Consider the following 71481-nt stretch of genomic DNA (forward strand, 5'->3'; position numbering starts at 1 on the left):
TCTTCAAAAAGCATACTCTCATCTTCATCTCCATTTCACACCAGTATGGGGCAATAAAGTGCTGTCTCAGGCGTCTTTCCATTGACTTGAGAAGTTTCAGGCCACAAGCCAAATCCTCTGGCAAAGTCAGCAGTTCATTTCTGTTGTGTGGTAGGATTTCCTCCAAGTTGTGCAGTAGGACTGCACCATCACTTTTTCACTGCAGTGAGGATACAAACCAATTAGATTTAACACTGTATTTTAGACCAGTGTTATTTATGTTTGTAGCTCAGGTGGGAGAATGGATATTGGGTCAAAAGATTTAGTTGTTGTGAACAAAAGGATCTGTCAAATCAATATAATGAATCCAATAGGACATCCTCCCGTTTCCAATAGCAGATGGGTTCATAGGTCACCTTGTCTCACTGCAGTACCAATGGTTTACATCCTGTCACACACAGTGGTCTGCTCACTGTCTGGAAAACACTGAGCACAAACTCCAGTGAACTATGCCTGAGTCTTTAAGTGTCCTTACGGATGTAGTGTTATTTACGTGTTATTATAAAATTATAGGTGAGGCCAGTGGTGTGTATATAATAGGAAGGCTAATATTGGTGAGAGTACAGTGAAGCAAGTACAATAAATAAGAAAAAAACAAAATAAAGTCTGACTAATATGCACTTTCAAAAACTTGTGAAAGTCATCACTAGTTTTTGCATCAGTAATATTTCTTTCTCAACTTGCAAAACATGCTTTCACATAACAACTCGTGAAGATGAGTGACGTGTCTGGGTTTGTGTGAACACTGGCAACAGACTTAGAAGCTGGCAGTACAAACAATAAATTTCATTTTTGCCAGGGGAAAACCTTATGTCTTTTTAGTTTTGAACTATGAAACACAGCTTTGTGTTTCCACCAGTTGCCACAGGCTTTATAAATCAAACAGCTGTGGAGTTTTTGTTAAGCTCACACAGGAGTAAATTGCCTTTAATCTGTTCAATGAAAATCACCAAACTTTGTAAATATGAAGCTTTTAACCCAAGCACTGTACAATTTGCCTCTCACTCACTTTACGCAAAATTTCACCTTGACTTGGTTTCTCCTCTTAGTATCAGTCTTCCCTCTTAATCGTGTCTCATTGCGCTCTTCTCTTTCCTCTCTCTTTCTCTCTGCAGGTCCAGGATGGTGTTCACTCTGTGTGCAGCTCAGTGGCGGGTCTTTTTTGCTGTCATGCTGCTGCTCTGTTCAGGATTGGGTGAGTTCTGGGTTTCCTACCTCCATTCTTACTTTCTTTCAAATGCTTTCATTGCATTAGAAGCTAATCAAGGATTTTAGATATAAAGAAACAACAGTCATTGGTAGCAGAATATGTCAGCACAGACGTGTGTGTTTGAAGAAAATAGTGGGACCGATCAGATAAGCGGGAGGAAACATAAAAGTACATATGGGAAGACGGAGGGGGAGCAGCTGGACCAGAATACAGACAAATACACAAGACAGGTCTGCTAATTTGAGTGTTGTAAGTGAAAGCTGACATGCTGAGGATGTTTGCAGACATGCGCGGTGGGATTGAGCTGGAACACCTCCAGAGTCATTTATGCAAGTTTAGTCGACCATCTGTTGCATTACAACTATGCATAAAATTCACAATTATTGAACAAAGACACAAAACATCTCAGAGCCACAAGTCTCTGGTGGATAGTATCGCAAGTTTGATCCCACATGCAGCCTGCTGACTGCCTGTAGTAAAGATAAGCTCCTCTCTTTAATTACTTCTCTGCAATTGGCATGCATGGTGGTAGCTGGTCAGCCTGGAATTTTGTTACGAGAAACTGCATCATTCGTTTATAAAGTTAAAACTGTACTACACCACTCATAACACTCTGACAGCAGAAAGTTATTATTCTACATTCATTCATGTTTATGAGAGGATCTTCTCACTACTAAAATTCAAACATTAGGATTGCAACATGCTATTATTCTATTAAGCTTTTGCAAGGACAACACAATATTCTTATATTTTAAGCTGTGAAAATATTTATATTTTAAATAATTTACCATACGATTTTCCCTCAACCAGTTAAAAGAAAAAGCCATCAAAACATACCAAACAGACACATATGGATAAAGCAGTTAATCATATGAGGTGTGATGATGGCCATCTTCAGTCTGTTAACCAGAACAAGCAAGGCAGTTTAAAGTTTTGTTTATGTGTGGGGTTTGAAAATATTTGACCTTGGAAAACTCTGCTACTGTCCAAATGCTTGATACCTAATGCATGGTCACTTGATATATCTTTAATTTAGGTGTTAATCAATATATTGTTTGGTCCAAGAAAGCTACACCCATTGTAGTTGGAAGAGCCTCTGGAATTGGACTGTTTTGTCAGCCAAATGATTCGCGTATGTACAGCATCTGTATTTAAAGAATTAGGTTGAAATTTTGGGAGATACACATATCAACGTCTGTATTGAGAGTTAGATCAAACTCTTGTCTATAAGTGGCCAGTTAGCTTAGCATAAGGACTGAAAACAGTGGGCAATGTCTAGTTCTGGTAGAGAGGAGTAAATGCCAAGAAACAGTCCAGCACAAACCCACAGCTTTTAATTTTTCCACTGCAGTTTTTGGACCAATAAGAAATAAAGAGACAATTGGTGAGTTTCAGAGGTCCCGTCATGGAAACTTTGTTCGCTTAGGCTAGGTCTTTTTCTTTTTTAGACTTTGTGCTAAGGTAAGCTGCTATAGTTTCTTATTAAGTGACAAGCAAGTGATATTGATCTTTTCAATCAATCAATCCATCAATCAAAATGTTATTTATATAGCACTTTTTATATATGTCCAGAAAATTTAGAGTGCTTTAGATAAGTGAAAAATTGAAAATAAGACAATTAATGTGGAAAATAAAGCAAAAATAATGAGACTGATGCACACAGAACAGAAAAAAGACAATGAACAATGAAACTGAAGACCTGTGGAATAAGATATGATAAAATATACCGTTTGGTTTTTTTTGGGTTTTTTTTGTTTGTTTTTTTTTTTACTTTACAGTCATTTTCTCAAGTAGTCACTAGCATTAGAATGCACTCTTGACTCAACTGAAGATAATATTGTAGCGCTGAAAAAGTAAGAACGTTTATGTTCACGCTAACTCCTAATATAACACAAGTGAAAATGCGGCCCAAAGGAAAGCACTACACTGCAGACTTCAAGCTGCAGGTAATAAAGTCTGCACCTGAGTGTCAGCATTGGGGCAACCCAAGAGAGGCGGACACACCGCTTCATCTCCCCCCACACCGACACTGGCACAGTTGATTAACGTTACCTGACACGGATGAATGAATTCAGTAATGCACTTCTGTTTGTTGTTATGCCTAGCCTACATTCATTATAGTCTATAATTAGTCTAATTAGAAATGCAACTTATACACCAAAGTGACTTATATATGTTTTATCCTGTTCAACAAGACTGTTTTTGCTAAAAGTGACTATTACTCCGGTGCGACTTATAGTCCGGAAAATACAGTAAATAAGACAGATAGTGACTGATATCTCAGTTTTGTCATGGTTGAGCTGTAAAAATGTCTGTCCATGGTCTTATCCCCCAATGATGCTGGGATAGAATCCAGCCATGTGAGCATATGAATAGGATAAGTGGGTCTAGAAATAACAATAGCAATATAAATACTGATTAAAAAATCCAAACTAAGGGTCCACTTATGTAACATGAGAAAATATAGTTTTGTCTATGTATTCAACAAGTCAGCAAACTATTAAGGAAGACTGTGTGATGTAGTTAAAGGCTCCAAAAAACTAGTGAGCAGACTTGGGTTAATATAAAATTATTGTTTGCAAGATGAAAAGTGAACAGTCATGATTAGCATTTTTGATATAAAAAAGATGCATTTTTGCTGCAATAGTATTTGTCAGTATGTCCTCATATGTTTGTGGTCAACAATACTACAAAAAATCCATCCATCCATCATCTATACCCACTTATTCCTATTTAGGAATCACAGGGATCTGCTGGAGTCTGTCCCAGCTCTCTTTGTGTGAAAGGCAGGGGTACACCATGGACAGGTCACCAGATGACAAAAAATGCTACCCCAAAACCATTTTTGGCATGAACTGTTCAAATTCAATTAGCCAGCACAAGCTGCAGATCCAGTTTAAGAAACACTGGTATTGGCTTTAAAACCCTGCCTGTAGTTTGTCTATAGCTCAGTGGACTCTGGAGAAGGACTGACAGGAATAAGACATGCTGTCTGTTATTGACAGAGTGTCCTTTCATGTCACTTCCAGCTCTCTGTTCCTCGTTTTAGACTGTTTTTCTTTTGTCCCATCTGTCACCACCATGCTACAGGGTGCACTTGTCATCTCTCAATTTACACCACTCCCTTCCCTCCATCTCGGTCTCCTTCTTGCTCTCAGGCTTGTTCTGGCCCTCGTGCTTTTCCGCGGTATTTGTGATTCTGTGATTACATCTGATTTGGGGGAAAGGCTGCAGGGGCGTTCTTCTGCACAGAGAAACTCTCAGGAGGTTCAGCTTGTGAAAGCCATCCAATCTAAATGCAGATGGAAATATCTTTGGGGTATTCAATTATGCCATGTGCAATATTCCAAATAAGGTTTTCTTTGTGCACAGCTTCTCTTGTTACTCTGATATTAGTTTTCTACATATTTGTGTATTTGACTAACAGTGAAAATGTGAATGGAGTGGACAAAAAAAGGAGGCGAATGCAACAGTCACCAAGCAAATTTGTACCCTGCCTCTTATTGATGTATGTTTGCAGGCACTGTAGCACATTAGACTACAGTCCATATTACTGCACAGAAGCAGGTCATGAACTAGTATAGTATACAGTATATAATATTGTGTTTTGGTCAGTGTTTTGAAAACTAAATCAAATTTTTGCCAAACAACATTAATTCAGTGTTTTTCAGTAGCAGTTTCTGGAGATTGAACCCACATATCAACCATCTGACAAACAAATATTTCTGTTGTCAATAAGCAAAACTTTAAGGAAATTAGTTTGTACATTTAAAAAAGCTTTTTCTAGTGAGAATTTAGTATGTCACAGCTTGGTAGGCTGGAGGATAATGTCTGCACAGGTGATCTTGTTGTCATGGTTACACCGAATACAGTAATTGCTGACACAAAACTACAAAATGAAATTTATGCTTCTTTTGCATGTAATAACTTTTAATTACTTAGTTTGACTGACATAAAGTCTTTTGTCTTAACAGTGAAAAAACTGAAATGGGAAAAAAGAGGAAAATATCAAAGCTGAAATAATTAAGTTGGAGCCTGAGAGCCACTGTGGTCACTGGTGTGTGTTTTTCAGCCCAAGTGTATAGGTGTTGCTTTCCTTTGCTGGAATGATAAAACAAGTTATTCGTTTTTGTGTGGAAATATGAGTGTGAAGTTGCTAATGAATCCCTGAGGTCTTGTTAGAAGACACCTTGGTTAGAAGCTACAGTACAGCCTACACTTTCTATATCCCTCCTTGACTGTTTAGTGCATATGATGGTATTTATCCTAATCCATCAGCAGACGTATTAATATCTGTCAAAAAGTTTATCTGTTAAATCCTTGCTCAAAGTAGACATGCATTATATGTGGTGAATCATCATTGGTTTCTTTCTTTGGAAGCAAAATGTCCTCCAACATATTTAACTGTATAATCCTGTTATGTTCTCTGCCATGGTTGCTCTTCTCTAGGTGCGTCCTCCTCCATAGTGAACATGCGTAGGATCACCCATCCCACAGTGCAACAAACCCTGGCAGGCAAAGCCATCCTCCCCTGTGTCTTCACCCTCCAGACCAGCTCCTCCAGCCAGGCTCCTCACCTCCTGTGGACTCAAATTCGGCTCCCAGCAGGAGGGCAGGGTGCTCCCTTAGAGCAGATTGTGCTTTCGGCTAAAGGTAAAACAAAAATGCATAAAGTCTGATTTTAGCTATTGGTTGAGAGCTACATTTCTACAGTCAAATAACATTTCTTCAAGTGCTTGGAGTGTACACTTGAAAAAGATGGAATACTATTACTTTAAAAATGGATCAGATGGCTTATGTTAATGTGAGGTTAGAGGTTATTCACAGACAATTATCACCTGACTCTGCAATTCTCCTAAGCTCAGACTATTTTAAAGAATGAATCTGCAGACCTCACAAGAAAAACAATGACAAAGAACAAGGTGACGAGAAGTAGCAGGAATTAAAATGAAATAAACCTTTGTAATAGCAGTTTTCCGCTCAACTTGTAAATAATTCAAATCTACTTGAGTGGAAGGAGTTTAGCAAAGTCAAGGCTAGATACAGGTTGAATAATTCGAAATCTACATTTTAGTATTACATTTTACTGGTTTGGTTTTATGACTCTTAGCTTAATTATTTCAGTCTCATCAGCAGGTAGCTGTTTTTAAAGGCTCTAAAAACAGCACCAAACAGCAGATACAGAATTAGAAACCTGTTGACGAACATAGTAGAGCATTTAGCAGATGTTTACATAAAATATATACCAAACTTAAACAAAACCACACTAAAAATGAGTTTACAGTATGATTAACTTGCATTTGTTGAGTGGCCTTAAACACAAATTAATGCTGATCTTGCTTCCTATCTGTTAGATGTGTAAAGAGCAACTGTTTGCTGAGTTTGCCTTAAGAACCTAGAAGGTGATCATACACTTTGGGCTGCTGATGCAAAAAACATCCGTTATTGTCAGTTTAAAGATCTAATGCGAACGTAGGAATCAAAACAATGACTACGACCTTCGCAATATGACAATAGCAGGTCCTGCAATCAAAATGAAAAGCTCTCTTGGCAAAATTGTTTCCAGGAGTTTACCAAAGCCATGTGAACAAAATTAAATGGAGCAATAAAATATTATCTTCAGAGTTTCTGTCTAGGGTGGTTTAAAGTTTATTTTGTATCTCTAAATTCTGCAGGGCGACAGTAAACATTTGTAATGAAGAAACCTCTTTTTCTGTGCCAAAGGTGATGTAATCAAGGTGAATAAGGCTTTCAGTGGCCGCGTCATGCTGCCAGGATACACTGCCAATCCTCTGAATGCTACCATGGAGATCTCCAGCCTCCGTACCAACGACTCAGGCACTTACCACTGTCAGGTTGTCATGGGCAACGACTATGAGAGAGACACTGTGCCACTGGTGGTCTCCGGTAAGTACAGCAGCCACTAATGGAGATTTCATTGTGAGAAAAGTTTAGTGCCACAACTCCCTAAAGAAAACCAAGCAGAAATGGTGGTGACAGACGGAGCAACATTAACACAAAAGGCTTTAAAATTCTTCGTCTAACTTAAATGATTTTGGTGCTTTCTTGCACAGTGGCCTTGTTCTGCTTATGTGAGACAGATAATGGCAGCTTTAAAATTTGAGTGCTGCCAGCCCTATCTCTGATTTTTTATTTAATTAAACATTAATAACATTGATTCACCATATCAGTATCATAATGACTCAATTAATGTAGCTTACCATGCTTGTATTGTTTTTGTTAACTAGTTTTCAACTTGAATAATTGGGTAATTCTTTTAATTAGTCTTTTTGACTGAATACCAATGATAATTTTTCTGTCTGCTCATCTGTGAAATTTCATCTGAAACTCACACAGTGCTAGATTGATCTGTTTGTGGCCACAATGATGTGTTCATTGATTTCATCCCACTGATTTTAAACTTAGATCTGTTGGTATACCTCTGCAATAATTTAAAAAGTTTACCTCACCAGCTGTGTCTGTGTCTGTAGGTGTGGTGTTTCACTACCAGGCTCCCAGCGCCCGTTACGTCCTCTCATTTAGTGATGCACAGCGGGCCTGCCAGGAAAACTCAGCTCAGATCGCCACACCGGCACAGCTGTGGGCGGCGTACTATGACGGTTTTGCCAGCTGTGCAGCCGGCTGGTTGGACGATCAAACTGTCCGGTGAGAAGACATTCAGTACCTTCCTTCTGCTTGTCTCTCCATTATATTGTTGCTCCCTAGTTTTAGTGATTCATGCTTTGCTATGAAGTAGGACTGTGCAAATAACAAATATTTTTATAACTGATTCATCTGAAGTAGAGCGGAATCAATTATTTAAATAATCAAACTTTTCTCTGGCACCTGCTTCTCCACTCTGACAATCTTAAATATCCTTAGACATTTGAAGACATCAACTTAGTTTTGAGGAAATATAAATAATTGTGATGTTTTCACAATTTTTGGACACTTCATTAACCAAATTATTTGAACCAGCAGATTAATTGATACCCAAAATAATAATTAGCTCCAGTCCTAATATGAAAATGATTAGTCATTTGGTTAATAAATGTTTTTGTACAGATTAAATATATAAAATTATATAATGTTAGTGGACTTTACAGGTGTTGTAAGGGGGATTTTTTTTACCTTTGCACAGAGATAGCAATGTCCCTGTTTCAATTCTTTGTACTCAGCAAACTGGCTGCTGGCTGGCTTTGTACTAGGTTCCTTCGCTTTAAATTACATTCAGTTCTTTTGTTTTGTTGCCTGATTTGCTTTAGAATCATGTTCTGCTGCTTCAATACTCTTAATTGTGTTATTCTTTAACTAATGTGTTATTATTTTAGTTTACCTTGTGTTTGCGTTTATTCTAACCCCGTGCCATTTAAAAACAGAATTTGTTCTAACACATATTTAAATTTTGGATGAAAATAAATGTCTTGATGTTTGAGCTGAGATAATGTATATTTGGTAAAACGTCCACCAGAGAGTCATGTACTTATTTCCTATGATTAGTAAAATGATGTTTATTTGTATTTATGACTCCCACCTGGCTGTTCCCACAGTTACTCTGTCCAGCTGCCAGAGCTTGGTTGCTATGGACACAAGGAGTACTCTGCCGGAGTGAGGAATTATGGGAAGAGGGACCCGAAAGAGCTGTTTGATGTGTACTGCTTTGCAAAAGAACTGGATGGTACAGAGACACACACACACACACACACACACACACACACACACACACACACACAAATAACATCAGACTCTGTCACATCTTTTGGCATATTTGCATCATATTCTGTCACGGTATTAAAGAAGAAGTCTGGTATTATTCTTTTTTTTTCATCTTTTTATCGCTGTCAGCAAATTGTAATGAAAATACAAAAAAGCAACAATGATAAATCCTAATAGTTTGTTGTTCATATAGCCATGTATCCAAAGCTTAATCCTCTGTGTAACCTTCATTTTTGTCCGAAATCGGTAAAAGTAGCAGCATCAGTGCTGTACACCTTTGCCTTAGGTGACATGTTTTCTCATTTAAATGAACACTGGCATGTGGTTTATTTTAAGCGAGTCCCACAAACAGTGACCTGCTGTTGAAAATAGCAAATAAATATTAATCCACAGCTAAAAATAGTCTCGAACAAATGCAACATTAACTCATTCTTCTGTAACATCCACAGTGCCTAGGATGGTTTCGCAAATGATTAAGCTTTTTTTTAGTGAAACTTTATATTTGTACGTGCTTTTGTAGAATTATGACTTTAATAGAAATTAAAGTGCCTGGGGCAAAGAGCCACAGCCAGGATGGGGAAGTAACCATCTATCATCCGCCTTAACCTTTAAGCACAGTACCAGTTGGTATTATTATGTGGGGTATTAAAGTCTTCATATGCACTCATTTAACTCATGTTTCGACCTTCTAGAAGTTTTACAGGCACCATGTGCATCTTGCCAACCTCCTTTCGCATGTCATGCTCCTCCAGGTGAGGTGTTTCACTCCTCGGTCCCCAGCAGGCTGTCACTGTCTTCAGCCTCAGACCGATGTGTCTCTCTAGGGGGGCAGCTGGCCACGGTAGGGCAGCTTTATCTGGCCTGGAGAGCCGGCCTAGACAGTTGCGCCCCAGGCTGGCTGTCTGATGGCAGCGTCCGCTACCCGGTGACATGGCCTCGCCCAGACTGTGGAGGGAGCCAGCCAGGAGTCCGTACTGTCACAGCCAACAGCACTACTGACAACACCACAGCGCTATATGATGCTTACTGCTACAGAGGTTGCAATTGGATAATATTTTTGTTTATATCTTTAAAAGCACAGAGCTAACTCATTATTTATTCTTCAGACAGTCGTAGACACAAACACATTGACTCTTGTATAATTGCAATAAGCTTGAAATGTCATTTTATATCAGTGCCACTAATAAGAGTATATAGATAAAATATGGCCACAGAAATAATGATTTATCTCAGTTGTGACAGAAGTGTTGATATGCATGTGGACGGGTGGTGTTAATGTAGTAACAATAAAAATAAGTGTAATTTCCACTGTTGTAGCTATGGCAACACTGATTTCTGATCCTCACTATCTATCCCACTGTCATGTATCTGTGAATCTGCTGGATTGACTGAAGCAGTGGGAGAGACAGAGAGAGAGAGGACAGGACTGTTGATGTAAAATACAATAATTCTCACTTTCATGGATGAAAGTTGGTTTTAACACTGAAGCAAATTAGATAAAATCCTGCAGCAACTGTCATGTGAACAGCAAATCTCTTCAAATTTCTTCCTTAGGTAAAGTGAAGGATACAGGCTCCATCTCTCAGATCTACACCTCATTGTGGAAGCCCTGGAGCTACCTCACTGGCTCAACTGACACTGACTCTACAGGGACAGACAGCATCGACCGGACTACACAGCAAACCACCACTACCAGAAATTGTATGTTTTTCTTTGAGTAGCATATCTGTAGCAGCATAAACCAGCAAATTAATCAGAAAATCTTACAGACATAGTAAGAATGTATACAAATGGGTAAAAGTACCATGTTCTTTGTACATTCATCTATACAGGGTCCTCAGACGGCACGGATGTTTCACCTTCTAACTGGACAGGATTGGTTGACCTTGAAGAGGAGGCCACTCTTCACAGTGCTGATCCTTGTGAGTCTGTTACCAAACATTAATACCTGTATAAAAGATTGCTTGTATTGACCAAAGATATGGTTTATCGTACCTGTTTACTCAGCTACAGGGCCCTGGTCCTCGGATTCCTCAGGCCCCTATGTGACGCTCCAGCTAATCCCAGGGCAAAGCTCCTTAGACTGGGGGGAGCCACTGGAGCCTGGTCCTGACTCAGAGGAGTTTCTCCGTCCACCAGTTCACCCAACTCCTGCTGACAAGAAGGTTGGTCTGATTTTAAACTTTTGTTATAAGATTTGAAATACTAAAACATACTGTGTAACTAATTAATTAATTTTCTTTCCTTCCACTTATTATTTCAGGTGATCTCAAAGATTGTTAAGTCCATTTGGAAGCCTTGGAACTACCTGGTGGGGCCTGGTGATGAGGAGGGAACCCAAGTGCCAAGTGAAAAGGCCAGGGAAGAGGAGACAGCTACAGAAAAGACAAATGAAGAGTCAAATTCATCCAGAACAACATCACCAGGTGTGTGAAATGTTATTGTTTCAAATCAGTGAACTGAATGCCTGACAGTGCTCATGTATTATTTAATCAAACTATAAAAGCCGATGTAAAATTATTGTGATTCGGTTTAATTGTTTTGTTTACAGTTTACATGTACATGTTAGAATTGTAACGGTGTGAAGTGTGGACAAAGCAAAGGCATTTTACTTCAACTTTAATGACAGCATGTGTATAAGCAGGTATTTTGAGCTTATTTCTGATGGAAATTTTCAGTCTGTGATGTTGGGGCAACAATAGTTGAGCAGAATTGTACAATTGTATGGTACATTCATTATAGTACAAATAAGCCCCTGGATCATATTTTATTTGATTAGCACAAGCTTTTAAAATGGAAAAATGTCTTTGGTGTTCACAAGCTACACCTTTTTGTGTAGCTCAGGCTGCATCTCCTGTAGGGTCACTAATGAGCTGTGATTAAGCTCATTCAGCTGATGAGCTCCAGCTGATAGCAACTGCTTTCTTGAGACTGGGATTCACCCTAAGTAGTTAAAATGATATGTTCTTTAAACCTTTACTTACCCATTACCTCTTAGGAAAATGCTGTAAGGTTAATTCAATATCAGTTTTTTATTAATGAAAAGTCTATGTGAAATATGAAATATTACAAGGTGACCACAGGGTGTTATTAAATACTGAATGATGTAAAATAAATTAAATGTATAATTAAACAAGTTGTTGTCCTGGTCCAATTAAATAGAACAAAATTAGATGAAAATCCAATAACACAAACTAACACTAAAATGCTGATATTATCTTTTCAGCTTCATAAGAAACATCACTTATATATTTGCTTAGACGTGTAGAAATATAGTCTTTAGATAATATGATTCACCAAGTTGGAAAACAGAAAGACACTTTAAAATCTCATGTCATCTTGCAGGATTTTTTATAATGATGCACAAGGTGATAAACCAGGCCATGTTCAATATGCTCTATATTGCTAATTTAAAAAAGAACAAGTTATAATTATGATGCAGGAATTTATATCTCAGGTTAAGTGGATGGTGAAAAATCAAACTGACAGAGATAAGTGAGTCATTTAAGCTGCAGTTCTTATCAGGTCTGTAGAGAAAACATGTTTCCAAATGTCTTTTAGAACTGGAAGCCTGTTATTAGCATTGAGGCATTTGCATTGGAAACATATGGTTTTCTTCAACCATGAACGCAGGCAGATGATGGAAAAAGAATGTTTACACATCTTTGTGTTTTGGCACTGGGTGATGGTGGTTTCCGAATGGCAGGCATCTTTATTCAGTGTTTGTTGAAACTGTGTTACAGCATTATTGATTCAATTCTTAGGCGATCTGTGAGACTAGGGTGGTCTTTAGTTTCATTGTGTTGGCTCTGACTCCGTGTATGTGCATGTGTGTGTATGTGTGTACATGTGTGTTTGTGTCTATGTGTTCAAAGGGATTTCAGACCTTCACCCATATGTTTTTCCTCATTAGTTATTTATGTTATTTATTTCTGCCAACAGTGCTATTTATTGTCATGTATTAGGAACATTTCCTTTAGCCATTTTAATCATTATGCATCTTTCAGACTGATGTCTTCGCAGCTCAGAGGTTGAATGTTCTCTTTATGAGTTGCTTAGTGCTGCATTTACGTCACATGACAAGGGTGGCAATTTACAAATGGCAGGCATTCATGTCAAAGGACAAATCAAGACAATTGTTTGATCGCAGTTGCTTGCATGAGGATTAAAAATGCTGTGCATTGACAATATAGCACTTTTTTTTGGTGTAATTTATTTGAACTGCAGACACTGATTACCATACTGCACCAATATTGTTAGACTTTTCAGACATTTCCATAATGCGCTGGATGTGTTGGAGTTGGTTTCTGAAAAATTCTGGCTTATTAGATTTAATTATGACGTGGATGTTGACATGAATGGCATTTACAAACCCCAAACCAGTAATTATGGTAACTCAGACATGACATAAACACAGTGTTAAATTATTTCAAAAGCACACACTGTATTGCACTCACAGTTGAATGTCAGACCTTTCACACACACACAGCTCCTTCTAATTGGCAAGGAGTTTAATGTAGCTTATTTGTTTGTTTATCCAGTCCCCATACATATGTCTCTGGGTTTCTTTCCCCAGTGACAACAATGTTTTAACATACTGTAGAGAGACGTGTTCAGAGCTTTTTTGTAAATGTTTTTCCTCAGTTTCTACAGATCTTTTCCTACTGGTATTGATAATATTGAAGTGTAGACAGTGCTGGTGCAGCTGATGGGAATCTTAGACAGCTTAGGCGTGTTTATTTTGTCTCCCTTGGCAAAGCAGAGAATTCAGACAATAATTTTCACTTTGTTCATCACTCTTGGCTTTGTCTTTTTTTGACCGCAATAATTGCACTCCTGACTTCCCTTGTTCTTTTGTTTTGGTTTGTTTTGTGCCCTCTCCAGGTTTGTTTTCTTGGGAAGGTTCATGGTTCAATGGTCCCACGAGGGAGAACACTACACCAGCCAGTGAAGACTCACCCACTCGTCTGGCATCTACTTTGGCTGCCTCCAATATTCCTGTAACTACAGAGAGCACCAAGAGCTGGGAGAATTCCGAGATGTACACGTCCACCACCTCTGGCTCAGCATCTGAAATCACCTCATCTGTTGGGGAAATCTGGTTCCGTGTCGAAGCAGAGACCACAACCCACTTGGGTGACAAGAGGGAGGAGACAGTGACCTCCAGAGCCAGTGGTAGAGGAGGCAGAGGAAGGGGGAAGAAGAACAGAGGGGAGGACAGGGGCAAAGGCGAAGAGAAGGGGAGAGGAGAGGAGAAGGAGAAAAGAGAAGACGAGGGGAGTGGAGAAATCATTGGTGCAGAGGCAAAAGGGGAGATACAAGTTTCACGACGACCGGTTGAAACAAATAAACCCAGAGAAAGATCCAGAGAAAGATCCAGAGAGAGGGGTCACAGGAAAGGACAGTCCACCACCACCACCACCACCACCACCACCATTATGCCCACCGCCATGCCCACCACCATGCCCACCACTACTACGACTACTACTACTGCCAGTACTGTGGAACCCACAGTCATGACCACAACTGGGTCTGAAGGCACTGACTTTCCTACATTCAAATCCTTGTCCGCTTTACCAGCAGAAACCCCATCACCATCTGTCTCACCAGAGCTATATCAGACACAGTCTCTATCTGCATCCCCATCCCGATCAACCTCAGCATCCCTGTCCATCTCAACATTTAGGTCATTATCTCAGTCATCCCCGTATCAGTCTCTGATTGAATCCCAAACCCCCTCCCCATTCCCATCTCTACCCGCTTCCTCCTCATCATCTTCATCTACTTTCTCACCGTTATCCTATTCCCAAACCCTATCACCCTCACCATCAGCACCCACTTCCCATCCTCCATCACAGACTCAAATGGTTGAATCAGGACACATGACCCCTACTTCTCCCTCGGACAACCAGGACAGCTCCACTAACCCCATAACATCCCTTCACTGGGTCCCAGTGGAGAAAGAATTACTGAACAGCTCACTGGATTATCCACCTTTATTGTCAGGGCCTCCAGATGATGAGGAGTCTGCTTGGTCTCACACTGTGGGCTCGGGTGCCCTGTTACCTGGTAATATTGAGGAAGAGAGCAGCAAAGGATCTAACATCAGCACTGTGACACTGGGCCCAAAAGGTAAGCTCTTTGTATTTGTTTTAAAATGTTCTACACTGTCATCCTTTTGTTTTATTTGTAATGTGTGTCCATGTATCTGTATATTTATTTTAATTTCTTCTAGACTTTGATATAATGCTTTATTTTAATCTCTTAGTTGGGTGCACTCCCCCTCCAAAAGTATTGGAACAGTGAAGCCAATTCCTTAATTTAGACTGACCAAGTCAATCTCCATACTTAAACCCTATAGAACATGTATTTTAGCTGATGTTGACATGAATGGCAGGAGGAGAGGAGGCTGAAGAGAGTAACCCCCCAAAACAAACAACTGAAAGAGGCTGCAGTGAAAGCCTGGAAAAGCATCACAAAAGAAGAATCCAAAGGTTTGGTCATGTCAGTGGGTCATAGGCTCGACGCAGTTATTACAAGCAAAGGATTTGCAACTAAATCTAAAATACTACACTACTAAAGTAAATAATTCTTATTTACTTTGATCTATTTTAAATCTATCTGTTACCATACTTTTGCTCATAAAAATTTGGTGTTTTGTTACATCTATATCAGATCCAGATATAGATACCTGGAAATAAAAGCTGAAATGTTGATCGTTGGTCTCATATTCAACTTTTGATGTCAAATCCAAATGTTTTCAGTCTATATCAAAAACAAAGGAATTGGCGTCACTGTTCCAATACTTTTGGAGGGGAGTGTGTTAAAGCAAAATCTTACCCTTACATTCTGCTAGGATCCCAATGTGATTATGGGCACATTTAAAAAATTAGGTTGAAATTAGGTGAAGGACTTTTCTGTTATACGCTGGTGCAGGGTATTGAGGTGTTGGAGGGTGGTTAGCTGCACCAAAAGAGGAGAGCTGTGACTTTTGCTATTTATTTATTGTGGTGTCTTCTTTGCCGTCTTGGTAATGTTAGATGGTTGGTTTGGGTCACAGAGAATGGGATTTCAGAAGTCTGGTGCTGAGCTAGGACTGATGGACAACATACTTTTGAACTAGAGTTCAATCGGTAGATCAGTGTCAGTCAGCTTAGCTTAGTACAAAGACTAGAAAGAGCAAGCCTGGCTTGATCTGAAAGTCACTGAACACACATTGTATCTCAAAACCACAGTGTAAAAACAATAATTTGCTGATTTATGGGGTTATGTGCTAGACTTTTACTTGAGAGCAGTGCATGTCAATAGAAATAAAGACTGAGGAAGACACCCAACAACCAAGCTGTAAAAAATGGCTTTATCCTTTAAGCTGCATTTTAATTTCCATTCCTCGGACCACACCACTGGGTTATTTATTCAAAAGATTCAGAGTGTATTTCTCAGCTACATTTTATTCCCACCAGAAGAGATCTCATCCCTGCCACAATCTGTTGATTAAGTCTGTAGCACTGTATATCTCAGTGAAGCTCCTGGCTGGCCACCTGGTTTACTGCTTATTTTTTGCTTGAAAATGAGAGTGCATACAGGAAACATCCTATCACCAGCATTTGAAAGCCCCACGGGCCTCGAGCTATCACACATTTCTATGGTGATTTATTTTGTTCCCTTTGAAAGAGGCTTGTGTCTGCGGCGGGTATGCCTGAGCTGCCTGCACGCGGTGTGAGGAGTCTGTGGATGGAAAACAGCTTTAAACTGTATCGACAAGAAGCCGAAGGCAACCATCTGGGCTGCTGGTGTACAGTATGAGGTCTGATTGATTGACTAGGAAGCCCTGGAGTCATGCAGGCAGAAGGCCATAAACACAAACTGATATCTTTGCTACACAAACTGCAGAGGTGCTGGATGCACTCGCAATAGATTAGCCCAAAATGCTGGCTTTCAACTTACATCTTTCTCGCTAATGTACACTCTCTTAGCTCCGGTTCAGTCCCTTGTGGTTGGTTTTCATGGTAGTGGTCAGTATTTGCTTTCCTGACTGGATCATGGAGCACTTTATAAGTCAGTTCAATCAATGAGGGAGAGGAGAATAAATGGGCCTCATGTTATATTCAAGGACATTCAGCAGCAAAGACATGAACGCACATGCAGATACACAGGCATTTATACAGTGCCATCAAGTTTCTTTCCATTGGCAGCTTGTTTAAACAGATTTTTATCCTTCTGTAACATTTAAATTGCAGTTAGTTTTTTGTCTCATGCCTTCACAGAAACGCCAGTGCTGACTTATGAGATTTAAAAATCATATTTCCAAAGTAAATCATATTTCCACTGAGTCTCTGATTACTTGTAGCAAAGATGTGTGTGGTCTGTGGATTATTACCTTGATATGTTGCTGCTGCAGGATATCATCCTCTATCCTCTTTCTGTAAACTTATTACTTGGACATTGCTGCTGCCAGATTATTGTTGTTGTTTGTGCTCAGTGTCAGGTGCTGTGCAGAGTGGGGGACAGTCCACTCTGTCAGCTCCTTCTACAGACTATTGGTTTTTCTGCACCACTCGTTTTAATGAACGGCTAATCGCACAAGGTTTATCTTTCATACACACATGAGCACACACACACATGTGCTGCAGTAAATCTGTTTGTCAAAACAGTTGATATTTGCCAAGGCGTGCCATGACCTTGACTGATGCAGAGGTTACCAGTGCGCTATGAGCTGGACTACTGTACATTAAATGAAGTGCATGGCTGGTTTTAGCACCTGACTTCAGCAGAATCCAAAGCATGAGCAGAGAGGATTAGCTCGCAAAATTTATCATAAATCTATAGAGCTGAAGCTATTTGAAAGTCTTGCTCTGCTCTCGAGTCCTTGTGATTGAAAACCCTCAATCTTGTTTTTTTTTCTTGTCATGTTTGGTCGGCATCATGATAATTATGAGAATGTGAGCTGAGCTTGAGATGTCTGCTTCTGGTTAGTTATTGGACAGGATCAGCCTCAGGGCTAATCATAGCCAAGGTATTGATTTTTGTTCATTGTACCGTGTAAACACAGTCACACAAACCCGCTTGCACACACCCTCATGCACCACCCCCTCCTTAGCTGTCGTCAGTGTCAGAGGGAGCTGGCAGAACAAAGACTCCCACAGCCGAGGTTTTGCAGCCAGGATGAACGAGTGGTGGTTTTCAAAGACCTTAAGTTGCGATAATGAGCGGTTCAGGGGAGAAGCATGTGGTAGTGTCTTAATTGATATGGAAATTTGTAATTGTGGAAGGAGACCACACACGCACACATTTAGGGGCTGAATAGCAGGGCCAAGGCGCTCAGCGGGAGGTCTGCTCATTTCTGTTGAGGATGGCTAATGTCTAAAGTTCTCACGCTGCCCATTACGCTTGGTGGAGTGAGCCAAGGCTCGCTTTCCATATGGTAACCATGACAACTGTGGCTGTGTGTGGATGGTGCGGCTGAGGCTCTCTGGCTTCTGATCCCTTTGAAAAGAGACAGTGTGAAATGGATATGCGTGTGTTGTGGCCACTGGTTTCGGCTGAGCTGCAGTGATAGAAAGTCAGTGGCATGTTTTTTTTTCTGAGATATGGGCTTGTTTTTATCTTTATCTAAAATCTGAGCAGCAGTGGGGGAAATTATGCTTAAGTCATGCAACTCTAAAGGATCACCATGGAAATAAATGTTTTGACATTTTATTCAGCATCTAAGCTTAGATACATCTGTTTTATTATAAATCACATTTGCACACAGACAAAATGTTCTTCTTTACAGTATCCCTAATTAACTCCTTTAATTTGAATCCCCAAATTCTCCCTCCACCCCCACCCGTCTGCCTCTTTTAGTCAAGGTGGACCCCTGCGTGACTAACCCATGTCTGCACGGAGGAAAGTGCCTTCCTCAGGGAACGGGCTACAGCTGCTACTGCCCACAAGGATACACTGGGGAGAACTGTGAGATTGGTGAGCGATGCTCAAACACACACACTCACACATCCCACACAAACACTGGAATAATGAAATCATCTCTGCGCCAGTCTGCATGTAGATATTGACATGAGGCTCTACAATGGTCTGCTGGCAAGTCAAAGGCCCAGATGTCCGTCACATTGAGAGAGACGTTTGAATGGGCCTAGAAGTTCACACTGTGAGAGCAGGCGTTATGGTAATGGTCCCTAAGGGTTAAACAGTTGGTAGCTTTCTCCACCTTGATTTTTTGTTCACAATAAAAACTCCTGGCTGATGTTTATTTCATGAATAAATTATCATTTTCTCTGATCTAAAAGACACTCTGAACACAAATCTCTGCCAATGCTCTACCATTCTCTAACTCACTGTTGTACCTTAAGATACCATTATAGTCACTTGAATTTTAAAGGGAATTGACTTCCTGTCCCTAGCGAAAATACCTAAAGGTTTTGGAATGAAGTCAATGCTTCTCTTATTTCATTGTGGCTAACAGAAATCGTTTAATGGCAGAAATCCCAGATTCAGATCACCACCATCAAATAATCAATTGTTCCTGACACAAAGGCCTTTCTGCACCCTGATCTTCATGGGAATCCATTAATGGGGCTTGAGGATATGCCGCTGACAGACAGAGAAACTAAACATAACCGTCTTGGCAGAGGTGTAAAGATGACTAAGAGATGCTGATCACTGCGATTTGCAATTACACCCTCAGAGGTTTGACAGATTACATACATTAGTCACACTTTATTACAGGAAAGATTAATAGGCCTCCATGTTGCATCAATATAACTGATGGTGAAGTGTACAACAAAAGGATTTAGTTTCAAAATCTTCTTGTCAGTCCTCCAGTGTCTACATGTAATTTTCTCTGTCACACTGAGCTCTCCTTTGTCGTTGATAAAGACAAGACCAGGTCTGAATTATACTTCTTGAGGTGTCACTGTCATGAGACAAAGAAGCCAGATGTTTCTGCTTTTTTAAGAATCATCATCTATCTAGATGAAACTATGGTGTGAAGCAAAATCTGATTGTTACATCAAAATAAAATCCTTAATTAACACTAATTAACTGATTCAGTCAGTTTCTAGGAGCTCAACATTGTGTGTGGTTTCACGTGGTAATGAACTGCTATTAGCAAAACAGAAGTAATTCAGACAGAATAATTTTAAAAGCCTGTGTGAGCCTGCAGGGCCATTTGACGCCATATTTATGAGACGCTGGGTTGGTATACAAATGAAAAATATAATTGTTTCATTGTCCAAAATCCATATTTAACTGTGAAAGAATTATTCAGACACAATCAAATTTCACTGTGCCAGCTCACAGTTAAGATTGATAATGATCAATATGACACACTATTTTCCCATGACATTTCTATATTAGATAATTGCACTGGAAATGCATGTAGGGCTGCATTACATTGGATTTACAGGATTTTTTGCATCAGTGTGATGAAAAATATCTATAAATATTCCTCAAATAATTTTTCAGAAATTATGTTACAACTATAAATAAACATACAGTGCAATCTACTGTATATTAATGCTGTGAAGATTCTGTTTATCCACCTCATCGTCCCACTTCTGAAATTAAAACTTTCCCAAATATAGTTAGACTTTAGAAGAAGTGCTTGGGAGACTCAGTGTAGTCCCCAATGACTCAAAGCATTCAGTATAACTGCCTCTGCAGAGATACTGTGACACTGACACAGAGGTATAAATCTGCCTTCTAGGCCCTGATTTGTTCCTTAACACATGCTCAGCTCATTAATCAGCCATTTGTCAAAGAAGTAATGACTTCATAAATAAATAGACCACATAGAGTAACAAACAGATTTGTATTTAGAGTCCCTGGAGCTGTGAGACTTAATACTTACTGAGTGCTAAATTTTGTCTGTTGTACAGTGTCACTGAAAGGTGGACGGATAGATAGACATTGACAGCCAGCAGCTGATGCATGCATATACTGCAGGGCCTGGTTATGCATTTGCAGAATTTGCAGTGTTACCTCTCTGAGGAGCATCTTCCCCTTTGCATAATGGATGAGAGGGACGTTCAATTTATTATACTGGACAACAAAGAGATGGACTGCTTTTAATGGGGAGAGAGTGTTGGTGGTGTGTGATAAACTGTGTGTTTAGCTGTGAACTAGTAGCAAAAGATTCAGTACCTTGGCCAGCACAGCATCGATAAAACAATTAATATATGGAAGGAGGACAGAACCAAATCAAGGAGAATGGGTGACTATAATTAATAAATAATCATCAAAAATGATGCTGTAACAGAATCAGTGAGAGTCAATATTACATAGTGCACATATTACAGAGAACACCTCAGTTTCTTAATATCAACTCCAGCATCTCCCCACTTTGCATAAAATGTATGAAGGAAACAGGAACATACTCGTATTTTATGCAGACATGTTTGTTTATAAACCGATACTGGAAACCCATTTAAAGGTGCTTTATGATATCAGTTACACAGAAACTACATTGCAAACTGCATTGTTCCTACTCAGACTTCTCTCTGAGGACTCTGGTCTCATCTCACTCATGTTGACTTTAATTGCGAAGCTGCTACTGTTGGCAAGGAGGTGCATCCTGCTCCAATGTATGAAAGACATTGTCTCAAATGTATTGCAGTGTTTCCAAGAAATGTACAATATTCTCCCAACAGAAAGTCGAACTGCCACTTTGAAGGGAAATGGCAATATATTTTAGAACATCAGGCAAACAATCCTGGCTCAGGCTCAGCTACCAAGGGAGAATTAGGACCAGATAATCAGGAGCACATTCCCCAGCATTGTGCAGAATGATATTCATATGTATTCATGCAGGCACTAAGGTTGTGACTGAAATTGAATGTACCTCTTTGCAGGTCTGGCCTGTTCAATGTGTCTGTGGTGCCACTGTGTTGATGCCATCACTTTTAAGTGTTGAATATTTGGGGCACTATATGTTCCAGGGAAGCTACTGTATTTTCTCCTGTGTTAAAAATTAAATATAAGTTTCTCTGTCGCTTTGTAGGAATTCCTAGCTTCTGCACCTACATTTATGTTTGAATGTCAGAAGAACTTTCTTTTCCTTGAACATTTGGTGATTATCTCACATAATGAATCCAAGCATAAGGCTGAGTTGTACCCACACAGTTTCATTTAATCTCTAAACTCAAAATTTATATCTGGGTTTGTTACAATTACCAGTATCATAAAAATTATTAATCTTTAATTCATACAAAATTTTGTCCAGTTTCACCACAGTTTTATTAACTGTTAAGTTTAACTTTACAGTGTTTTCTGCCATAGTGCCATTCTGTCGAAGCAAGTTGTCAAAGAAGAGTATTTTTGTTATAAGAAAAGTTACATCTGAAAACTATCAGACTACTTTGATCATACAGTCAGATAACATTGTTTGATTGAGCACAACTGTGCTTTATAGGAAGAGGAAAGAAATCTTAAATAAAAACACATTAGTATACATCTCCACTTTCGAACTTTATACCTTTGTTCAAGAAACAGCCTCATTTTCTTTATCTATCTTTAAAGTGCTGCCATTTTTATAAACAGATAAACAGCCCCTGCTGTCAGAATAAAATTAGTTCAAACCTTTAATGGCACCGAAAAAACAAAATAATAAAAATAATATTTAAAAAGAGTTTTACATGTCCAGCAACACATTTTGTCTACAATGCACATTTTAGTTCAGACAAATAATAATCCTTTTACAACAAACCTTCAATGTGTCAAGTGAGGACAGTGTGAAATATGAGAGTCTTGTATGAGAATAAAGGTCACTGTAATTTGAGCAGTCTGACACTTTTAGCTGTTCTCAGCCACCGACCTTTTTCAGTGTTTGGTACCAAATAACGATTACAGTGTGAGGAAATACTTTGAAGAGGGTTTGAACTTGTAAATGGCTTTATTTTTTCACTCTCACTGTGAGCTTTAATAGGTTTGTGCAGTCCTGTGGTTTCTGTTACTCTGGGTGCAACCCCCCCCCGCAGTGGTGAAAGAAGAATTACAGTACATGTCCTCTATTTACAATGATAAAACAATGCCTTATTGATCACTGTAGAAAAATGCTCCATACACCTGCCACAGAGAAGCACAGTTAGTTGCAGAGCGGCAGCCCCTGGGCTGGTAGAATTTGTTTTGTTTCTTAAGATCTTTTCAGCAGGGTGGAAGTGGGAATGGGGACTTGAACTTGGATCCTGTACTCAAAACTCTCTGCTGACTAACACGCCCAATTTATGCATGCACTTTAACTGCTCTAAAGGAAAAGCAATGAAATGTGCAGACTCTTGTTTCTCCCTCATGCAGCCATTTGTAAATGGAGACAATGGACAAGAGACAAAATAAGAGATTGGACATACATCAAGACAACCATAAGCTCTGTAAATGCATAAAGAAGGCTGTAATACACTTGAAAGCCTTTTAGAGTGTCTTCCTCTGTGAGATAATGAGAACAAATAAGGAATGTAAAGGGGATTAGACAGTCTGTATTCTCCTCACACCCTGTTTGAATAGTGCTACTTTACTCACCAACATGGACACATTTCAGTGTTTAAACCGGGACAAATGACCACCTCGTGTTATGTCAGTGCTTGAATGGCAGCAAATCCCCACACAGTTGTTTCTTTCTTTATGAAGAATATCTTTTCATCATGCTTTGGAGATCTGCAACCCCCTCTGTTCACACACTGTTTTTTTCTCTTCCTCACAGACGTTGATGATTGCCAGTCTGAGCCATGCGAAAATGGAGGCACTTGCATTGACAAGATTGATTCATTCCTCTGCCTTTGCCTGCCCAGCTATGGAGGAGACACATGTGAGAAAGGTAAGAGGGAGGAAACCGCACGCATACACACTGATAGAGAACCAATTACCCCAAGCTATGTGAGGAGAATTATTATTCATTATAACATTTGAGTGTGTGGCACCAACAAATTTACAACATTGTTAGGAGTGAAACCATAGGGGTGAAGATTCCCAGCCATCTGAAAGTAGCAGTAAAGGGTTTGTTGCTAACTGCACTGGTGGAAATAGTGCTGATTAATGTGCAGCATCTGTTACAGCCGTATGTCATAACTCAATATCTCCCAGATGTGTGTCACAGGGCGGCAGGGTGACGTACATTGCCTGAATCACCTGCATGCACAAAGATGCACACAGTGTTTTCCATGTATTGGTTACTGTTTGCACATGTTTATTGAGTTTTTATAGTCTGCATCTCCACATACAGGCACATATAGTATGCCCGCACAGTTATGTGGCAGGTGGTATGACATTATTGCTGTGACTGTATCATGTACTGTTGATAGATTACAGGGACCCTGTGTGTGAACTGGCAGCATAGTAGGTGCTCATAGTCATTACAGTATGTGAAAAAACTGGAGACCTGCTCATAAGCCATATTTTCATAGTGCAACCGATGGTCAACTAATTTAAAGATTTCAGTATAAACATTTGTTATATATTATAATGCTAAATTTTTTCATATACACGTTAGAAAAAGAAGTTCTTACCAAGTATTAAACTAATATGGATGTGATGTTAAGTTAATAAAGCAGGTGAACATGCTTTGTTTATATTAAACTTATGAATAAAAAAGTGCTTTATAGGAAGAGGAAATTGAGAAAGAGGGAGATAAAAGGGACAATATATGAAAAAAAGTGTACAACTCCCAAAATAAAATGTATGAAATCAAGAAAAAAACAAAAATAAAACAAATTTTAAGATTCTTTTTAATTAAATTGTTAGACATGTTTGACAAGTTGTGTTTTGTAAAGAACAGTCAGACCTAAGGATGGGCAGAGACACAAGCCAGGGAAAACAAGCAGGTGGATGTGAAGCTATTGTTAAATATAAACCAGGCTAAGCTAGCAATTAAGGGGCTCATGCCGGCACTCAGATAGCGAAATAAGCAGATCTGGATCTGTGTTAGGTAATCAAAGAGGTGTAGAGCAGCAGACAACCCACAAATACAGCTTGGTCTTAGCATCTTTGCATATGAAGTGTGAACAATAAACACAGGGACAAAATTATGTGTTGCATGGCACTAATCACCCCCCATACTACACATTCAAACCCACGTACAGAGACGCACACAAGCGCTGATTCATCACCTTACTGATTTTAGCCGCCTCCAGCTCCAGATCTGTCCTACTTATGTGTGTGTGTATACTAGTAGTAATAAGGATTAATGAATATCTAACCTTTGCAGTTATAAATGAATTCACAGGTCTTGGTGCTATTAATGAATACTAATAGTGCAGAGAAATGGCCACATGTGCGGTGAATTGAAAATGAGCCTGTATAATTAAATTCATATCTTTAGCCTCTCAAGATGCCGAAGTCATATATTTTTGTCTTTATTTCCCAAACAAGATAGAGCAAAAAATCAAATGGTTCTTCCACTTCCCCTAAACTCCCATCTCAGGTTTTAGACATTGCGTGTTCCTGCACTAAACTACTCGTTTATGTTCCCTTCAAGGAATAATTTTTGTTTGTCTCATTTGCCCTTCTCCTTTCATTTCATCTTTACAGACATAGAAGGTTGTGAGCATGGTTGGAGGAAGTTTCACGGCCACTGTTACAGGTAGGAGTGATATAAATGTGGCTTTCCTCTGAAAATAAATGGACTCCCAATATATTTACCTTCACAAGTCCCTCATCTATCTGAATTACTCCTTCATACCGCTGAGTGATCTGTGATATACGTAGCGCAGCGCTCTGTACCATTTAAGCTTGTCTTACTGCATATTATGTGAAAAATGTATTTTCATATCGGTTTTCACTGTGCCGTCCCTCAGGTACTTTACCCACAGACACACCTGGGAGGATGCAGAGAAAGACTGTAGAGAGCACAGTGCACACCTCAGCAGCATCATCTCAGCTGCTGAGCAGGAGTTTATCAATGGTATGTGCACATCTTGGTTTCATTCTGTGCACACGTCCCTGTTACGCGAAACAGAAATCACAATCAAGATGTAATAACCATAATACCAAATCAAATAAAGCAAAGAAAAAATATTATAAAGCAGAAAACAGGATGTTATGAAACTGAAGCAGGAAAGCAGTAAAAAACAAACAGCTTTTATCTGTAGTCACCCTGATTTGTTAGTTCACTGTACATTACAGGGAAACTGGAAGACAAAAAAAAGGAAGTCACAAATGAAATAATGCAGAAAAAGACAGAAGAGGGCCAATGGATTTATGAGAGTGGAACAATGTAATTAAGTTAAAGGATCATGGTGTTCTGGTGTGTTTCCAGGTCTGGGTCATGACAATGCGTGGATCGGACTAAATGACCGCACAGTGGAGGAGGACTTTCAGTGGACTGACGGAAGTGATCTGGTTAGTGATCAGAGTTCAGCTGTGCTGCCATGTGAGAATCACCACTTTGAGTTTTTAAACCACTGAAAGTTTTTGTTTATAACTTTCACAAAAAAGGAGGAAACAAAGCCGTTTTTTTACTCTTGATTTTAACACTCCACAACTCAAAAATGTGCATCGCCAAGACTGGATGTGGTTTGACTGACAGCAGTTAGAACAGCCCACAAAAACAAGACAAGAAATGTCTCCTGAAAAAGACAAATTTTATTTTGTATTCATAGAGGACACTGTTATTCATAATAGGAAATTGACTGAGAAAATAAGTTTTTTTGGACCTTTAAAGCTTTTCCTTTTAACTTACAACTGTCCTTATTTATGTCCAACACCTAATGTGTAATGTAAATTGCATTGATCTGAAAATACCAGTGTTCGTCTTTCTAAGAAAAAAATGAGGAAAGATTCAATATTCCCAGACTGACGGTGCTGACAAACGAAAGAAGAAGCATCTGAGCTGTGTTGTTTGCTGTTGTGTAGGTATATGAGAACTGGAGGGAGAGCCAGCCAGATAACTTTTTCGCAGGCGGTGAAGACTGTGTAGTGACCATTGCCCATGAGGATGGCAAGTGGAACGATGTGCCCTGCAACTACAATCTGCCCTACATCTGCAAGAAAGGCACAGGTACTGTAATACTGTTGGGCTGAGTGTAACAAAGTAGCTGAGATAACTCACAAACAAAGAAGTTAAAACATTTTTCTTTGCATTCTTTTTAGTATTGTTAAAAATGTGTAAAAAAAATGACTTGCTGCCTTTCCCTGCTGTTGTCCAGTATGTCTCTTTCTCAGCAGTTTAACGCTTAATATTCTGTTCTTGGGAGGACATTTTTGCTGTCTTCATACAATGTGGTTGCTTGTGTAAGATTGCTGACCAGCTGGCTACCTGTTAGTCATCTGTGCTCATCATCAGCTCTTGTGCTGTTTTATGTATAAAAGATTTCTCTCTAACAAAGAGACTTCAGTAGCTTCACTCATGCTTTTTTTCCATTAAAGGCCACAACAGCAGATGCTCCAAAAATTGACAATAAGCACAAAGTTAGGTGAAGATTGTGATTCAGTCTCAAACCTGTATTGATTTTTGAGTGCAATATCAATCTCAGTCCTGCTCTTATTGCCATCTCTCTCTCTTCAGGGCCTGCTTACACTTGACCAGGCTGCAGAACTGTAGTTGCAGTTATTGCCAATTATTGCCTTGTTCAGAAATATGATCTGAAATGATTCTGAGCTGCGTGGTTTTCCTAATACTCAACCACACCTTCCTTTTTTTGGCTTAGCTGAATGTGAATGTAGTGAGATTTTGTAGGGTGCAAAGAAAACTAAACAGAGGACCATTGAAAACAAGAAGGATGGTCAAGAGGAACTGGAAAAGGAAGTGGAAAGGTGGGAGAAGAGGATTAAACAGTTTGAGTGCTTGTTTGTCTGGCTGTGGTCTCATGGCTCTTTGGGCTGGTTGTCATCCCTGCCTGCTGCAGGGACCCATTATCTCCACAGCTCAGCTCAACAGTCAGACAGAGCAAAGCAGAAGCTGCCACAAAGAGGCAAAACACACCTGGGATATTGTTTGATTGTTTTTACACACCATGGACAACGCTGTAAACTATAGACAGTGAATTAACATTGGTATTTGTACCAAACAGACGCGATCTGCAGACTGAGGTGAAATAGACACTGGACCGTTATCTGTATGATTTACATGGTTTGTTTTGGCAGTGTTGTGTGGGACCCCGCCTGCAGTGGAGAATGCCCATTTGATAGGTCGCAGGAGGTCACACTATGACATCCATTCGGTGGTGCGCTACCAGTGCTCTGAAGGCTTCTACCAGCGTCACATCCCCACCGCTCGCTGCCGGGCTGACGGGAGCTGGGAGAGACCCAGGATCATTTGCACAAAGTGTGAGTGTCTAATTTCAACCTGCCAGGTGTCATGTCATGCATGTAAAGGAAAATAATGAAAACATGGATAAGGAAAAAGTATGAAACTTTATATTTATTACACTTTTTACATCCACATTGTAAGTGGGTCCCCTTTTACGGAGGCAGCCATCTTGAGTCGCTATGTTTCTACAGTAACCCAGAATGGACAAACCACACTGGCTCTAGACAGAGAATAACATTTTGTTTTAAAGGTGACGTCCACCGTACGCTTTCTTGCATCTGGAAATGTGCTCAGGAGGTTGCATTTTGAAATCTCACCACTAGATGCTGCTAAATCTTTTTACACAATGCACCTTTAAATAATTGAACTAAGACTCTTATCTCGTAACTTCTTACTAAGGTTTGTCTAATCACATGTATCATGTCCATGGTTCAAGTCTAGCCAGGGACCCTTGTCAAATGACATACCCCTTCTCTCGCTCCTTATCTGACCTTTCTATTGTCAACTCACTAATAAAGTTTAAACTTGAGCCCACTGTTAAATCCTCCAGGCCAGTCTCATTTCAGGCTCATTTTAGATTATTGCAGATATGTTGGTCCCTGAATAGCAACAAGAAACTGCAGTACAGAAATAACAAGATATGTTTGGGAAAAACAGTTTTCTAACCATTACATACTTTGTCACTGCGCACTGTGGTCACAGTTCTTTTTCAAAAGCCATTCATAAAGTATTATTGTTATTGGGTTTTAAAACTCAGTTATTCATGTCAGCATCAGCCTGAAAGTGTCTCTAAGGCTAGACTGTAAACACAAGGCTTTTTGAAATATAAAAAATATATACCGTAATAACTGAAATATATAACAGAAAGATATGAGCATTTGTGTCAAGCAGATAGAACTAGAGTGAGATACTGAAAAATAAACAGATATTTAGATGTTGAGTAGGGGATTTAATTTAACACATATGAGGCACAGTAATCTTAGAAAATGAGATTTGTGTTGTATATATGCAGGGCTACAGTGTATGTACAACATAAACATCTTTGTTTCTTTCCAATTTCAGCCCGACGATCACACCGGTACAGGCGCCACCACCACAATCAGCACCATGAACGCCGCAGCCACAGGAGACACGGAGGAGAGGGACACAAGGCCAGAGAGGACGCACACAGCTACTACTGAACCAAATAATCCAATGTCTGCAGTGCCTAGGTGCTAACCATGGCCCATAAAGAAAGACAGTAGTTCACAACACTTCCATTTCCTTTCCTGCTCTGTAAGATGCTCTCTCCTTATATAAAAGGGTTTCTCACTCTAACACAAGTTTATCTCAATAGTCCCTGAGTTTGGCTGTTTTGATGATTCTTTCTTTTTTAAGCCACTTCCCTTAACTGAGGTCCATAAGAACACTAACTGTAAGACTAACTCTTATTAACACGCTCCCTCCATAACATCTCCGTACAGTAAACTCCCTTCTGTCCATGAACTTTAACCGTCCGTCAGTCTGTCCGACGGGCAGCAGTGAGTGACCGTGTGTGAGCGTATGCATGCAACAAAGAAACTAGAGAAGTGCAGAGTCACTTTTTTTTTTAAAGTTTGCTTGTTCTACATGAAAATTGACTCATCTTAGTATTCTGTTTACAAAGCACAGATGTAATTAATGCAACATAGCATTTAGTCCCTGGTAACCCCGAGCTTTTTGTATGTGTACTGTAGCTGTTCGTTTTTCCATAGAGCACCTGAATAGCCTGTCTGTTTTATCCTATTGACATGCTTTTTTCTAATATTCGCTATGTTTTTGTGTAATGTTCCTATTTATTATGAAACATTTGCTAGTGAATATGCTTTTTTTTTAACTTATACTTCAGAGAGCCAGTTTTACATCACTTTTCTACACCAGTACATAGGTTCAGCAATCAAACAGTAACTAAATTAATCATTTGATTACCTCTAATCTCTGTAGTGTAAATATTGTGGTGTTTGTTACTGGCTAGTCATTGATTAATAGCTGGACATTGTCCAATTAAATCGGCTCCCCTATGTCATGAGCACTCTCAGTCACTACATCGGGTTAACACAGATAGTTTGGATGGGATTATACTTTCTTGAGATAACCACTTGATTGTATCTAAATTGCTGAATACCTTCAGTCTTTGCACGGCTATATTTACATGATGGGTAGAATGTCACTATTTTTTGTCTTTGGTCCCTTTGATATTTGATCGATCATCCACTTTTTTGGTGTTCTTATGACTTTTTGTCCTGCTGTTGTATTTCATTCTTAATAAAGTTTAAAAAAACAACAACATTGTTGATTATTCTTCATCAAATCCAAAAAACCTTAATCTTTTTCTGCCTTGAAAATGTCTCAGCCTTTGTTAAATAGATTACCATAAAATTTTGACAACTGTACGCTAAAGGTTTAAACCTTTGATTGTCCACTGCCACCATCACAGGGTTGACATTTGTGGCTTTGATTGCAAAATCTGGACAAATATTGGTGGGATCGCCATGAAATTTGTTGCCAGCATGAATTCTAACACTTGTGATGATGTGAGTTTTCATCTAGCACCATCATCACATCAAAAATACTTTAGGTTATAATGTTTATAGAAATAATACCATAAGCAGTAGATGATGGATGAATGTATGTTAATGAGCTGAATATTGAAAGAAAGGGGATGACCCAAGTAGGGCTGCACCAAATACTCGATTAAATAGATTAATTCGATTACAAAAATTCGTCTAGGCAACTTATTTTTCGCGAGGATTGAGTCACTTGCTTTGTCGGACCTTCTCCGCCTAGGGATCATTGTTCCACACGGACCGTAATCACTGTCGCACATCGCATTTCCTTATCAATAGTTGGCGCCATGTCAGAGAGCGAAACCGTCTGTAAAAGGCAGAAAATGTCCAAAGTTTGGGATCGTTTCAAACTTAAAAAAGATGTTAACGCAGTACAATGTGTGTATTATAAAGTAGAACAGGTGAACCACAATAACACTTCGTCAATGCTTCAACATCTGGACACAAGGTAACGTAATTTTAAGGTAACATGTAGTTTACACAATAGTGTTATTGTTTAAAAATGCAAAAGTCAATTTAATCTGATTACTCGAGTAATTGTTGAAATATTCGGTAGAATACTCGATTCCAAAAGTGATCGATAGGTACAGCCCCAGACCCACCAGATGTGTTTTCAGGAACGACTAACAAGCAACAGAACGTCAGTGTCAAAATATCAGTCACGTTTTAATCCAGTACCAGAGTTTGACCACAGAAACGAACATAAATCTGTCACTATTCTCTCTGGTTGTGTATTTTTAGCTAAGCTGAAACCATTTAGGCTATTTCATCTATATATACTGCATACCCACAAGGCCACAGCTGGAAATACTGAGGTCCAAGCAGCCCCTGAACCTCCGAACATAAAGGATTGTCAGTGTTCATGACTTCTATTACTTGCATTTAATAATTTTCTAAACCAGTTGGATGTCCTATCATTTTTCTACGTTATATTCTAAAAGCTGTATTTCTATTTGTGTGACACCTTGACACCCACAATGAAAACAGTTTAGGCCACAGGGCCGACCGATGAGTCATGTGCTCATTTGTGCTGTTGAAGTGTATGACAACTCACCTAAATCCAGGGTTCAACCCTTATCAGTTTGGCAACTGCAGCAGCTCACCGCACATAGGGCACAGTGACATCACCAGGCATGGACAGTATTGACAGATGGTCATGTTAAACCAGCAAAATACTCAGTTTGTCAAAAGCTCATTTCAACTTTCCATTTATGATCCTTGTTAAAATGTTAAAGTACAGCTCTCAGATCTAACATCACACTGAGATAACTAGACCTGAAATTATTAGTTGATTGATTGATATAGTCAATGGACAGAACGTGTCATAAGTTATTTAATAACCAAAAACACCAAATAATTTCTGGTTTTAGCTTCTCTGGATTTTATGCACTTTTATATCAGCAAAAATAAAGTAGGAGCTGTGGAGTTTTGTTGTGGATCTCAGCACAAAGCCATGTATAATGATCCCAACCTGTATATTCAGGTTCACAGTCAGGGTTTGGGAAGATACCAACTGGGTATCTGCATGAGTCACTGGAAAGCTGTGTGAGCTGTTCACAGTCCTCAGCTCCGTCTCCAGCCTTCTTATCAGGGTCCAATAGTCCATGCAGGGAGTGCAGCGCGAGTGACTGATTTTCAGCATTTGACTCAGACAGCAATGTTTTTTTTATATTTCCTCTGGGTTTTAAAGTTGAAAAAATATGTGGTTATTGCAGTTTGTAAGCAAAATAGAGTTCCCAGAGAACCTTGAAGTATTCCTCAACAGTCCAAGGCTGATGTGTGCGGTCTAGTTCGTTTTCTTCTCGCTGTTGCTTTGTCCCTTGGGAACAGGTTTCATAAAATAAACAGGATTGGTGTGGCAGCGCAGGGCCAACAGAATTGGTGCAGCAGCGAGCAGCACGTTGAGGGTGATAACAGGCCACCACTTGTCTGCTGGGACTCGGTACGTGAAGGGAGTACGGGAGTGGAGAGATGCTCCGATATGGCACCACTGGGCCTGAGCAGAAGAAGAAAGCAGGAAGAAGTCAGCATAAGACTTTCTGCTACATGTTGCTTGAAAAACAGAAAAGGCATAATCACCACCTGAGCCACAGCTCCAGCAAAGAAGATGGTCCAGTCCAACATCCACCTGCATCCAGGTGTTTTCAGACCATAAATGAAGAGTGTCAGCAGAGGCAGAGCATAGAACAAATACACCAGCATCTGCATTAATGGTGCACAAAAAGAGAAACTAGTCAAGTTATCAGTCTGAATAAAAATATACAGCATGACTTATTTAGTTTGGTGAATTGTTCTGCAGACAGACCATAAACCTGGGAAAGCCGACCGGGTCTTTGAGGTACGGCTCGTACTGATAGATGTAGGTGAAACTGACGTCCAGAGGACAGTCCAGCACCACCTGCAGCAGAGCAAAACAATTATCGGACACACGTTTACCTCGTGTCTCAATGAGTGCAACCAGAGACAGACATACTGGAAAAGATAACAAAAGCTTCCATGCTGTTTTACTCACAAAACCTCTGAAAACAGAGAAAGCCATCGCTCCCAGTAGCAGAAGTGACAGAAGCAGGTCAACCGGTCGGGACAACAGACTTTTGTTCTGCTCCACTGCAATCTGGTATAATGGCATCAACATACATGCAAACTGCAGCAACAATTTTTTGATATCTTGTATTTGGTTGCATATCTGATATACAGTGGGTACGGAAAGTATTCAGACCCCTTTAAATTTTTCCCTCTTTGTGTCATTGCAGCCATTTGCCAAAATCCAAAAAGTTCATTTTATTTCTCATTAATGTACACTCAGCACCCCATCTTGACAGAAAAAAATAGAAATGTAGAAATTTTTGCAAATTTATTAAAAAAGAAAAACTGAAATATCACATGGTCATAAGTATTCAGACCCTTTGCAGTGACACTCATATTTAACTCACATGCTGTCCATTTCTTCTGATCCTCCTTGAGATGGTTCTGCTCCTTCATTGGAGTCCAGCTGTGTTTAATTAAACTGATTGGACTTGATTAGGAAAGGCACACACCTGTCTATATAAGACCTTACAGCTCACAGTGCATGTCAGAGCAAATGAGAATCATGAGGTCGAAGGAACTGCCCAAGGAGCTCAGAGACAGAATTGTGGCAAGGCACAGATCTGGCCAAGGTTACAAAAGAATTTCTGCAGCACTCAAGGTTCCTAAGAGCACAGTGGCCTCCATAATCCTCTAATGGAAAAAGTTTGGGACGACCAGAACTCTTCCTAGACCTGGCCGTCCAGCCAAACTGAGAGATCGTGGGAGAAGAGCCTTGGTGAGAGAGGTAAAGAAGAACCCAAAGATCACTGTGGCTGAGCTCCAGAGATGCAGTAGGGAGATGGGAGAAAGTTCCACAGAGTCAACTATCACTGCAGCCCTCCACCAGTCGGGGCTTTATGGCAGAGTGGCCTGACGGAAGCCTCTCCTCAGTGCAAGACACATGAAAGCCTGCATAGAGTTTGCCAAAAAACACATGAAGGACTCCCAGACCATGAGAAATAAGATTCTCTGGTCTGATGAGACCAAGATTGAACTTTTTGGTGTTAATTCTAAGCGGTATGTGTGGAGAAAACCAGGCACTGCTCATCCCCTGCCCAATACAATCCCTACAGTGAAACATGGTGGTGGGAGCATCATGTTGTGGGGGTGTTTTTCAGCTGCAGGGACAGGATGACTGGTTGCAATTGAAGGAAAGATGAATGTGGCCAAGTACAGAGATATCCTGGAAGAAAACCTCTTCCAGAGTGCTCAGGACCTCAGACTGGGCCGAAGGTTCACCTTTCAACAGGACAATGACCCTAAGCACACAGCTAAAATAACAAAGGAGTGGCTTTGGAACAACTCTGTGACCGTTCGTGACTGGCCCAGCCAGAGCCCTGACCTAAACCCAATTGAGCATCTCTGGAGAGACCTGAAAATGGCTGTCCACCAACGTTCACCATCCAACCTGACAGAACTGGAGAGGATCTGCAAGGAAGAATGGCAGAGGATCCCCAAATCCAGGTGTGAAAAACTTGTTGCATCATTCCCAAGAAGACTCATGGCTGTACTAGCTCAAAAGGGTGCTTCTACTCAATACTGAGCACAGGGTCTGAATACTTATGACCACGTGATATTTCAGTTTTTCTTTTTTAATAAATTTGCAAAAATTTCTACATTTGTTTTTTTCTGTCAAGATGGGGTGCTGAGTGTACATTAATGAGAAATAAAATGAACTTTTTGGATTTTGGCAAATGGCTGCAATGACACAAAGAGTGAAAAATTTAAAGGGGTCTGAATACTTTCCGTACCCACTGTAGGTTTAACATGCTTTTGTTTGATTTATGATGTGACTGTAAGAGGTCACAAGATTATTAGCCAAACAAGAAAAAAATGCAGCTTTTGTAACCATTTTGTAACTAACTCTAATTTTTGTTTTGTAATAATTACTTACTCCTGGCCTCTTAAATTATCCTATGAGCATAAATGCATCATGTGAACAATGTGGCCAGTGCACATTGCTTTGTATTGAGGGGTTACAAGCAAAGAAATATATACTGTATTTCCAAAAAGTACCCTGTCTGCTGTGGCGACTGGCATCACTCTTGGTCTGCTAAAGAGCAGGGAGGCCGCCCAGAGGGGCACCAAAAACAAAGGGACGTTCCTCCAAAAGCCTGGTCGAATGTTTGACCCATATTTACCTGTACAAGCACATAGAACATCATCAAACTCAAGCCTTCAACACCATTGACATGACATGAAAAACAGGGTTTATGTAGACAGCTCTCACCAATGACCACTCCTGGGATGAGAACAACTTGATGTGCGATGGAGGAGCCCACCCACAGCAGGCCCAGGCTGCGATAGGACTTCCTGAACGAATAGAAAAGGCTTCATCAGTGAACACACAGCAGGCAGGTTGTGACGGTGATGATGCCACAAACTTACCCTTTAAACATGCGGTGGATGATGGCGAGGAAGAGGGCGAAGTGAACGACGCCTTCCCAGTACGACATCATCACAGCATAGGCGGTGCTCAGATGAGGCTCACCCTGAAGAGACGCCAAATGAGGAATTTCAGCTTTTCACATATTAAATTTTGAAATAAAGAAGAAGAAGGAAGAAGTGTATCGTCATACCATCTGCACATAGAAGCTGATGAAGCCAGAGATGAACCCATCCTGCTCTAAAGCATTAGTCAGGCTCACCATGCAGGAGAAGGAAAACACTGCAAACACTGGAGGAGACACACAACAGCAGGAATTTAACAAAAACCCCTGCTGTTTCTGAACTTTACCTTCACTTCACCAATAGATTTTAAAGTCTGCGTTCATATGGTGCTACCGTAGAATAAGGGGTCCACTTTGGTCTTGTGTCGCACAACGAGGTGGAGGAGAAGAAGAACAGATCCCAGGACAACCATCCCCATTCCCAGGACGGGCAGAGGTCTGAGGAACGACAGGGCGAGTCCATAGGTCAATTTGTCAGTGCAATTCAAACATTCAGAGAAGGAGCAGTTCATCGATGGACAGAGTTTGAAGTCAAAAGCTTAGAGGTGGTTGAACAAACCAGCTTTCTATACCATCTAAGCCCCTTTTGAAGTAAAAAAAAAACTAAAATAAGGCTAAATCATAACTATCAAAAGTGTCACATCATGGACCAATCCCTCTGGTCTTGGCACAGACAAAGAATAGCAATGATTTTTGGGGTGATCTATTTTCATTTTCAAAGACTTACACTCAAGGTAATCCAGCCAACTAGGCCTCATTCACTTTGATTTGATTTTCCTTACGTTCACTAATTGTTGTTTTCGAGGCTTGTGTGAGTCCTGCTCTGTAATAACAGAAACTTTAAACGAGGTTACCTCAGGATAAACACGCTCTAGTTTAAACCTCCTGTTTCATCAGGCTGTGGGCCGCTTCATAAGCCTATTAATATCAGCGGCTTTACCGCGCACTGCCTCCATACAGCAGGCCAAGATGAGAGTGGTGCGCGCGCGCGCACGCACACACACACACACACACACACACACACACACACACACACGCACACACACACACACACTTACTCCTGCAGCGCAGGGATGTTGTTCATGGTGTACAAAACTCCAGGAGCCAAGAGAGAAAGGAGGAACACGGAGACTTCCACCGGCGGCCTCATCGCTGCCTGGACGTTTTGTTTTAACTTCTTTTAAGGAGAAATGTCCTGATATGATTCTCCAGCAGCTAAACGCGTTTGTTGGCGGTGAAATGAGGCATGTTAGTAGCCAGCGTTGTCCCCGCCGCAGCAGAGAAGATCATTAAAAGGAGTGGCACACTTTGCCTTTTGATCTGTGATGAAACACAGATCTGCTGCTGCTCCACTTCCTCTGCTGTGTAATAAGTCTCAAAGTTCAACTGAGGAGTCACGTCAAGTGGGTAGGAAAAAAAAAAGTGATGAAGGTTTCAGACAATGGACTGTCGAGCCGTGCGTCGTGCGTAAAATACGCATTTATGTTTGGTATTTTGACTTATTGATCATTAAACGACAGGAGACTCCCCATTTTATTGGAAAACAACTCAAATCGCACAGCCTGTTAGTATGTACGAGTACATACTGCCACCTGGTGGAGGTAGCTGCCGTTGTCAGTTCCTTTCTTCGATAGCTTTTGGGTAATCTTTGGATTGCGGGTGAATCCGTAGAAACAGACGTTTTAAAAATCCCGGTTAAGTGTCGTGTGCAGCTCCTCTGGGCCCTCGGGTTCCTTCCAGAAACCATCTGTCCTGTTTGGTGTAAGATTAAGTCCATCCGATGTCTCCACTCTTGATTAGATTCTGGATTATTCTATGAGAGAGAACATAAAGTTCAGAACAAAGATTATGTTTTTATTTCTGTCAGGGTGTTATTTAAAACTAATCACCGTTTATTGAATAGATTCCTCAGTACAGTTTTTCTAGTAGAGTGCATCTAAAAGGATCAATATGATGAATATGTGAATTATCCAACATCTCATGGATGAAGCTTTGTAAAGCAGGATAATGTAACTTTATCTTCTGAAGAGGATTATGCTGCTGCCACAGAAACTTACTGACCAGTGGAAAGACAGAGTAGAGAGGGGTGGGGAGTCCATGAGTCCATAGAAGCAGACTGAGAGGTGACTCAATTAGACAGCCTTGCACCCACACAGCAGACACATTGTTTTCTGAGGTGACACAGATTATTATTTTATTAAAGAGCCATCATGCTGCACCCTTTAATCATAGGCATCGTGACAGTGAACACCTCTCTAACCATCCTCTACTGGACTTTCCTCCTGAGCGACGCCTACTTCAAGTGGCTGATGGAGCCAGAAGACAAACCCAAGAAAGTGGTCACCCCAGCTTGAGGGAGTCACAGTCAGCATGGATGTACCTGACTGACTGACTGACTGACTGACTGACTGACTGACTGTCTGACTGAGTGGGTGTTGTTTTGCTTTTAGGCCTAGCTCAGCTTGTAGTGCTTTCTGTGGAGTGCGATCTTTCAATCGATGTGTTGTTTGTTTCATCTGGAGAAGACCTGGGACCCCATTGTTCATTTCATTCCTCTACTGAACTGAATCCACTCTGTAGGTGAATGAGAAAGGAATCATCCATACAGGTAAAGTCTGCATCACATTTGCACAGGAAAATGCAACTGCATGGTTTAATGTCTGAGTTTTCTTGTGGTAGTGGCTTATCTGCACACATTGCCTCTTGCTGACTCAGCGAGAAGGTGGCGACTGGCATGTGTCAACCAAATCCTGTTAAGGATTATTAAAGAACACCTTGACGCAAACAGCCTTACTCTCCTGACAGCCTCAGCCTCAGACACCTTCAGAGACCCCACAGGGCTTTTTTTTTTCTTTTTTTTTTTTAAATCGCACCCAGTCTTATATTTTGTGTTCTTTCATCTTGATTTTCATTTAAACTCAATTTTTTTTTTTTTACATCTTTCCTCTCATCCTCTTTTGAACAACATGACGCACGTCTTCTACTATGGGATGCACCCAGTCTCTTGGTTCATTCTTTTTGCGAATATAGCCATCACTATCTTAGAATGGCAGTTTCTCATTTCTCAGTGTATCCAACTTTCCAAGCAATCAAAGGAAAATGAGTCTAAAGCTTAGGGAAAGCGACCAATAGCACGTGTTGATGGTGCACCGAGAGGACCTGAGAGATGTGGGAAAAAAAAAAAAAAAACATTTTAGGATCAGTTTTCTTGCCTGTTTGTAGAGAAAAAAAATTAATGGTGGGTTTTTTTTTTTTTTAATCTGCTTTTGCTTTGCAGCCTTTTTAAATAAGCATGACCTTAACCTTCTGCCTTGTGTTTGTTGTTACTTTCAGAGCTGTTTGTGTACCACACTAAACTGGAAGTCCTTATTCACAATTTAAAGAGAAGAGCTAAGGATCTGGCTCGAGTCTTGATTACAAGGTAAGGAGCAGTATTTTTGCAGAAAACCTTCATAATTGCATCATTTGCTCATTTTAATTTACCATTTCTCATCTTTTTTTTTTTATGAGAAAACAAATTGAAATGTTACTCTTTATCAGTTTCAGACAAGTCTTTTTATAAATTACATTTGATGATATGCAGGTTTCCTACCCTTGGGGATAAGTATTGGTCACAAAACTCTGATTGCATTTTGAAATATCACCATCTGCTCTGTTGTGAAGCAAGAAATGAGCCGTGAAAACGTAGCATCGTATCAGTGATTTATGTGACAGAACATTTATTGAATAGAAGACGTGGAGCTGCTGCGCTTAAAACAAATTTAAAGCATGGAATATCCATAAAGTGAAGCCAGTTAAAACTCAAGAGAAACCAGGGTTTACCGTGGTATATGTATCACATATGCAACCTGGTCTTGGAGGACCATAAGCCTCTTACTGTCCACCTCTCCCCACTCATATCTCTAATCCCTGCAGATGGAAAGCTGATATTGCTCTGTGACAGACTCAATCCTATTAACTGTCTGTCCCATATTCACCTCTCTTCTGTCTCACACTCCTCGCTCCTGTGGAAATGTGACCGAGGACCCCGCTCCGAAAAACTAGAAGGAGGAATGCTGGGATTTAAGTCTAGACAAATGATTAGAAGAGCTGGCACACTTATGGCATCTTGTCTGGTGAACTACATTTTTGCAGCACTATTCTGTGACCAACAACTGTCACCCCTGAGAGACAATGTTCTCATATTTGAGCCATCTTGACATTTACATCTGTTATTCAATCCTGTTATTCTTCGCACCTTTAGTAAATGTTACAAATCTTCTAATGCTCACTTCCTCTCCCTCCTGCTCCCTGATGTGCATGTGCCACCTGTTTCCAAAGTTTTCACAGTGCCACAAAAGGAGTTCGCATCTGAAACAAGACAATAGTCTCTGGCATCACCCACAGAAAACCGCCCCAAAGTTTCACCACAGTAACTGAACATATTATTCTATAACAACAGTACTATTTACCAAAAACAACTCCCTCAGCAGTCAAACCATGCAACACCAAACACTGGTGTCCCTGAACGCCTCGGGAGCAGCGCTGTTTTTGAAGCTCACCCAGCCCGTGTTCGAGCACCGACAGCTCCTCCAGCTGTCCGGGAGGAAGGAGGATGAGGCCTATTTTGTGGACTACATACCGCCAGCGAGAGACGCAATAACTCTGCCACGCAATGTAGTCTATGTCCTAGTTGGAGTGGCGTTGGTTGTAGCGGCCACTTACGCCATAGTGGGACACCTGATTAAAGATCTGATGCATGACTTGGCAGGTAACCCCGGGCAGAAACGGCCAACATCCGTCCCCGTCTTTCCTGTCTCCTTTTTCACTGTCGTGTCCATGTTTGCAGTATCTCGAGACCTTTTTACTCCCTCTGCTCTTGGACCAAGGCTGCAGGAGCATTTTGTCCTTTTTTTCCCCCTATGTTGCTTGTTGACTGTCCTTCACATTTATCCCAATGTTTGTGTGCAGAGGTCAACTTTCCCATCAGTTTCTTTGTTTGCCATTAAGGTGAATGCCAACAACTGAACCACATGTCAATAAAAATCTGAGCACTGCAGTAACACTCTGGCAGTTTTCTCTTATACTTACTCAGATTTTTAGTTCTTAAAACATCTTTTAAAGTTTTTTCACAGACAGTGACATGGCAGGCAAAGTGACTGCAAGTATAAAATGGGTGGCACACCCCTTTAAAACACATTTTACAGGAAACTCTTGTATTTCTCATCACTCTTGTGGTTTTTCTCCCCACAGACTGGCTTCTGGGCCCCAAACCATTGGAGGATGATTCAGAGGAAGGCAGAGAAGAAGCATATGAAGAGCAGCAGCTGAGCATTTCCAGAATGCTGACAGAGAACAACAGGCTGAGGATGGAGAAAGAAACAGACAAGCTGCTGCCTGGTTTCCACCAGGGAGCTGGAGGAAGCCACCATCCATCCACCCCTCCTCCACTGAAAACTGCCACTGCTTCATCCCACCCTGGAGAAAAAAGAATATCTGCTCATAGTGTGACTTTCGCCTGCCCTGTGTCCCCTTATGTCACTTCCCTTTGAGTTTTTTCAGATCAGTTTTTGTCACCACATGTATTGATCAGTGTTGTCATTTTGCTGTAGTCACATGTAAGCGAAGGCATTTTTGTTTTAAATAAAAACACACCTTGCTCAATACTTTTCGTTTGTAAGCATGTATGTCTTAGATGGAGTGATGTTGGTGTTTTAATTAAAACATATGAAAACATGGTTCATGCTGACATTAAACTATATTGTCATATTCTGCCCAAACAAAAGAATGAATATGATGGGGCAGCAGTGGTTCTCTGCATGAAGGTTCATGTGACTGGATTCCTTCTGTGTGGAGTTTACATGTCGTCTGTGTGTCTGTATGGGTTTTCTCAGGCTTCCTCCCACAGTCCAAAGACATGCATGCTGGGTTTATGTTGACTGGTGATGCTAAATTGCCTGTGGGAGTGAGTGTGAGGCTGAGTGTCTAGGTGTCAGCCCTGTGATAAGAGTAGCAACCTTTCCACTGCGTACCTCGTCTCTCGCCCAGCGTCAGCTGGGTTTGGCTGCAGCCTCCTCGTGACCCTACAGGATGAACGGCACAGATAATGGATGGATGCTCAAACATTTTCCTGTGCTAAAAAAAATTATAAATTATGTATAAACTTGCAAGAAGTTAATGGAAGCTGTAAAAAAGATTTTATTTTAATAACTGACATTTAAATATTAAAAAAACACATAATTTGAAAATTCCATTCAATGAAAATGTCAAATTATTCCATAAAGATACCAAAATTTTTTTGTTAAACTGCACATGAATTGCTATTTCTGTGAAATTTCCCCTGGCATAAGCATAAATTTCCCATTACATCACACATTTCAGTAATGTGTTGCTGAAGAAAACATTTCCTCCTCTGGTGTTGGACTAAGCTGCTCTCCAGTAAACAACTGAATAATATAAGAGTGTTGTGTCTTGCCTGAAGCATTAATCCATCTTACCTGCCTCTAATACCTGCTTCTGTCACGGACAGTGACCTTATCTGTAAATGCCAAGGATTGCTGTATATCAGCATTTTACATGCTGATCAATAATGATGTAAGCACAAAGAGAATATAATGATAAATCTATAGATAGACAGACAGACAGACAGACAGACAGAGATAGATAGATAGATAGATAGATAGATAGATAGATAGATAGATAGATAGATAGATAGATAGATAGATAGATAGATAGATAGATAGATAGATAGATAGATAGATAGATAGATAGATAGATAGATAGATAGATAGATAGAGAGATAGACAGATAGATAGACAGATAGGCAGACAGACAGAGAGAGAGATAGATAGATAGATAGACAGATACATAAGATAGATGCTCTATATGCAGCAGGTGAATACTCTCTCCTTCACTGGGGCACCCTGCAGAGTCATTCCCCTGACCTTGAGTACCTCAAGCCGCTGCAGCTAATCTATTTTCCATCTGGGTAGCTCTACGAGCAGACAGTTAGGGACTTTGTACAGTGAAACTAAATGAAAGATTCATCAGAGCGATGGATATAGTTGTGCATTTAATTTAAGTCTAACTTGCACAGCGTGGTGTTTAGTTTAACACAGCGTGGTGTTTAGCCAAAGGATTGTAAAGACATCTGGGGAAGTGCAGGAACTTCAACTGCTTCCTTGCTGTATGTAAAAGTTTTTATTCGTGATATAGAGGTTCCACTTTGAGCAGCTCTGTTGAAAATGTAATGCACGTTCAGTGTGTGACACTATGTGAATCTATGAGGTTATTTGTGTTGAAATACTCTGGCTGCATATTTGATTTTAGATGTGGAGATTGTGATTTAGATAGTGTTGATCTGTAGGAAGAAATTTACTGTCTGGCTTCTGTTTCTGATGCTGAGATTTTAAGCAGATTCCCTTCTTACAGCAGAGTTTTAAAGACTACCGAACAGCAATGGACGCACCAGTGGGGAGCTTAAACGTCCGTTACAAGGAGGAAGATGGGACAGTGTTCTTTGAGTCCTATGTGCCCCCTTCACGGGATGCTGTCCACCTGCCTACCTATGTCCTCTACCTGATCATAGCCGTCTTCATTGTGCTGTCTGTTCTGTATGCGATCATCGGTCACCTCATCAAAGACCTCATCCATGACTTTGCAGGTTTGTTGGTGTGTGTTTTTCTCTTCCATCCCATCTATATTTTCTTCCTACACATCTTCATTCTTGTTTTGTTTTCCAGACTGGCTGTTTGGGGAGCAGCCTGAAGAAGTGATGGTCAACTACTGTGAGGCCAAAGATAAGTTTGTGGCAGACTGGTGCCCAGAAACCTCACCGGAGTTAGAGGCGATGGCCCGGGCTGAGGAGAACAAGATGGTTGACAGGGACTTCATGAAAGCCCCTGTCATCTGGATCATCTCCACAGAACCTCAGGGGACCAGGACAGGACCCCGTGTGGTGTTTGGGAAGAGGACTTAGTGAAGAAAATGAATAAGGAAGATGAAATCAGATTAGAGGCTTGTTGTTGATGCCGAGCTTCGGTGGTGAAAACCGAAATGACTGAGAGGTGAAGTGAGTGGCTGTAACAAAGCGAGGAGAAGGAGGTAGAGTTATTGACCTAGGGGCTGGATGTTTGAGTGGTCAAATAATGACATCTAGTGTCTGTTGAGGTCATTGCAGCAACACACAGAGATACCGGCACAATGCAGAGGGTGAGGGTGAAAGAGGATGACTGAAAAAACTGAAAAATTCTCTGATAAAACAACCTGATTAAATAGTTTATTAGGTTTTTTTTTTTATGGTCAGATATTCCTGTTTCAGTCTGACCTGTTTATTTCATTATTTTTAAACAAAGACAGCCACATATGTCAATACTGGGACATTTCAGACTGTTCGATGTCAATGCACAGAATAAATGCAGTCAAACTTGTTTTTTTAAAGTTGTATTAATCTGTATGCAGCAAAAAAGGTGAAACATTTGTAGAAATGTAAACCAATATATACATATATAAGAATTAAAATGCTATGTAAAGGGAAGAACTTGACATACTTCAAAATTACATCAAATTTATGCCACATTAAAATACATAAGATAGAGCATTTGAATGTAACTAGGTACAGTATAGATGCCATCACCGAGTCACCCTATAGTCACCCTACAGCTTCTATCCCAGCATAAACAGCAGTGGCCTTTTGCAGCTGTCTGCCACATAAAGGCAGGAGCTTGACTGCATTAAGCCAAAAATGAGTCCATGTGCAGCTGTTCACTCACCATAGTGGTGTTTCAGTTACACATCGATTCTGTGGCCATATCTCTTCACACGTTCATGCTGTTTCTGACTACTAAAGCAAACAATGACATAATCTCATTTAACCTACTTTGTCCCCCCTTAATCCCCCTTGTCTTTCTGAAGCGAGTTAATGTCACTATTGTCAAACAGATCAAATAATGAGCAGGCTCTCAGTACTTAGATTTATCACTTGAGAAAAGTAGCTGAATAGGCTACTTTTTCTGGCTCAGGCCATGAGGCGAAGACTTAAAGTGAGTCTGTGGTGTAAAAAAGCACCACTGATAATATTCTGTCTGAGTTTGCCATTAAAGCTTTGTTGTGGCAGCTACTGTGTAAAATCAGCCGCACTGGTGTGAATGAAGGCTGCAGTTCTGGTGCTGTTAAGCTGAAGGTACAGTCTAATTGATATAAACTGGGTTGGACAACATCATAGAAACACCTGTCAGTATAATGCCAATAGCCTGTGCTTCAACAGCACGATCACACCTCGAAAACAGTTTAAATTAAAAGTTGACAAGAATATAAAAAATGTTCCACTAAGTACAGCTAATACCACGAACCTATTTCCCACCTAAAGCAGTGCCATCCTCTACACAACATAAAATACAAGACTTTACAGTCCCAGACCCAAGAAAGTGTTGGTGGTCCCTTAAAACAAGAGTGACACTTGTTTACTGCACAACAACAGACCTAGTTCATTTATTTGGATGTGACCAAAGAATTTAGTTTCTGTTCTCCTGTGAACCATGAAAGCTTTAATATTTTAGTTGTAGAGTCAAGATTTACGGACTGAGATTTTATTTATTTGGAGTTGAACAAATTTAGTGTGTTAAGGCTTTTGAAAGATTTGAATTTATTATATCTAACTATCTAATTTTAACTCTCTTTAAAACACAGTTGTGTAATGTAATATGTTTGCCATGTTCAACTTTAAAATCCAAGTTAACCTTAAATCTTTACATGTCACGTAGGTGTAAAAACCTTTAAGCTTGACTGAAATAGTGCTTTGGTTTATACTGTGCTATATATTCATATCTACTGATAGGAAAAATATTATTAAGATTTTTTCCATATCGCAGCTCATCTGGTGGTGGGCTGACTGAACAGCAGGGACTCTCCTCTGTGGGATGGGGGCTCTGTAGCATCTCTGCTTTCATTTTTCAAGGCGCGCATCCTCACACACCTCTTCCAGACCAGACCAGACCTGCGCGCTGCCCGGTGCGTCGACCGTGTTCCCGTATGGCTGTGTTTGTCCTGGTCGCTGAGTAATGGACGGGTGATTTGACGGCAGCGCCTCACCGGCATGGATCCCCGTTGACTGAAGGATCAGCCTTTATGGATTGGAGCTCAGCGTCGCCGGAGCAGATCTGGGGAGAGTCTGAGAGGTGAGGCGGCATTTAGATGATTGTGTGCGGGAGGGGGGGGAGACACCGCAGCGGAAGGCTGGGCGTTTTAATAAAACACTACCGGTGGATATAGGCCGTGGATTGGGCAAATGGAAACTATTACAATGGCGTTATTTTGTGTGATATGTTGCTGTTTCTTTATCAAAGCAGTCGTGTCGTAAAGGCCTTTCCCTCCGTATGAGACGCGACTGTGTCACATGCAGGAGCGATCTGTATTGTGAAGCTGCCGACACACGATAAAAATTCAGATTTTCATATTGATCTCTACATTTTCCCTGAAACACGCTCACTGATAAAAAGGAATCTCTAGATTTTCTGGTGGAACATGTGGACGAGGACGCGCTTCACGGGGCTAATTTCGGGCCCGGCTGGACAAAAGAGCAAACATTGCGATACAGTGGGAAATAATTCAACATCCCAGTTTGCATTTGGACCCAGTAGAGATGCCACAAGGGCGGACTAGATTGGTTTCATGTAGTTATAATAGTACATGATTACAAATCCTGGTGCAAACACAGGAGCTTCCTCATGCACATGAGTGTGCACACAGCTGTGCACAGGATCAACATCTGTTTATTCACTATACAGAGATGAATTCAGTGCACCTTCAGGTGATTTAGAGTCTTCGTGCAGTGTCTTATATGTAGGTTAGTGATTCATCCCATCCCTCCCACATGCATGCACACTAAAACCAAAAATGGAGCAGAGCACAGATATCACAGCAGTGATTATGACTCCCTGCCCAACACAATAATGCAGCATGACTATTTTTCCCAAGCCGGTGAACGTCTGAATGTGTGCTATGCAGCAACTGTCATATATGTTACATTTTCTGACCCCGCAGCTGTTAAAGGCGTTTACAATGCAGAGAGTGGAGATGTGGACAGTATGCAGCGCTGTGGGAGACCTATTTTAGTAGATTAAGGACAACACAGGGCCTGTGATGATACGTAGCAGCCACTGCAACCAGTTTCTAATAGTAATTCTACTGTAGGGCACTTGTCTCTTGTGGGTGCCTGCAATCTAAAACACTTAGTCACCATATTAGGTAAAGAGGTGTTCTACTGATTGCAGCTGGATGTAGCTGCCTGTCAGTTTGGGTTCAGTTAAAGGGCCTAGTTGAACTCTGATCCTCAGGAGCTCTTCCTGTCCCACCAAATCTCTCCTCTCCCCTGCTGGGACTCATTGATGACTAACCCAGTCACCTATAGAGGTGCAAATGAGCTCAAACTGCTGCAGAGAAAAGAGTTTAGTGACTTTTTAATTGCCAGTAGAGCTCCCAGCTTTACATGATTACAAAGAAAGATAATTAGCTTGACACAGTTCAGTTTGTTAGTTTGTGTGTGTGTGTGTGTGTGTGTGTGTGTGTGTGTTACCTACACTGACACTCCTTATTTCTCCGGACAGTGCTGTAGAAGACGATTCATCATATAAAACCACAGGTCACATGACAGGTATGTGCATTCATTCAACAAATCTACCAGCCTTGTGTAACAACATGAGGTGCTCCTATAGCTTTGCTGACGGCACAGTTTTCACAGATGTTCTTACGCCTGTTTTTCTTCTCTTTAGATTTGTGCGGTGATGAAACAGACAGCTCTCCCCCTCTCCAGCTCCACACACTGAAGCAGTTTGAACAGGTGAGTGCTTTTGTTTGGAATGATCATTTGACGTCCTTCAGCATGATTAACAGCACTGTGGGTGAATCGCTGTATGTAGGCAGTGAGTAGGCTGAAAATGTGCTCTACAGTGCCTTCCTGTGGATTCATGTCTTACTACATGCAGTGGGCTCATTAGGTTTGTTTCGATGCTGTATGATGTCTGGGTCAGAGGAAATCAGTGGTGTTTCATGCAGAGATCTATAATCACATACATGTTTTTAAAGTACTGTACAGAAAAGGAGAGCATTTATGTTTACGTCAATAATAACATATGCACCTTTAGCTAAGGTGATGTAAAATTAAAATTGTTAATGAAGTGCTGAGGATGAGAAAATAATACCCGATAAATACCCTGACTTTATCACACAGTATTACTGTAAACTACACACACTCATCTTAGTCTGCCTGTCTAAAGATGTTGATGCTTCAGAGAAATACCAGATCAGAATAAAACATCAGCAAGCACTAAAATTGTCACAGAAGACTCGTCATCTCTGGTGATAACCCTTTAATGTTATTCTGGAGGCCTCCATCCAAACAGGAGACGTCACCAACAGGTCACGAAAGCTGAAGTTATTTTCTGAAAGCCTGCACCCAACTCATAGCTGGAGTCACTTTCACGGCCATTACTTTCCAACACATAAACACATTCCAACACACTCTACACGCACGTATTTGCCCGTATTCGCTAGGGTTTATTTGTCTTTGATGAAGAGCTGAAAAGTGAGTGTGTAAGAAGGTCTGACTGCATCATGTGTTGTTGTAAAACACACACGATGAATATGGTGTCATCCCTAATCTTAGCCTATCTTTGCTCTGAATTATTTAGCAACAGCGTGTAATGGGACACTTTAATGAGCACACTCACTGAATGCATCAAGATCTGACAGTGATGTAACTGCACGTGCAGGTAACATGTTGCAGTCATGAGACTTGATTTTAGCTGAGGTTTGAGCTTTTATTATGAGATCCAAAATACTGGTGGAGCTCTTCCTTTCTCTTTCTGTCTTTCTGTTCACTTACCTCCGAGGGATATCCAGGGATTCACCGCTCTGTGAGAGACAGCACACCTCCCTATTAATAGCCCTGTGGCTCAGAACTCCCAGGTCTCCTGTTTCATCCAACCTATTTCCACTCACCTGTCTATCCCGCTTCTATCAGGCTCTCTGATTTTTAGGTCCCATGCTGGTTAGTAGGTATGGGGACTGGGACTGGGACTGGGGCAGATATGTTTCCATTTTTCAAATGTACTATGCAAGTAAAAGTGCAAAAAAAAAAAAAATTGCCCAGAGGGCGTTTTCAGTTTTTTTTTCTCCCTGTTGTTGAAGGCATCACTGTACTACTGATAGTACTTCTTATTTTCTGAAGGCAGGGGAGGCAAAGCTCATCATTTGTCACTTGAGGGGTGCTAAATATGTTCAGAGGATGGAAGCTGTTTATCCATACACTTAAAAGAAGAAGAAGAAGAAACACATAAAAGCCGACTATTCAGGTTGTACTTAACAGACCTGACTGAGAAGGCACTTTATTAGAAGAAAGTCTCTTAATGAAATTTTTCAGAAGTGGGGTGTAATTATATTGTGTTTCCTCAAACAACAGGACAACTAGACATTCTTGGTTTCCTAATCAGGTGTTTTCTAGCTGGATAAACTTTAGTTTATCTTTGCTCTTTGTGCATAATATCAAAATAAAATGAATATTACTGAGACTGTCGTGTTCATATTTCAGTAGAGACTAAACAAATGTTAGTTAGTGTGATGGTTATATAACATAGAGGCTGGTGTCTACAGAGTTTCAGCTGATCAGTCAATAAGATCAATCTGCACATGGGGAAGGGACATGTTTAAACTGGATTGGTGAAATTTACTTTCAGTATATCTGAAAGGAAGCAGACCAAATGAAAATGACAAGAAAAGGGCTAATGCTTCTTTCAGCACGGTTTTGCAGAGGGGTGAGATTTCTCTTCATATCGCAAGTGCATGTGAGCCCTGAACCTTTTACCTCCCCCCTGCTCTGTCCCTCCTCCACGTTTCTCCACCACCGCCCATCTCCCCTAACAGTTTGGGATTCCAGGGATGTCTCCTCCTGTAAAATAAGCTCCTATCATATCCCTTAGCAGGCCAGAACACACCATGGAGCTGACATGGCTGCATCTCTGACTACCTGGGCTGCAGAGTAGCCCTCTGCACTGCAAAACCCCTAGACTGTAGTGTATGTGTGAATGTGTTAGTTTTAGTGCATGGGTGGTTTTGTTCAGGGTATCCAAATGGCCTGTTAGAGGCTGGGGTGCCACGTTCTAAATAATTTGGCTTTTTTTGGGTACAGGATTATGCTCTTTTGGAGAAGGAGGTAGCATGTCTAACAGTTACTGGACTCTATCAAATGGAGCTGCCGTCACAGTCACTATCCTGTGAAATGGACTCCGTGATGCGGAGCAGTCGAAACCAACTATTCTGACCTATAACGGACATGTCAAGCAGTGTCAGTGCTCTTTGACGGTCATGTCTAACGGTTACCGTACTTTGTCACAGCACCTGAATGACCTGAAGAAGGAGAACTTCAGCCTCAAGCTCCGTATCTACTTCCTAGAGGAGAGGATACAGCAGAAGTACGAGGAGAGCAGTGAAGATGTCTATCGCACGGTGAGTAGGGCAGTCCTCGCTGAGGGAATGAATGGGAACATGTCTGGCCAGTGATGGATGTGAATGAATGAAGTGGTTCCTCTTCAGGGGCTAAGGGTCATTTCACTAACTACAGAATTATCAACAAAAAAACATAGATTTTTGCTTTGTCGGGAGAATTGGCATTGAGTAGGAAATCTAAACAGTTCATGTGTGTCAACCAATGATATGATTATCATTTCTGTGTATGCTGTCCTGAAGAGTCGCGTTTACTGAGCTACTGCCACTGTTTGTTGACCCAGCTGTCATGATGACCTACGTTGAGGGGACATGACCGGCCATATGTTTGTTTTACCAAGTGTTTGTTTTTAGGTCGAGCTGCCATGTGAAGGATTAAACATGAGTGTGTGTGTGTGTGAGTGTGTGTGTGAGTGTGTGAGTGTGTGTGTGTGTGTGTGAGTGTGTGTGTGTGTGAGTGTGTGAGTGTGTGAGTGTGTGTGTGTGTGTGTGTGTGTGTGTGTGCGCGTGTGCGTGTGTGTGAGTGTGTGTGTGTGTGTGTGAGTGAGGCTGAGGCTGACCGCTGTCCAGGAGGATCTCTGTCTAGCTGTGTATTGGTGCCTTAAGGTTGAATTTGTAAAAAAAAAAAAAAAAAAAGTTATGTCCTTAAAGTAATAGTCAAAATAATATATTTAGAGAAAACATTTTCAATCACTGGATTTACCTGAGAAAGGTTCTTAGAAAGTTTCTTGTGGTGAGAGAACATTTAATATTTGAGCACTTTGGTTTTGGTACAATGAAAAGATTATTTTCCAAAAGGAAGATTTATGTTCCTCAGAGTATGTTGGACCCCTGTAGGTCACATCAGTGCTCAGTATGTTACTTGTCATGTCATATCATGTTTAAGTCACATAAGATTGCTGCTTTTTCCACAGACCTGCACTACCTATGGCAGGGTGTCTATGGAAACATTAGTGTCAAGTGTTGGCTTCATCTCTGACATTTTATAATAGCATTGATTTTTTTAAAGTTTGCTTGATAAAGTGTGATTATAGTAACACTCAGTATTAGTAATACAAAGTAATACTAGTATTGTGTATCAAACAAACCCTTCTGATACCCAACAGTTCTCTTATATGAGAAAAATGAATGGGCGCTGAATATTTATTTACTGCACACATTCACATTGTGTAAACTGACTCCACATCATACCAACAACCACATGGTGTGTAGTCCTTGTGCTTCACAGTCTCTGTCTGTGTGACTAAAGGCTCTGTTGGTGTTTCTGTCCTCTCTCACAATGTAATACAGTACAGACTGTGTTCATCATGGGCACATAGTGCTCTCTCTCTCTCTCTCTGAGCCTGAGACCTCTATTTATAGTGCAGGCTTGAGTACACTGATATATTTATCACATGTATTCATATGTGCATAACGTGTTTGTGTGTTCATGGTTCAATGGTCGTTTACATTGGGGTATATTCTTAAAGTATTTAGCTTAATCATATGATTATTGATTTATGGGATTTAGGGTTATTTAGAGGAAATGTGTGATATGAATTGGAAGTGAATACATAATGCATTTAATATTTTGTGCTGAAAGAAATTATTCACTGATTTCTATGACAACCAACAATTACAACCTGGTCACTATACTGGAGACTAATCGATTGTTGTTCATAAAATGTCAACAAAAAAAAAAAATGCTCACCAGTCCAAGGGAATGTCAAATCAATTCTTTTTTCTTTTTTTTGGTAATCTAATTTAATCTATTCCTTTCCGATCATTAAAGCTAACTGATCCACATGTGATCGGTCATGATATTGCAGGTGTGTTTCTTTTATGTTTGATAGTCATGTCAGTGTTTAAAGGCCACCCTCCCTGACCTGCTCTGCCCGTTATAAGTGGATCTGTTGCTGAGGGCCATCAGGCCAGGACGGGCCAAAGTAGCAGGTGCACTGTGATGGGTTTCTATATATAGAGCTGTTTTTGAGATAGGAAAATGTCTCTCTTACTGTAAACTAAGCTGTTGACACACGCACAGGAATCCATGTTCCTCATACTTGTTTCTTAAGACAGCTCTGTGGCAAATGTAAAGCTGCCTGATAGGGACAGGGGAAGGTCAGCACACTTGGACATGAATGAAGGGGGTTTTGTTTTCAAACAGGGAGAAAAAAAGGTGAGGGAGAGGGAAGGACAGAGAAACAGCTAAACCGAGATGATGGACAAGCGAAAGTGGACAGTCTGTTGAAATGAACATGAGCCAAGCTGCAATGATGAAGGTGATAAAAACCAGTGAGAGCAGTTATCTGATCTAAGTCCAGCAGACAGACAGATAAACTGTCCTCTCGCTCCTATCTGAGGTCAGAATGGAAAGAACGAGCCCCACAATCCCAAAGTGTAAATCCTCTGCCCCACAGCCCAAATGTAAGACCTCTGATTGGCCCCCAAAATGTACCCTGTGAATCCCTGCAGGTAAACAAACTGTAGAGTCAAGTCTGACCCCGGGGGTGAGTATCTGTGCCTCCCTGAATTCTGGAGCTCTAAATATACCGGGCATGACAGCACAGTCAGATGTTCTGTACTGAGCATACACAACACCCACCAGCCCTGATTCACATCAGGGTGTGATGGGGAAATGTCATGACGGAAGAAACATGACAAAGAAGTGGAGACGTGTGGGAGAAGGAGAATAGTAGATTTAGACAAACTCAGTGAGTGTGGGGTATATTCTTAAAATATTTAGCTTAAAACATTAAGCAATTAAACACAGATCAGGCACACAAACGCTACTTTAAACTCAATATGATGACATTTGTTTATTACCAGATTCTGCCAGTTAGTAGTTTTAGCCATGATAAGCTGGGTGTGCATCTTAAGCATGCTGTCTCATGGAGGAGAAATATAAGATCACAAACGATGTATGTTTTTAAAAAAAGGTTGTTTGTGTTTGGAAGCTTTATGCCAAATATTGTAGCTTTGTCAAATACTGTCTGCATGCAGAGAAAATACAGCATAAAATAGATAAGATACCAATCATCATCTGGCAGAGCTTCATAGCTGCAAGTGGCTGCGCCACCATCACTGACACTGTCGCTGCAAATGGTGATTAATCGTTTGCTGAGATGTTACGCTGGTACGATGAGAAGTGGCGCGATGGTGAGTAGTGAGCAATTAACTGATTATGACTATGTGATATTGTTGCTGTCTTCATCTGTTGCAGAACATCGAGTTGAAGGTGGAAGTAGAGAGCTTGAAGCAGGAGCTCCAGGAGAAACAGCAGCTTCTGGACAAAGCCCTGTAAGTCCTCAAATACTAAAGTCAAATTGTTATTGCTGTGCAGTTCCATCCCTGACCTTGAATAAATAAGGTTTCTTCATCTGTGACTGTGAACTTTGGTGTTAAAACGGTTTCCTTCCCTAGTTTTATCGATTAGACAGGCAGTTTTAGTTTATACTGCCTAGCATTATTAAAATACCCATCAGGAATAGTCTGTGTATTATTTTAATCTTTGGTCACATTCACTTTGATTAGTACAGTACGTACTAGGAGATACACAAGTTGATCCAGTCCAGGGTTTAATCAGTCTCATCAATCTGTAGCTTCGTTGGGGTTTTTTTTTTCTGGTGAACTTTATAGTTTAACACAGATTAAACTTTTATTATGCTCAGTATTCATGTCCATCTGATGTGAATGTGTGTGTGTGTGTGTACTTGTATGTCTATTGATTATGTGGACCAATTGGATTTACATAACCTGGGAATAACAACATTTTGGGAAAGTGCTGACATTTTGGCTGGTCCTCACTTTCAGGGATTGAGAGTTTCAGAGTTAAGATACTGTAGCTCTATAAATATATGTGGCCATGTGTGTTGTGTGTGGTTGTACATTGGAGTTTAACGGTGTTGGCACAACAGGGGCTAAGTGTGCCACTTCAAGAGATTAGTTGTGTTTCTCCAGCAGCTGATAAAGATAGTACACACATAAACAATGGACAAACACATGTCAGGTGAATGTAGCCCACAGCGCATGTTGCAAGAATTGTGTCCAGGATTATTGTATACATGCTGAAGAAACTGGTTGGTGTGGTAAATGTAAGGTAGCGATCAGGGTCGCCATCCTCTAACGAGCCTTTGATCCAGTGTGAGGCATCCATGAGAGTGTCCACCCTGCTGAGAAAAACACGTCCTCTTAAAAATGTTTCTGTCACCAAATTTTTTCAGAGGGTTTTGTTTTTGACATCATTCATTAAAACAGATGTTCTTCTTGCTGGGTTGACACAGACATTTGCATTACTCAGACTGGTTCAAAATACTCCAGTTATTTGAGCTGTTGCATGTGGCGGACAGAGTTAAAAATGTATGTAGAGACGGCCCAGAACAGGACTCATGGCGACAGAGTGGCGTGTGCCATTCTGGGAGAAGGAATTCTGGGATAGGGTTGATGACTGACTAAGTGATATAGACACATGCTTACACAGTTGGAGTCTGAAGGAGTCAGGGAAACATTTATGTCATGAGCTACTTGATGTGGGAGAACACAATGATGGGTATGAGGAATTTCACATCACAAGATGAAAGTTTTAACCTTATTTTCATTGAATTAAAGTACAGCTTTTACATCACGTAGGTTTTAACAGTCTTACCACAATTACTTATACCAGTGAAGCTTTACATTTATAACAGAAACCACAGAAACCTACCTAATCTCTGCTGCAAAGGGAAGGATCCAGTGTGACAGAAAAGAGATGACATCCTATTATTCCTTGAATCTTGCTAATGTCTCCATCATGTCGTAATGATGGCCCATCTAAATACATTTATTATATTATATATATATATATATATAAACTAAGTTGGGTTGTATTCAGCATTTCCTGATTGATGAAGACATCAACCCCTGATTTTTTTTCTTTCTTTGACAGCACAACAGCAGAGAGCTTGACCAATCACAATGAGGCAGAGCTACAGAGACGGTGTCAGGAGAGACAGCAGGAAATCGATCACATGCAGCAAGTACTTGAGACCAAGATCCAGCTCCTGCAGGAGGTCGGTCTACTTATACCTTCAGCTAAGCAGACACACACCCGCCTCACATTTCTAAATCCTAACTGTTCACCTGTCCCGCAGGAGGCCCAGCTAGCACGCAGCGAGGCTGAGCGGATGGCCTCACTGGCTGGATCACACTCCCACAACTCCCTCCTCTCCCTAGACACTCCCATGGAGGACATCCTAGATGATGAGAGGCCTCACAGCATCTTGTCCCCATCCAACACCAGCAAAGACAGGTGCAACAAAATCTCGACAGTCACCAGCATCAGACATACCAAATCCATCCCCAAGTAGCACTGACCATGTTTCTTTCTGCATTTAGGTTAATTGAGGAGCTGACTAAAGAGCTTCACTCCAAGGAGGCCTTCATCACAGAGTTAAATGGAGAGAAGACGACGCTCACACTGAGGGTGGAAGAGCTGGAGGGACAAGTTCATGAGCTGTCTTCATCTCTGCTGCAGAAAGACAAGGATGTTGAGGTATAACTCTCTTTTATGCACCTTGCTTTCAATGACAACTAACACCAAATTCCACTTTGGAGGAATCTTTGAAATGAAGAAAATGTAAAATCTCTATCCTGAATAAGTGTAGGACTCCAGCAGTAAATGTGTTTGTATAAGCGGGTTCTGAGCCAGACTGTACAATTACTTGTCTGATATTACTGAATTACTTTGCATCAACAGGTCTTTTTTTAATCAAACTTCTATTGTAGAAAGAGGCTCTAAAAGCAGCATGTTGATGTAGGTCACAAAAGAATCACACAAATGACAACTTAAACATACACATTGATGTAAGTGGTGTATAAGGCAAAAACCTGAGGTCATCTGATGAAACCAACCATTTTATATTTCTATAGGTCTATTTATTCACTTTCCTGTTCATGTGTGTATTCTCCTAAATATAATTATTAATTTTTCTGTTCTGATTTTAGTACATACAATAGGTTTACAGTGTGTGTTCTCTGTTACACAGTTCTATCAGGAGGAACTCGGCCGAGAGAGACTACGCATCGAGCAGGAGATGCAGGTAGGTTGATGGCTGTGTCTAATATTTCAGCAGCTAATTTTACTTTTGCTTCATCATCCTTCACATGTTATTGTAGGGTTCACCACTAAGTGTCAGAACAGCATCACTGTTCTCATTATTGAACTTCACAGTACTTTGTTAGACAGACTCTGCCTCCTTATGGAGAAGTGACACATGGCATTTTCACACAACAGCTGAGAACTGTTGATAAAACAAAAATGCTAATATTCTCAATTGTTTGTTTTATAGAACTGGCCTGTAAAAAAAAGATGGAGATTATAGAATTTACAATATGAACAATATTTATATAATATTTATAGATAATTAAATACAAGGTTGTGGTACAAAACAACCAACTCCATGTAAATTTGACCAAAATATCATATTTGGCCCAGGAAAATATTTAAAATATAACCAAAATGTTAAAAAAAAAAAAATCAACTTAACAAAATCAATTTAACTACTATGTGTAATATAACAGTATAGAAGCACCATGGTACTGTAGGTGAAAAGAATCAAGAGGTAATAATATCATAGCAAACAACACTCTTAGTAGACATCCAGTGAATCATCCTGTGGGGAGCTGAAACTTTGTTTGTCTTTTTGCTTTCTAAATCACAGGCCAGGAGCATGACACTAAGCATGACCCAAAAAAATGTGTTTATCAAGCCTGTAATAGCTGGATCAACACTCAGAACTTACAGTGAAAGCACAGTCCATCTTACAGAGGGCTTATCTCATCACACAAAGTGGCAGAATCTCATTACATTTACAGGCTTTAGCTGCTCTGACATCCCCAAGGACACATTCACCTCTAATTCATAATGAAAATAAAGATATCGAGGGGCCGTTACCTTTAAAGCTCACTCCCCACGGAATAAATATTACCATGTGTGCATGATGAACCACCTTTATCATACTGACCTGTGCTGAGCTGTTCTTGGTATTTGACAATAGCCTGAAAGTTTCACAGTATTTGTTGCTGAGTGACTTTCTTACAAGTGGTGTTATGTTTTCAAGGTGCCTCTGCAAGCACTTTTACTTGTAAATCAGTTTTGGATGAACTATGCAAATGTACTTGCCAGACAGGCTCTCTGCTCAGATTTCACATCGGTGTGTACAAAACTGTGCATGTGTGATACTGTGCCTCTGGTAGTGTGCGATCAAAAAATAAAAAAGCTGAGTAGTATGTTCATTGATGGATAACTAGCCTATTTGTCCAAAACAGACACAGGGAAGTTTATGTGCTTTACTGTAAATACATAAAAAAACATATAACTTGAGCACAATAAGAAGGAGACATTTTTTCAAAAGAAATATTTTTTGAAATATCAGTTTTTTCATATACTGGTTTAGGTCAGTGTGCAGGACGTTTGACTTTGCAAAATTAGGGGGAAGTAACAGTTGGGTAACTGGTGTAAGTGTATATGCAAGAATGAGTGTTGAGACACTGTGCAGAACTAAATATGTGTAGATAACACTGGTTCCATGATATGAATTAAGAATTGAGGAAACATCTTTGCTGTTAAAATATGGCTGAAACAAAAATGGTTAAGATGATATTGTTGTTATTTTTGTCATATTTCGTCTAAATGACAGCTGTGCTTTTTCCTGCAGTTAAACGATTCTAGATGTGGACTGTGTTATTGTGGATTTATACTTTTTAGCAATGTAAATTGTACAGCGATGACAGAAATTGTCTGTACAAGATCATGTGAAGATCAGTGTGTGTCCTGTGCGTGCGTGGACACATTCCCATGAGGTGCCCTCTTTCACATGTGCGTGTGCATGAAGGCATGTCCATGGTTTGCAGTTTAGCAGGTCTTGTTTCATCCAGGGTTGTCGGTAGGTCAAGTAGTCCTTTTCGTGCCCAGCGACTCCAACACTGATATCTAGTTGTGTTGTTTAAGACAGACGCCCGCCATAAGACCTCTTAATTAGTTCTCCAGACACTACAGCCATTTAGACTGGATCTATGTCTATAGAGAGAGGAGGAAAGAAATATAATCTGAAACCTCTTAACACGATTATTTCCAGAGTTTCCTTCTGAGCAATAATTTGTAGTAATGGAAACCCTGTAAACAACATAACCGTTTATATATATTGACATTTTCTGTTATTTATGAACATTACATAATATAAAATGTTTAAAAAAAAAAAAAAGTTAAAAGAAAAATACCATATGTCCAGGCTTGTTATTATTCAGTTGCATTCTTCCCACATGTTGTCCAACTCTGGGTCCTCCTCAAGTCAAATAAGCAGATATTTGATTAACAGAAAATATGTCAGGCCTAGTAACTAAACTTTTAAATAAGCTGCAGACACAACATACAGACCTTGAAGCAGACACAAGCTCCCACAACTCACATGCTACTGGACTCACACATTAATGAGGATCTAACTCTTGTCTTGAAGAGTTTCTTTAAGGGCATCACCGGTCAACAGGGGATTGTATAATGCACATCTGATTGGAAGTCACATGATGACAGCATGACCGTATGTTTATGTTCCCTGGGGAAAACAAAAGTTCTGGTGACTGCAGAGACAAATGTGTGCAGTCAAATGCATGAGAAAAACTTCATTGTTTGACCCTCACAGTCAAATCATTGTTGTAATATCTGTGCCATGGCAACAAGCAAAAATAATAATAATACTCCTAAGGCACTGATGTGCTCAGTACTGCTGTGAAAATCACACTGGTTTGACAAGGGCACTGTGAAAAGACCAAACACAGCTGACCCGTACGATTAAACCTTATATTATTGTTTAATTGCACTTCAAATAATTATCAGGGAACATACAGCAATTGTAACAGAAATGTTTGTTAATATATGAACTGACTCCTCAGTTTATTATCAAAACGAGACAGTCTAAGTCAGTCCCTGGCCCCATCCATGGAAAGATCCAAAGCAGCCTTAGATATCCAATTCTTCTTCTTCTTCTTCTTCTTCTGCTAATTATTATTAGTAGTAGTGGTAGTAGGGGTGTTGCTTGCACACATGCATGCACAGCCACACACAAACACAGTCATATTATTGTTAGTGGTCTAATAAATTCTACAGTATGACGTATACTATTTACCACATCTTTACCAAGCAAAATATGCAATCCTAATTATTATTTATACAATAAAAGTGTTTGTCTTGGGATTGTAAATAAAACAGTGCAGTAATGTGTGAACCTTAAAGAGAATAACCATGGCCTAATCATTTAATATATTATCATATCACTTATTATAGATAGAACTGCATTGTAAACATTTAAAAACATGCTGTGTTTCTGTGTGGTCATGTCAGTCAATGCTCTGTTTAAACAACAGGATGTAATCAGGTTGCATTTCATTTTACAGAGCGTCACTAATGTTATCACGTTTCTGTGAATTTCACCTGTTCAGTGAGGCGAGCAGAGCTCTGCAAACCGGACAGCAGGAAGTATCAGACTCCCGGGGGGGGGGGCACTCCGTCTTCTCACTCATGAATCAAAAATAATACCGATATCCGTCGAGTTATTGCATAATTAAGGCTGGGAAACATAAGGTCGCCGTTATGAATCAGAATCTTATTAAATGTTAAAATGTGAGGGTCTCTGTATGACTTCCCGTGGCGTCCCCACCCCCGTTTTCTCTGAATGGTGCGCTCCGCCGCTGCAGGTCTGGCTCGGGCGGACACGTCGGTATCTGCACGGAGGATCTCCGTCCGCACGGAGTATCGGCTCATGTGCGTCTGTGTCTCTCCAGCCATCAGTCACTGGTCTGAAATGAATCAAGTTTTTTTTTTGTATTTGGGCACAGACGGCGGTGAACGTCCCTGAGGACTGTCCCAGGACGTCTGTCGCTGCTCCGTGTAAACGGCAGCGGATTATTACCGATCTACCGTCACGATGAGCGCGTCTGCGCGCGGCGCGGCTCGTGTGTCCGTGATAGCCCGGTGATGGTGCAGAGCCGCGGGCGGTGCTGTTGACAAATACGAAGCAGCGGTGAATATTTGCACCTGACTGATTCATTGTGCGTCTGCGGGACTTTGCGCCATATTCCCGATGCACCTGCGCCTCCAGCAAGTGAACGGTGGATACCTGTGAATGAGAGATCTGTTCCTCTGATTTTACCTTACATTTTTCTGTCCTGCCAAGAACCACATGTGCGGATGTATTGCACACGACCAGACTGCTTCTTTTCTACCTCATCTCCTGTGTCTTCAATGTGATGCCATTGTTTGGACTGGTGTTATGGGGAACTTTATACATTTCAGCTGGAAAAGGCTTTTACTGACACGTGAAGGAACACATGATCACTGTGTTCTTCTGTGTTTACGTGGGATCAGGGTCAGTCATGAAGATCAAGGTGTCCTGGGGTAGTGTGAATAAGATACATTGCCACTCCTAGATAATTATAAGCCTGTGGAATGCATGATCTCAAGATGAAGGAGACGTGTCGCATCTGTGGACGGGAGCTCTGCGGCAACCAGAGGCGATGGATCTTCCACCCCACCGCCAAACTCAACCTGCAGGTGCTCCTGTCTCATGCTCTGGGGCGAGAGCTGACTCGGGATGGCAGAGGAGAGTTCGCCTGCTCCAAGTGCACCTTCATGCTGGACCGCATGTACCGCTTTGACACAGTCATCGCTCGCGTGGAGGCCCTGTCCATTGAAAGACTGCAGCGGCTCCTGCAGGAGAAACATCGGTTGAGGCAGTGCATCGGTGGGCTCTACCGGAAAACAAACTCAGAGCAGGGTGCAGTAACAATCAGTGGGGGTACTGAAGGGCCAGGGGATGGTATGGTGGATATTTCAGGTCTCACTCATGCAAAGTACTGTGCACTGCTCCAGGATGACCTGGTCTACTCTTTGTATGAGTCCTGGGCAGATGAAAGTGTGGACAGCCACCATCACCCTCCGTGTCCAGCAGGTCCAGGGTCAGAGGTTACAGTGGCAGGTTCACAGCGATGTGTGCCCAGTACTCCCAGGAGGTGTCGAGGATGTTCATACTGGCGAGTGGCAGACTCTGACTATGAAGCTGTTTGTAAGGTGCCCAGGAAGTTGGCGCGGAGTATTTCCTGTGGGCCATCAACCAGATATTCAGCCAGTGTTACTGCAGGTAGTGTGACTGGAGGAGTAGGAGGTGGTGGAGAGGGAGACAGAAAAAATGTGGAAGATTCAGAGGAACCGCCCTCCTCTCTAACTCTGGTCCCTGAGTCTCAGGAGCCATCAAAGATATCAGACAGTGATCGTACTCTGGCTGGACGAGCCAGCTCCAGCTCCTCTGTAGCATCCCTGGAAACAACTGAAGAATATGTTCGGCCTGGGGCCATGGCAGATGGTCCGCTGGGCTCCCCCAGGGAACCAGTAGATGACCAGATATCTGATTCCCTCTCTGAGGAGCACGTTGGGGCCCTATACAGTCAGTCCTCTCCTGGACACAGCCTGTCCCTGGCCCTTTGTTTGCTACAGAGCTATGCCATCTATCGTCCAGTCCGGAGTACCAAGGGGAGCAAGCTACCAGTCCTGCGCAGACAAAGCTCCAATAATGAAGGCCCAAGGCTGAGCTTCCCTGATCCTTTTCTGGGAATATCTTATGGGACTCCAGATGGAGAAAGAGACAACCACATGCCAACACCTGAGCTAGAGACCCCTCTGATCAGGCTGGATGTGGAGGTGGATCAGGTGGCTGACATGGAGGATTTATTGGAAGATTTATACAAAGAGTATCCTCCCCCACCTCCCCACCAGGTATAAAACCTTGATGAAGATGATGATGGTGCTGAATAAATGCATTTCACTTCTGTAGGATGACAACACTTGACAGAGTAATGAATTTTGCACATGCATTGCAACTCTGAAGTATCTGCAGCGATGTTGAACAGGCTTTAATGTTTGACATACAAAAAACGCAGCCTACCCACAAAACGTCTTTGAGCTTAATTAGCTGCATAATTTATCTGTCAATCATTTAAATCCTGCCCACCGTCTGTCCTGCAGGCTTTTACCCTGAAGGATGTGAGCTACTGTTGTGTATGCTGCTTAGCTGTCTGTGTGGTAACACATTACTCAGTCAGCTGTGGGTAAGCAGTGACAGGCGACATGCCCCAATTACCTAGTGTGGGTGTGGATGTGCACGTATAAAGATGTCAATAATCATGTTAGTATATCAAGCGTCTAAATTAGCTTTGAAAGTCCTTCATTTTTAAAAAGAGAATTCACTGGGTGTAGATTAGGACTTCCATTGTAGCTGATAAATACTCAGGCATGAACACAGCCTGCAGACAAATCAACTCCTCAGTTTTTCCAGTTATACATCATGTTGCAGCACAGGATTTTCTACTCTAGTGTGCAAGGCCAAGCATGCATCAGTGTGCACAGTTTTAAAAAAAAAAAAAAAAACTTGTTCATTTGTCTCTGAATGAGATGTCCTTTTTTAAGAGCTTGTGTCCTTTGAGCCAGGGCTACTTACTAAAGTGGGTTAGATGTGGGGAGACGTTAAGACGGAGCGTCTCCACTACTGGCCTATTTTCATTCAGAGCCCTGGAGGCAAAGTGATTCACGCAATGTCAGGCCACTCTTGTTATCTCAACACTGGTTGGCTACCACAATAACATTATTTAAATGATGTATTAAAATAATATTTTTTATTAGAACAAAGAAGAACATTTCCAATACATCTACTTAAATTTCAGGCACAGTACATAAAACCAAATATTCATATTGGTTAAAAGTGAATAAGCCAATTTATAGGAATATTCTTCCCATACATGGAGTTGGGAATATTTGGGCACTGGTTATGTCAAAATAATAGTAGCAAGGAGCACGTGGGACACAGTCACTCTAACTCATGCATGAATTCACACACACACTACCTCAGAGGGACTCTTGCTGTCATAGCTTTTTAGCTTAGTATACTCATGAATGAGCAGATCTCCTAAATGTGGTTCACATGCAGTGTTACACAATCCACTGTGGTTAGTTGTGCAGCCTCTTCTGTATTTTTCATGAATTTTGAGACGAAGCATCTTCCTTAGAATTGTTTTAAACCTTCACTTCTTACCTTATTGTCTTCATTTCAGAGTCTTGTTGAGGAGCAGCAAAGTCAACTGAACCAGTATGAGTGTGCAGCAGGTCAATGTGTCAGTGAGCTCCAGAAAGCCCAGCTCCAGGTCCAGTCCCTGCAGGCCAAGATCCATGAGAGTGAGGCCAACAATATGGTATGGAAAATAAAAATGTCCCAGCGGTGTTGGGTATGTTTTATTTTCACATATGTGAGTTGTGATGGCAGGTTGGCATCCATCTCTGTCTGTAGAAGCTGCAGGAGAAACTGACTGAGATGGAGTGTGAGCTGCGTTCACTCCGCCAGGCTTCTCAGAGCCAGGAAAGAACTATTCAGGGTCTGACTGAGTCCATCAGCACCAAAGACAGTGAGGTGTGTGTGTGGGTTTCTTTGTTTGCTGGTAGTAATAGTATTTATAAGTAGTAAATTAGTATAGGACAGCCACAGTGATATGATGAAGAGTTTGAGAATGTGCCTATGATTCAATCTGCTTGAAGGCCCAGGAGCTATACCAGCTGATTGATGGGCAAAACACAACTCTGTGCAAGCTGCGAGAAATGGCCCACCGCAACCAGCTCTCTCAATGCAAGGTGAGACCTGATCCACCTATACTGGAGTCAACACAGATCTAGAATAAGTGCTTATCAGAAGGTATAAATCTTGTATTCAGACTGATGACATAGTGTCTATCTGACCTGGGTGTGTGGACATTACTTCTCTAGGCTCCAGAGGGGCTCAGCGAGTCCTTGTCGCTTGCCCAGCTGCAGGGCGAGCTTGTGGGGGTGCAGAGCTCTCTGTTCTCCCTTGGTCTGGAGCTGGAGGCCAGCCAGCGTAGTCTGAAACAGAGCCAGAGGCAAGGAGACGATCTGATAAGGTTCAAGGAAAGACTCAACTCTGATCTACATGAGGCACTGCAGCATAGGGAGGTCACCGAAAAACACAACCAGGTTAGTGTGTTTGTAAATGGGAATAAACAAGACATTTAGAAGCTTTAATAATGCAGCATGTGGAAACTCTGGTCTCTCTATTGCAGGATCTGCGCTGTGCCCTTGAGAAAATTCGCTCTGAGCTTCAGGCTAAAGAGGCAGCTCTGAAGGAGAGCGAGGCTGAGAAACACAATGTTGTGCAGGAAAAAGACAGAAACATCGCACAGCTCAAACACTCGCTGCAAGACAAGGAGCGACAGTTACAGGTAACAATCCCACACACTCTGCACTCATACAGTATGTCCTATAAATAAAGAGACATGCACACAGATTTGTGATTCTGTCAAAAATGTTTCCATCTGCAGGACTACTCAGAGATGTTGGAATCAACAGGAAACTCCAAACCAAGAGATGCCCTGCTGGAGAAACTAAGGGAGCGTATTAAAGATAGAGACAGAGCTCTGGAGGTAAGGCACAGTCACACATGCACATTCATTTATGCACCAGGGACAGAAATTGTTGGAAATGTTAAGTGGATTAAAATGTTCTTGATATGAGAGACTAACATTTTAATGTGCAGTATTTCGCTGTACTATACACTATGTACTTTATGGGACAGTCCTGCAGGGACAATGGAGAGGCTTGTCACCAGAAAAGAGCTAAGAATGCATCTTGCATGAGTCAAAAGACCCAGCAGAAGACAGTAATGCTTAATCAGTCATAAACCAATAGGTCAGCATAAAATAAAAAAAAGCAATATAAAGAAAACCTTAAGGGGAAGGGAATTGGTGGGGACATGAGGGAAGACATCACTACTGTCTTACTGTAAATAACATAATGAACGTCAGAGTAAGGTAAAATAGATGCACTAAGATTCCCCCCCCCCCACATTGTCATCAGCGCTCCATTGATGACAAGTTCCATTGTCTGGAGGAGCGTGAGGGCCAGGTGAGGAGGCTGCAGCTGGCCCTCAGGGAGAAAGAACGAGACCTGGAGAGACTCCGCTGCATCCTGTCCAGCAATGAGGAGACCATCACGGTACGCTCATTGCAGTACAAACAAACATGTCAGTCCTGCCTGTATAAACGAATGGCCAGAGACTGGAGAGTAAATTTGTCTCAGATGTAAAGGCCAGCTGAGCCTAATTTTGCCCTCAAAATCTGGACCAAGGTCCATCAGGAACCCTGAAAGGATATTTATACATAAAAGACAGACATGAGGTGTCTTATTCTTCTTTTTGTGTGGTTATGACCAGAGTCTGGATGCCTTGGTGCGTGGGAAAGAGCTGGAGCTGGAGCAGGCGGCAGAGGCCTACAGGAACCTCCAGTGGCTGAAGCAGCAGAGCGAGGAGAAGGAGAGGAACACTCTGAGAGAGAAAGATGCCATCATCAACCAGCTACAAGAAGCCCTGCAGAGCCGCAGCCAGGAAACCCAGGTAGGATACACACATTCATGCCTTTATTTTTATGGCTTCTAATTGTTTGATGTGTAACTTTCAAAGCTTTTAAAAACCAGCCAAGGTAGACGAACCTGTGCTACTTGTTTTCACTTTGACAATGGCAACAGGTGTACTGACACAGCTATTTCTTGGGGTTGTTTTAGTTTGTGTGCACATATGCACCTGGCAAATTGTATGCTTTGAAACTTTAGACACTCAGATTGTGGGGTCTCTGCTTTCCTTGTGCAGAGCACATGCTGATCCTCACCATGAAAATCGCAGAATTTTAGGGTGATAATGTGGTTTAACATATAGGTGAGGGTTGGGGTTAGGCTGTTAAGCTTAAGGGTTGGGTTATTCTAAAGAAATCAGTGCAAGTCAAAGTGAAGTTGCCACAAGGTGGTTAAAAAAACGTATTTTTGTGTGTGTGTGTGTGTGTGTGTGTGTGTGTGTGTGTGTGTGTGTGTGTGCGCGCGCGCGCGCAGGATCTGACAGCTGCCCTCGTTGCCAGAGTCCAGGTTGGTCCCACTGAGGTTGTGGAGGAGCTGAAAGCTCGGCTGGCACTGAAAGAGAAGCTCTTCCGGGAGCTGCTGTCAGACCGCAGCCGCCAGTCTAATGAGCACCAGGCACAGGTCCAGGATCTGCTCAACACAATCAGCTCCAAAGACCAGTATCTGCAGGTTGGTCATGTTGTTGGTAATTGCAACCGATAGACTGTGCATGACAAACAGAAATTTAAAAGCTTTTACCATCTTCATTCTGTCTCTCTCAGGACTCATCATACAGGCTGTCTGTAGTGATCAGTGAGCGGAGCAGCCAGCTGCAGGAGCTACACAAACAACTGTCATTAAAAGAGCAGGAGCTGTGCGAGCTGAGATGGGACAGGGAGAGGGAGGTTGGAGGAGAGACGGAGCACCTGCGTACTGTGCTCAAAGAGAAAGAAGCCTTTATCAAGGTACCTGTTCATGCATTTTCCTTGGCCTTCTCTCTTGCTGTCCCCTGCACTCTTGATCTTCACTGCATATCTATTTCATCAGGAACTAATGCAGAGCCAGGAAGAGGCAATGCAGCCGTCCTCTGAAGAGAGAGAGGCAGAGATAAAGGCTCTCGAGGAGGAGCTGCAGTTGACATTGAAGAAGGAGAGGGAGGCTCAGGTATCTGTGGGCACCGACATGATGCATCAAAACAACCCTTATTGAAGCATCACCAATCATTTCTTTGTGTCTTCTCCCTGTAGGAGGAGCTCTCTGCTCTGCATTTATCTTTGGCTCAGCAGCAGGTCGAAGGAGTTACCACAAAAGACAGCACAGAACACCAAGTATGATTTTGCTTAATTCCCAGTTAATTAGACAAGATTTAGGGGTCTGTACTACTTAAGAATTAATATATGTTTCCTTCCTTCTCAACCCTGTCTGCCACTGATCAAGTGCGTGCTGGAGCAGCTTGTGTCAGAGTACAACAGGCTGAATGAAGCCCTGAGGGCAGAGAAGAGATTATATCAGAATCTCACGCACATTCACACCAAGGCTGACAGGTAGGGAAGCCGCTTTCTGGTCAGGTTCCCTGTGCACACAGTAAGTTGCAGTTCTTGGGGTTTTTTGCCTTTGCTTATGTCCTAAGTACACTTTTGCCTTCTCTTATTCCTTCTCCGCCCCATAGTAAGATCCAGAGCCTCCATACTGAGCTTGACTCGGTTCAGGCACTCCGCGGACAGCTGGAGGAGGTCCTCGCCAGGACCCGAAACATGGCCCTTGGACTGGAAAGGGCAGCTAAAAGGCAGCCTGACTTTGGAGGTGGGGATGAGCAGGGTCGAGGGTCCAGGGCTGCAGGGCGCACTGTCACTAATGCTCCATGATGCACTGTCTGACCACAGCACTGACACATTCTTTATATAGGATGAAGCTGTCTGTAGCTACAAATGGTCAGTTTTATGAAAAATACAGCCCTAAAGTGAAAACGATGAGGCCACAGTTTACTCTAATTATGAACGAAAATCAAAATCTGACCCTCAGTCTTCACGCAGCTTCGTTCAGATAGCACAAGCTCTACTCACAGTAACAGCAACCTGTTCAGATTAACCTTAATGGTATGAAGTAACAACGTGCATATTATTTATTAATATATTTTGTGAGTGTGATGTGAATATCTTTTTTATATTGTTTCATGACAACTGCCTGCGTATTGCTTTGCGGTGCGATTGCTCTGTATTGCCATTTCTGTGTACTGTCTCTCACCGGTGTCACTCTTCCAGCCTTACTGTCACAGTGAAGTTACGTCTTGTGGAGAAACTCGAGCTCATGCCTTACAGTGAAACGTCTCACCATCCATCATTTGTTTTATACCATCTGTTTGTGAACAGCTCCAAGATACATACTTAGGAATACTGTAGCTTCCCTCAGCTCAGCTTAACCTCAAAAATATTTCATACTTTGTTTTATAGTATAAATCTGCTGTAGTTACATTTTAGTCTGGACAGATATGAATGGAAAGAAGTCCAGCCGCATTAGAATTAAGGCTGCTTACTTTAAAGTAACATTATAGTAGTTTAGTTGTATGTATTGTTTTTAGTTTATCAGCTGGTTGAACTTCATTTCAGCTTTGTACCAAGATGGCAGGAAAAATATAATATAAAGAAATACAGTCTGCATTGTACTCTACGTGAGATGAAAGACATTGGATATAACCGTATAAGGTAGAATACATTTTCATGGGATTTGTTCCCTGACTCCTCATCTAGCATCAAAGAATTCTTGTCAACAATTTTTTTTGTATTTTAAATGCAACAAAAATAAAAATGTGCTGCTTTTTTTGTCAAAAGCACTTTTGTTATGGATTTCTCTTTATTGTGTTTTTAATTGAGAATATCCCAAAGCTAAAATCTCCCACTTGTTTTTTTACTCTCCCCCCCCCCCCCCCAAAAGTGTTTATCTGAATGATTCCTGAGCAGAAATACTATTTACATTTCGCCCTCATCCTCCTCAGTTTGTCCTAATATGCTTTTTAAAAACCCTAAGAACACAAATATTACAAAAGTGATGAAGCGCTGTCACATTTAAATGTAAAAAATGTCAAGACATTTCTCTGGATAATGTTTAAATGTAAACATCTGTATCAAATTATAAATGTAAGTGTTTTTGTTCATGTCCTTGCTCCCTCATGCATGAGACTGTGGCATGGTTTTTATGTGTGCATGGCTGCTGTGCTGTAATACCCAGTTTGATCATTCAAAACAGTGAAACAAGACACACGAGAAGTTTATGTGAGACCTTTCAGGTAATTGTCCCCTGATGTAAAAAAAAAAAAGAAAAGAAAAACATGAAATTATTTTTAGTTTTAGTGACAGATGGATCCAACAACATTACAGTACGGTAGTTTTAAGAAACATCTCTTTCTACACATTCCCATTATGAGTGTTGACAATATGAAGTGTCACAGTGTGTAAACAGGGCCCAGTGTTCAGTCAGTTCAATTTGCAGAACACATTGTTCAATCAAAAATAACCCAGTGGTGAATTTCCTTCCTTCTCCCAGGCAGCACAAAGATGCCTAATATATTTAAAAATAGTTAAGAGACATTTTAGTCATCCGGTTATCTTTGAATTTACCCAGGTTATGAAATGATACCATAAAAAGGCCCACTACTGCACTTTGTAACTGTAGAGATACTCACCCTTGCACATATTATTCACGCCTAGCAATCTAACACTGTGTGAGGGCAGTACAGTATGTTGTGCCTGGGTCTGTGTCTCCTGTGTGTCATCAGGGCCTATTATGTAAAAGAGTTTTCCTTTGAAATTCCTGACAGTCACTTTCCACTGAGCCTGTGCTTTCTGGCAGCAAATCAACATGCATCTATGTGTTCCTCTCACTCTTAGAGTGTGTGTGTGTGTGTGTGTGTGTATACAGTACTTTTAACAACATGGAACAAAAGCATACATAGTCAAAATTAGCACACAGTTGCCACCAACTCTTTGCGTGTAAATATAAATGACCATCTACTACATTTATGTCAGTTTAAAGTGTATGAAGTCTTTCTCATGAACATACACACAAACACACATACTGGGTTGCACCCCCTTGAGTGAGTTTTTGGCTGACAGGCACTCTATGACATAACATTTCCCTTTAGTCCCATGACTTCCAGCGTTGTTATTCAGCATACGGACATAGATGTGGAAAGAACAGGAGAGAGTGGACACTGGAGAGGGAGAGATATGAAGATAAAAGAATAACAAGAAAATCTGTGGATTAGGATTCAAACAAAAGAGTAAAAACCAAGTGGATATTCTCCTTATATGGTTACTGTGTTTTCAGACATCAGCACAGACGAGGAGGAGGAGGAGGACGAGGAGGAGGGAGATGATGAAGACGGCAGCAGTGACGAGTTCACAGACAGCATTGAGGAAGATGACGATAAAGTGACAGCCAGAAGTTTGGCCTCCATTCAGGTAAATACTTCTGTTTTCATTTCACATCGATTTCAGTTTAGTTTGTGACCACAGCTGATTTAAATCCAAGAGAAAGTGCTACCTTACCCCACGAAATGAATAGTAACATAAATCATTTTTTATTTTAGACGTCTGTGAAGGCTTGTGGACCTGATAGTGTTAGTGGACGGCTGGTGAGGCAAGCGCTGTCACAGGACGCTGATGTAGAGCAGCTCAAGGAGGCAAAGAAGACACTTGAAGGCCAACTTGAGGAAATAAGATTACAACTGGAGAGGGATGGATACACGTCCGTGGCCCAGATGAGGTGTTTATCTCTGAGATCCTCAGGAAACTGAGAAGTTGATTGTTTAGAGGTCATTTTATGTAGGAACCACTGTATTTATGTAACACAGTAGCTCTGTCACTGTGACATTATGTTTTACTGTCAATTTGGCTTCATCTTCTACTAGGAGCGCACTGCAGAAGCTGCAGCAGGAGAACCAGGATCTGAAAGAAAGCCGAGGACCAGCTGGCACCCTGGGACTGAGGAACAACACAGGGAAGAATCACATGAGCCTGAACGAGGAGGAGGAAGAGGAGGAGGATGAAGAAGAGGAAGAGGAGGATAGTGAGGAGGACGAGGAAGAAGATGAAGAGGAGGAAACATCGTCAGTGCCGGGGGGCAAGCGAGCTCCTCCTTTTGTTAATCTGGAGCAAGGCAAGAGGCACTGCGCACGGCCATGCTCTCTGGACCTGGGCGCACTGACGTCCCATCATCACACACACCAGGCTGAGACGGTAACACGTGATACATATTAACAGAAAAGTTTAATATCTCACTGCAAATTCATTAGAGCTATTAACAATTTTTTCCTTCAACCCATCTGCTAATATTTTTAGGGGAGTAGAGAAACACCTCACAATTAAGCATGACTGAATATCCTTCCTTGTTTTCCAAGTCAGTTTTTGTTTTCTGTTACAGGAGTTGGAGTGTGCTGGACACAGCAGTGAGTTGGGAGCACTCTGGCATGACATGGACGACGGTCTCCAAGAGCAGGCGGCACGTCTGCGCTCTGATCTGGCTCTGAGCCACCAGGAGAACAGAGAGCTGCAGGAGAGGCTGATGGTTTCTGAGGCCACGGTCCAGGCTCAGGCTGAACAGCTGAAGGACTACAGGGATCTGCTTAGTGAGTCACTCTCCGGAACATGCATAAAAGATGTTACTAAAAGCGTACAAGAAATAACAATCAAATACTTATCAAGAAGATTCAGGTACTTTCTTTCGCATGTCTCTTCAGCAGAGACATCGGTCCAGCAGGCCAG

At 41.2% G+C, this 71481-nt stretch overlaps 3 protein-coding genes across 11 annotated transcripts in view; 2 read left to right on the forward strand and 1 right to left on the reverse strand.

Moving 5' to 3' along the window:
• Window positions 1-1165: 1165 nt before the first annotated feature.
• On the forward strand, window positions 1166-29956 carry LOC113134474 (neurocan core protein-like). Its single transcript, XM_026313863.1, has 19 exons — window positions 1166-1234; window positions 5699-5902; window positions 6974-7156; window positions 7741-7915; window positions 8800-8927; window positions 9718-10002; window positions 10520-10666; window positions 10798-10887; window positions 10973-11130; window positions 11229-11391; window positions 13850-15097; window positions 18812-18928; window positions 23658-23771; window positions 25481-25532; window positions 25747-25853; window positions 26208-26290; window positions 26804-26948; window positions 28034-28216; window positions 29262-29956. The coding sequence occupies exons 1-19, from the start codon at window positions 1210-1212 to the stop codon at window positions 29378-29380; spliced, it is 3726 nt and encodes a 1241-aa protein (XP_026169648.1). The 5' UTR covers window positions 1166-1209; the 3' UTR covers window positions 29381-29956.
• Window positions 29957-31983: 2027 nt separating this feature from the next.
• LOC113134480 (transmembrane 6 superfamily member 2-like) lies at window positions 31984-37100 on the reverse strand. Of its 2 annotated transcripts, XM_026313875.1 has the most exons (10): window positions 36861-37100; window positions 36137-36240; window positions 35932-36029; window positions 35741-35844; window positions 35583-35665; window positions 35369-35493; window positions 33297-33398; window positions 33090-33182; window positions 32867-32986; window positions 31984-32780 (listed from the first exon to the last, which is right to left on the reverse strand). In XM_026313875.1, the coding sequence occupies exons 1-10, from the start codon at window positions 36950-36952 to the stop codon at window positions 32571-32573; spliced, it is 1131 nt and encodes a 376-aa protein (XP_026169660.1). In that variant the 5' UTR covers window positions 36953-37100; the 3' UTR covers window positions 31984-32570. The 2 variants fall into 2 exon arrangements, with proteins under 2 accessions (XP_026169660.1, XP_026169659.1); XM_026313874.1 differs by having other exon boundaries at window positions 33090-33398.
• Window positions 37101-49762: 12662 nt separating this feature from the next.
• LOC113133841 (myomegalin) overlaps window positions 49763-71481 on the forward strand; it is a 33101-nt gene continuing 11382 nt past the window's right edge. For all 8 annotated transcript variants that reach the window (XM_026312817.1, XM_026312823.1, XM_026312818.1 and 5 more), the window contains exons 1-25: window positions 49763-50280; window positions 53480-53556; window positions 55181-55304; window positions 55386-55543; window positions 55630-55786; window positions 56280-56333; window positions 63388-63525; window positions 63621-63740; window positions 63866-63958; window positions 64091-64315; window positions 64402-64560; window positions 64660-64761; window positions 65195-65332; window positions 65550-65729; window positions 66218-66412; window positions 66505-66687; window positions 66770-66886; window positions 66970-67050; window positions 67160-67266; window positions 67392-67525; window positions 70046-70179; window positions 70308-70483; window positions 70629-70956; window positions 71141-71345; window positions 71457-71481. The exon at window positions 71457-71481 is cut by the window's right edge and continues 92 nt beyond it. In XM_026312817.1, the coding sequence (XP_026168602.1) occupies window positions 50140-50280; window positions 53480-53556; window positions 55181-55304; window positions 55386-55543; window positions 55630-55786; window positions 56280-56333; window positions 63388-63525; window positions 63621-63740; window positions 63866-63958; window positions 64091-64315; window positions 64402-64560; window positions 64660-64761; window positions 65195-65332; window positions 65550-65729; window positions 66218-66412; window positions 66505-66687; window positions 66770-66886; window positions 66970-67050; window positions 67160-67266; window positions 67392-67525; window positions 70046-70179; window positions 70308-70483; window positions 70629-70956; window positions 71141-71345; window positions 71457-71481 (3551 nt within the window). In that variant the 5' untranslated portion in view covers window positions 49763-50139. The remainder of the gene's footprint in view (window positions 50281-53479; window positions 53557-55180; window positions 55305-55385; window positions 55544-55629; window positions 55787-56279; window positions 56334-63387; window positions 63526-63620; window positions 63741-63865; window positions 63959-64090; window positions 64316-64401; window positions 64561-64659; window positions 64762-65194; window positions 65333-65549; window positions 65730-66217; window positions 66413-66504; window positions 66688-66769; window positions 66887-66969; window positions 67051-67159; window positions 67267-67391; window positions 67526-70045; window positions 70180-70307; window positions 70484-70628; window positions 70957-71140; window positions 71346-71456) is intronic.

The sequence above is a fragment of the Mastacembelus armatus genome, chromosome 17, assembly GCF_900324485.2.
Source record: "Mastacembelus armatus chromosome 17, fMasArm1.2, whole genome shotgun sequence".
Taxonomy (NCBI): Eukaryota; Metazoa; Chordata; class Actinopteri; order Synbranchiformes; family Mastacembelidae; genus Mastacembelus; species Mastacembelus armatus.

Bases quoted from the DNA above. Each gene is read 5' to 3' on its own strand.
- LOC113134480 (XM_026313874.1), bottom strand. From the start codon at position 36,952: ATGAGGCCGCCGGTGGAAGTCTCCGTGTTCCTCCTTTCTCTCTTGGCT. The intron at 36,241-36,860 runs GTAAGTGTGTGT...GTCGTTCCTCAG, and splicing joins AACATCCCTGCGCTGCAGGA to ACCTCTGCCCGTCCTGGGAA. The intron at 32,987-33,089 runs GTCTGTCTGCAG...CCATTAATGCAG, and splicing joins TCGGCTTTCCCAGGTTTATG to ATGCTGGTGTATTTGTTCTA.
- LOC113134474 (XM_026313863.1), top strand. From the start codon at position 1,210: ATGCTGCTGCTCTGTTCAGGATTGG. The intron at 10,888-10,972 runs GTGAGTCTGTTA...CTGTTTACTCAG, and splicing joins TCTTCACAGTGCTGATCCTT to CTACAGGGCCCTGGTCCTCG. The intron at 28,217-29,261 runs GTGAGTGTCTAA...TTCCAATTTCAG, and splicing joins CAGGATCATTTGCACAAAGT to CCCGACGATCACACCGGTAC.